Below are 72,089 nucleotides of genomic sequence, written 5' to 3'. Positions count from 1 at the left end.
TCCCACTCTCACTCCAAATCAAGCTGTCTCATTGAGGCTTTGAAAACATATATAGAAACATCCCTTTCAACAGGGTCTCAGATGAATTAGTCTGTCCAACCCCAAGTGACATTTCTGTTCTCATGCCCAAATGAAGCAAACTAAGGGGGGAAACATGGGTCAGATATCTGCTCTTAACCAAATAGCTGTGAAAACAACTACAGGCCAGCCTTACTTCATTCCCAGTGTGGACAGCTTGAGACTAATGAAGCTGTAATGTTCAGTAAAACCACTTCTGGAATGCCCAATGACGCTGTGGCAGTGTATCACCGCTGGGTGAAAGCTCTGTACTTTCAGAGTTTTGGAAAGGTTGTGTAAAAGCCTTTTTACCCCATGAGCAATTGACAGTTTTTAAACAATGTGTAAGCATGGCAACCCTCTGTTCCCCAAATTACAAGGCTTTCACATGACAGCACATGCCAACATGTCAGGTTCCACAGTCTACTTCTTCACACCAAAGCTTGTCTCCATGACAACATTATCAAACGTACCATGGCAACCATCTCAAGTAGCTACACTCGCCAAATGAGCATTCAGTGTTGACTGGAGAGGGATGTGAAGTCTGGCCCTTAAGGCTCTCTGCTTGATACTGCACAATGACAGAGATGCTGCCACTGTCATGAAATGTGCAACTCTACAACTGGAAATGACACTGATAAAGCACAGTCTTTACCTTCAATACTTACATACCTTGGCGCAAATTATATTCTGAGTAAGCAGTACAGTACAGTAATTGCTGTAACATTTTTAGCAGAATATGCAACATATAGTACGAGCTCGTAGAGAACATGCAGTGACAACACACAGCGTTGAGCTTTGGTTGTGCTCTGCTTGGACTTGATGTGTGCATGTAGTTTTGCTGAGGGGAGGCTGCTCATTTGATGTCCTTGTACCAGTCACAATCAGTCAGTCACAAAGTAGAGCTCTGAACAGATGTCAAATAGTGATTTGACCCAGATTCTGCTCCTTCTAATTGCAACGTACCCTTCACACAAAAACAGCACATTTCACCTGCGCCATTCTGCTTTGTATATTTTGCATTATGCTGATAATTGAAGCTCTGGTAAATTGCCTGTGAATTAATGCTATGTCAAGGAAGCACTACTTATTGACATATACTTTGCAGTTTTTGTTATGTTAGAGCCTTTGTTACACAAAGTTATTATCATGCAGCGTAAAGAATTACACAATACAGCTAGTGAGCTACTGCCAAGAACTTCAAGAGCCATACCTGTGATTTTTAATATCTGGTCCAGTGATGGGGCTTTCCAGTGACTGTTGGCTGTTCAGCACCTCCATGTGAACTGCAACCACTGCAACCAACATGGACGCCCACAAGAGGGAGAAACATAGAGAACACATAGAGAAACAAACATAACGGGAGTCAATGGCCATAGCCGACACTGGCTACTAAAGTTAGCTAGCCTAGCTACAGCTGGTCATCCTAACTGCTAGAGCTAGATCCATTCATCAGCTGAGAAGAATACACAGCTATGAATCTGGAGCATCATAAATTAAAGACTACCAAAAAGGCTACGTTGAAGCTGAACATGTTTTCAAATGAAAATCCAAAATTTAATCCAAAATTACCGTTGACAGTGATTCCAACTTGGAATTCCGACTTAACTGGTGTTCTTCTGCACTTCTCCATGTAGGAAGTTTATCCCAGTTTGAAGTTCAGTGGAAAGCTCCAGAAGGTCCAGCTCTACTGTCTAGCAGGATTTTTTTTTTTTTTTTTAACCATTTCCTCCCTTTCAGCTGCTCTAACCTCCCTTTACTGTGACTGCTAATTTCAGGCACAAACACACAGCCTGATCGTGTAGAATATATCCTATTTATTTACTTATGTATCCATTTATTTATTTATTTATTTATTTGTGTCAATATCAAAGTTGCATATTGCAACTTTAACCAAAACAAAAATTGATTGTGCTTGTAAAGTTTGCTAACTGCGAGTCTTTTGATTATTTTGTACAGTCGGTCCGTTATGTAATGTCACTTTTTTGTCACTATTTAAAGCGCATGATCCCACATGAGACTGGTGTTTTAATAGAACATGAATACATGATAATTGTTCTGTGTAACAAAGGCCTAGTGGTGATTTTTCCATCATTGTCAAAGATAAGCCAACACCTCTATCTATGATGTTATTTGGATTTTTTTTTTCTGTATCCATGGACCTTTACAGTCAAGTGTCTTCATTGCAGTTTTAAAAATTGGTATGGTATTGGTTATGAACTGCAAAGAACTGTTTATTTTGAGAATGAATGTGGAATTTTATTCTGTAGCATAATGTTCATTTGGGGTTTTGGGGGTTTTAGAGTTTGTCACATATTTTACAGGTTAGAGTGAGTTTGTGCATGGGTTGGATGATGTTGCTGTCGCCTTGTTCTGCTGTATTTGATATCCACTTTTGAAATCTTTCATTTGGCTAGATGAAATTTAAACACCCCGACACCAGGCAGGCAAAGTCCTTACCTGTCAGTGGCAGTTTCACTACATCATGTATGACTGTCAAGGCAATTAGTAAAATTGAAAAACAAATTACCCTAAAATTATCTGAAAATTAGCAACTAAACATATCACAAGAGATCTATATTTATAATGATTAAAATCAAATATTGTAAATCAAAACTACAATACTGATTATTAAAAAAGACTCAATTTTTGAGACTTTTTTGAGACAGATTACAGTGTCACTACAATGATTTCAGATTCCAGATAGTTAAAACAGCAGCTGGTTTCTGAATGGTGGATTTAAAGGAAGGATTTGGCCTTCCCTGAGCATCCATGTATGTTGAATATACTCAGACATTTGGATGAATGTTTTTAGGAATATGTGAAGACTTACTGAAGCTTACTTCTGAGGAAAGAAGGAGAAAGGCATTGTCTTAAATATGTGTCAACCCTTCCTGCTGAGTTTAACAGAATTTAATCTTTCACGTGTTGCCATTTGGGTTCCTGGTTTAGCATGCAGATATTGGCTGGTTTCATGAGTTTCAGTTTTCGTTTGGATGAAACATTAAACTCTATATTGTATAGAGACTGTATTCAGTCACAGTAGTTATGAATGAACTGTTGACAGTTTGAAATGGAGTTTAAGGAAAATGCCCATGTGTGAGATTTTTTGTTATTATTTCTGTCATTTGTCCTCAGCCACAAGGTTTGTTCAGAACTTGCAGCATAGCATCCCGTGTGCTGTTTACAGGGTCCTGCTGACGCTTCATCAAAAGCCACACACACACCGTCTTCTATCATTCTATCATCAGGACATAGGGAGATAGCTTCTTTTTTTCTTCTTAGCATGAGCGTTGGAATCTGTATGTTTAGCAAAAAAAGAAAAAAAAAAAAAGACTTACAAGCTGTAAAGTGTTTATCATAAATGCAGTTTATATCAAAGGCACTGAGGTGGTTTTCATGTGTCAAAAACCCTGGAAATTGAAGGACAAGTTTTCAACTTATGGAAAAAAAAATGAAATCTGACAAAAATGTCTTGGAAATAGTCATGGTGGAGGGTGGAGGGGGAAGGGGGGCGGGGGGGTGATATTACATTTTTCAAAACAGGTGAACTATCCCTTCTAGATAAGGAGGAACTACTCATCTATTTTCTTAAGGCTGGAATGGGCCAACAAGTGAGACATAGAACCCTTTTTTTTTTCTTTGGGCTAATACTGGAAGTCAGGCCAGCTGGGAGCTGAGAGACAGGTGTGGTCCGCAGGCTGGCAGGCAGGCAGACCTGGGCTGCACCACTCACTGCACTCCTTCAATCGGCTCACATTGTTAGAGTGGAGGACGGGTGGGGTTGTTCATGTATCAATATGATTTGAAGTCATATTTATATGGGTCAATCAAGAAGAAATTTTTGTTTCGCGACAAGCCAGTTTCTGTCAAAGAATCCAGTTTGTGTTCAGAGAGCTTGAAGCCTAACTAAATGATTTATGCAAAATAACAACCTTGTAACCAAATCACCAAAGGTGATTATCCATTATCTCAGTATTATTTTAAAATTAGATTTGAGCAATTCTTTCTGAGCATATGTTCACCGGTCATAGTCATGACAGAAAATTTTCATCAGCAGATGAAACAAAGATGTTAGTACACACAGAAAAAAATAATGGTTCTTGAAAAGACTGTGTTTCCATGGAGAACAGTCAGCTACTGAAGAATCACTATATTTAGTGGATACTTCTTCATTTGAGAAAAATAATCTAGAAAAGAACCAGCTGAACTACTGACCCATTTGGCTCTATTTTAAATTTTCATTTTTCTTTGGAGAATTTTTTTTTTTAGTTCCAATCCTTTAGTTCCTCTACTTTAAGAAATGACAACTGATATGGTTCTTTATAGAGCCATGTTCTGAAAGGGGTTTTTTGTTGTTGTTGTTTTGTTTTGTTTTTGCAGAACCAGAAAAGGTTCCATTATGGCTCTAAAGATGCACTTTTGGTTCCAGTTTGCACCTTTATTTTTCTCTGTGTACTGGACCTAAAAGTCCCATATTCCTCCACTACAACTTGCAATGGAGCAGAGGACAGACGTGGTGCCCAGGTCTGATCTTAGAAAGGAAACGCTGAGATGTTTTGAAAGAAAGAGATCAAAATAACAGAATGTAATGAGAGAAGAGGACGATGAACAGAAGGATGAGGGGAGAGGCATGGGGATACTCTTTCTATACAAGTACTGACATGTTGAGGTGATATGAGAGGAACTGTGGGGAAAGGTTTTAAGGTTCTTGCCTGGTTTTGCAGGCTGAGAGATGATCAGCAGAAATGGGCAAACCACAAAATTTGAATGGAGTAGAATACACATTGTAGTGTTTGCTGTGGTCATACAAATGGCTGCCACTCGGTCTCCATTTTGATGAAGTGGCCATGAAATCTGAAATACAGATAATGTGTTGTGGGCACAAAGACTGTGGGGCACAAATTGGACGCGCTGTGTGAGCTAAGGGGTTAGGGAAGGAAACAGCTTTGCTTAACTTAACAGCCTTACTTTTTCTGTGCTGTTTCAATATCAAACTCCATGTTTCTGGTCATGCTTCCTGCAAGTCATCTTTTCATCATTGGGGAAACATATTTCTCTTGCTGTTTTTATGCAGAGATGCCGTGGCTGCCTCAGCGTAGGACCAGGTTCAAGTTGTGAGACAAGTGTTGGCTTCTCTTGTTACTGCAAATCAAAGTGGAGGCCTTAATCTAAGCCCAAGCAACCTGCTCCCATTTTTGATTATTCTTGTGAAAACTGTATTTGTACAGCTATGAGGCTATTTTCTACTGTTGATACTTAATATGCCATGTTTTTGCCCCCGGAATGACAAGGTGTTGTGACTGATGCTGAGAAAACACTGACAATCGTTTTTGCTCTCTGTGTAGGATTTCTATGTCATTGCACATTGTGTACACTTTTTAAGGCCTTTTCACAGAGCAAGTCTTTGAATAGCCTATTTTTCTAAACATGTTCACCAAACTGTATTTTGGAAAGTTGGCTTGTTTGCTAAATGTAACTTTACCTTTTTTTGGAGCAGTTGTTTCCATGGAGATCAATAAAAAAAAAGTGGGTTTACATTTTATTCATCTATATTTGTGTGTCTTCTGTCATGTGCCTAAGGAGTTTCTCAGTGCTTTGTATTTTGAAGACGCTCACTTCACTGCATCAACAAAAAGCACTGGTTAAATTCTGTTGCCAAGCTAAAATGTTCTTTTCAACTCAAAACATGGAATCATTTGCGATGGAAACCACTTTAGATTATAGTCTTACAGCTGCAGTTGAGTGTGTTGTTCCGTGAACCAATGGCAGAGAGAAAAAGAGGGGAATTCCCTGTTGCTTAAGTTGATCTGCCCCACAGCAGCAGGCATACGATTCCATTAGAGATGCTCTAAGTCTGAAGTGTGAAAGTTGGCTCTGGCCTCCGGGATAGCTGTGGTTATCCTTTGACCAAAATAGTACCAATGGCCGACAGCTGCAGGCCTGCCTGGAGACTGCAGCGCAGCACTGACGTTTGGGCGAGGGCTTCAGCACAGAGAGATCACCCAAAATGATTCTGATGAAGGAGCTTCATTGTTTGAAGGAGGCCAGGCCGATGTTTTCTTACTCCCCTGCCCTGTTTTAAAGCACTGTACTGACTTTGACCATACTCAACATGTGAGCAGAGGACAGAGCGTTTTCACAGCAGCCATTTTGACATGAAAAAGCAGGGGAAACACAGGTGTTACTAAAGACACTAGTGAAGGCCCCGGTCCATTTGGGTTTCACTGAGCCAGGGTCCTGGCATTGTGCTTTCTGGTTCATTGGAAAGCCTCTTCTTCACTTAAATTGAATGGAACCGCAATGTCATCTAACTGTAAATGGAGAAATCTCTGTCTGTATGTGTGTTTGTGGTTCAATTTCTGGAGCCATACATCCAATCGACTTCAAACTTGCCAGGACCAGCATCAAATATTATGTTCAGCAGTTGCAAAAATGTGTTTTATAAAGCTGTTCTGAATGTGATATTGACGGACCACGACAGTCTACAGCACGCACACACTGCAGTTGCTATTTGAGCAGAGAAGCAAACTCCGGCACATGTCGAGTGTGGATGCTGGACCTGGACTGGCTTCAGACAGAAATGTAGACGTTATGTTTGGGTTTGGGTCGGGTTCAGTCATGTTGGTGTTATTTTAATGAAAAATGATGGGCCTTCCGCCTGTTGTGGGCAACCTCCTGTTACAGTGCTGGAGTTTACATGACGACGCTGAAGGCAACATGCGGGCTATTTCAGGCAGTACATGTAACCTTGCGATGGAGGACGAGCAAAATCTGGCTCAGCTCGGGTTTGGACACAAAAAAGAATGCCTGGCGGATTCGGGTCGGGGTCGGTTACTATGCTTCCGTCTCGGGTCGGGTTCGGACAAAAATATGCAGCTTGTTCTTCACTCCAGTATGCTATATGTTTATGAGTGGTGCTGCTATGATAAGGAGGTGGTGGTGATTTCCTGTTGTTATATTGTTGCAGAAGACAGACACACATACAGATAGAGATTTCTGGGCACTCTGGGCTAAAGCCCTTGAAAGTCCCCAGCGCACAGCTACATCCAGGGGCCACATGCATTAAACTCTGTGTACAACGACTAAAACTTTGTACACACAAAGCCAAAAGTATGCATGTGTGTGCAGGTGTTATGTTAGAGGCATGGTTCAGAACAGACTTGATAGGTAAGCAGAGTGTGTGCTGTAATCTAGTTTTAGGATTTGTGTGAGAATTTGATCATGTTTAAGGTCATATTTATGCAGAAACAAACAATTCTAAAGGGCTAGCAAACAGTCAGCCTCCGGCTTTTGTTTTCAATGTCCTGTACACACTTTGTAACGCACCGGGTGGGGGTGGGGGGGTTATATTTGATTTAAAGGGCTATTTGGTAATCAACAAAGAAACATAAAGTAGTTGACACATAAACTTTGATAACAATTTTAGTTTAAACTGCAGGGGTCAAATTGACCTCAAACATAAAAGATGTTCAAGAACGTGAACATAACAGGAGGGTTAAGTGAAAGTCTGTGAGAGTGAAAGTGAAGGTGATTGGCTTTCCCGACTATTTTATTTAATTTTCCCAAAATATGTTGTGGCTCTTGTGCCAAACGACATGTTTGTCCCAGCATGAAGATGCTTTGAACCCCTGCTGCAGCCTAAGGCTGATGTTATGCTATTTTTTTTTTTTTTTTTGCCATAAATTCATATGGACTTCAGATGGATTCAGTCAGATGGACTCACACTGCTAATGTTTTATTTGTTATATATATATATATATATATATATTTTTTTTTTTTTTAATGCTTTTCTCAAAATATGTTTGATTCTTAACTGGTGCTCATTGCAATATTATGCCATATGATAATGACTAACTTCAGGGCACACACACACACACACACACGCACACACACACACACACACACACACACAGTGCATTCAGAAAGTTTTCAGACCCCCTTCACTTTCTTCACTTTTGTTATATTGCAGCCTGATGCTACAATCTTTTAAATTCATGTTTACTCTCATAAATCTACACTGAGTACCCCATAATGACAAAGTGAAAACAGAATTTTAGAAATTTCTGTAAATTTCTTAAAAAGAAAAAAATGAAAAATCAAATTAACGTAAGTATTCAGACCCTTTACTCAGTGCTTAGTTGAAGCCCCTTTGGCAGCAATTACAGCCTCAAGTCTTTTTGGGTATGACACAACAAGCTGTTAACACCTGGACTGGGGGATTTTCTTCCATTCTTCTTTGCACATCCTCTGGAGCTCGGTCAGGTTGGATGGGGACCGTCGTTGGACAGCCATTTTCATATTGTATGTATATACATATTGCTATATACCTGATTTCTAACAAGAAAAAATCATCTTCATTGGCCAAAGTAGTGGTGATTTTTGAATATCTTTTAAGAAATAAAGGGATTTGATTGAGCTTCCAGAGGGTTATAGGTCAACTCCATGAAGCTGCCATTAGCTGACATTTTGTGTTAGTATTCAATACCTCAAATACCTCAACAGACTTCAAAATCCTTGGTGGACCATTGGTTCTGGTGCTGCTTTAATGTGAGATAATGCCCATAAAAAATCAGCTTTGTGCCCCAAACAGAGGATGTGTGCAGAGGCTCTACTGCCTCCTGAAAACTGCTTTGCCAGGTCACTTCACTTCCCTTTGCATCGCTTCCTCTGCTGACCAGTTAGTGTCCCCTGGCAGGACTGGACAACTTGCAACTTTGCTTAGTGAAAAGCAAATCAAATGTAAACGTGTGTGGTATCCCACGTCAGAGAAGTGATGACCTGTGAAATAGGAGAGTGTGTGTGCATCGGGAGATGTTTGAGGTTTGACACTGTCTCTCGTTCGCATGCCGATGGTAGCCTGAAACCGAGGCCGTTTGACCTTGGCGATTCTCACACTGAAATACCTCCCAAACTGTATAGCATGGACTAAGTTTACCCTAATCCTCCCCTGACGTGACAGACTGACCGGCAGAGTGAAGCTTATGGGAGAGGAGGCTGGAGGCTGGAGACGTCCTATCTCCGATGTCAGTGTCTGACATGTCTCCCAAACAATGTTAGGGGTAACATGTTATACATCACACTGTAATGCATTACTTTTAGCAGTAATTAAGTTACATGAAAAATTACCAACATCATTTTGATAAAATTTTAATAATATAATTTTAATAATATTATCAGAGGTACTAAAACACCGAGATGGCCTCCTTCACCTGCACAGACACCTCTTTGGATCGCATGTTGAGGTTCTGATAAACAGCTACCAAATGCAAATGCAAACCCTTGGACTGAACTCCAGCACTTTTACTTTCTTCATTTGTCATGGAATAACGAGGGAAAAGGCCACACCTGGCCATGAAACTGCTTTTCAGGCAAGTGTCCAATGACTTCTGAGCCTCTGAAAATGGGGTGACCATGTATAAAAGTGGCTATAATTCCTACACAGTTAATGCCATATTTTTGCTCATGCCCTTAACCCTTGAATGACCCTTCAAAAACGTTACATCCATGACCCTTCAAGTGGACAAAAAATGTCCATTTCTAGAAAGTGACCACCAAAAGGTCACAGGGGGTGATTTTTGGCAAGAGGGGGTAATTTTGGGTTAAATTTGAAAATCCCAACTTTCAGCATGAAAATCCATTATTTGACCCTGTAATGCATTTTTATCACATCCATGACCCTTCGTGGACAAAAATGTCCACCTGTCATTTATCCAATTTTTATTGTTGCTATTTGTACTTATTATCCTCAAAATCTTTGAGGTGACTCATATGGAGTTACACTAAGTCACTTTTGACATGGATTTCAAGATTTTAACCCCTTCCAGGCCATTTTGAACACCTGAAAGAGGTGTACCATAGAAATAAAATCAAAATGAGAGTTCAACATGAGAAAAATATTATATTTGATTTACAACAATAAACACAGTAAATCTTGAACAATAACAGTACAGTACATAGTACAATTTATTTCTAAGGTACACCTCTTTCACCCCTTTTAGTGTTTTTGCCCTCTATAGAAACAGCACCCAGAGGTGTTCAAAATGGCCTGGAAAGGGTTAAAATCTTGAAATCTTTGTCCACGAAGGGTCATGGATAGGTTAAAAATGTATTACAGGGTCAAAAAATGGATTTTTGTGCTGAAAGTTGAGATTTTGAAATTTCACCCAGAATGACACCCCCTCACCAAAAATCAACTCTGGTGAGGATGGTGATTGTCTGTGAGGGATTTTTGAATTTTGAAAATGGACAAAAATGTCCAGGGGTCATACGAGGGTTAAATGAAAGCTGAAAGTCTGCACTTCAGTCACGTCTTGATTACTCCGTTTCAAATCCACTGTGGTGGTGTGCAAGGGCAAAATTATGAATATTGTATCACTTTCCAAATACTTATGAACCTGACTGTACGGCCTACAGGAGCGTCTCTAATTTGATCCCAGGGATCTCTTCCTGAGTAAGCTAGCAAGTGAGCTAGCCTGCTGGCCACTGAAAACGTTGCGTCCCAAACCCGACAGCAAAGCACAATATAAAAGACAACCGCGTGACAGTTGCTCTTATTCCTTTGGTCTGTTGCTGTTTTCATTCAGAGTTGTCACGGTTTGGTTTGTCACTGGATCTGCTTCTGGATGTTTTGTTTGGGTTGGGGTCGTGTCGGCACCGAGGTGAACCCTTTCTGTAATTTCACAACGTCAAGAACTGTTTGAGGAAGCACACAGCTTTAGCTTTCACTGGACACCGACGCTAGAGACATTATAGACTGACCAGACGTTCGAGCCAGCCAAAGGGTAAGCTAAGTTACCATATAAATTCCGCAGACAGTAAATTTGCAAAGTCGCCCCCCTCTGGAATAATTAGGAGCTGCAATAATTTCATCAGCTACTATCAGAGGGCCCCAAGACTTCTGTGCTTCTGTTAGTGAAAGTAACACAAAGGTAGTGCAACTGTGCGTTCAGACTACAGTGCACATTTGGCCACATACAGTACAGGCCAAAAGTTTGGACACACCTTCTCATTCAATGTGTTTTCTTTATTTTCATGACTATTTACATTGTAGATTCTCACTGAAGGAATCAAAACTATGAATGAACACATGTGGAGTTATGTACTTAACAAAAAAAGGTGAAATAACTGAAAACATGTTTTATATTCTAGTTTCTTCAAAATAGCCACCCTTTGCTCTGATTACTGCTTTGCACACTCTTGGCATTCTCTCCATGAGCTTCAAGAGGTAGTCACCTGAAATGGTTTTCACTTCACAGGTGTGCCTTATCAGGGTTAATTAGTGGAATTTCTTGCTTTATCAATGGGGTTGGGACCATCAGTTGTGTTGTGCAGAAGTCAGGTTACTACACAGCCGACAGCCCTATTGGACAACTGTTAAAATTCATATTATGGCAAGAACCAATCAGCTGACTAAAGAAAAACGAGTGGCCATCATTACTTTAAGAAATGAAGGTCAGTCAGTCCGGAAAATTGCAAAAACTTTAAATGTGTCCCCAAGTGGAGTCACAAAAACCATCAAGCGCTACAACGAAGTATATATTTGTCCGACTCCAACCCGTCCGACCTGTATACCACCTGGAATACATGTTGCCTTCAGTGTCGTCATGTAAACTCCAGCACTGTACAGGAAGGTCCCCAGACTAGACAGTAGGTTCATCATTTTTATTTTTTCTACACTAGAGTGTGACAGAAATAATGCCAATGTGACCGAATCCAAACATAATTTCTAATTTTTAGTCCAAACCTGGCCCAACCTGTTGGATCCCAACAGGTCCCAACAGGCTCAGGCTCACCTACCCACATGCTGGTTCGGCAAGGTGTTGTGTTGTGAACTTGTGTGAGTACGGCTGAGAATTTTGCTCGAGTTGAATAAATTTCAACTCGTGTGAATACAGGAATGACACAAATTTCAGGTCATTTGCAACACATAAATTGCAGTGCCCGGTGATTTTGCACCAGGCACTGCAAACACCGTCAATTCACGTCTTTGCATTGACTTTGTATGTAATTGTGCCACTGGAAAAACTGGAAACACAGTAATAAGAAGCACGTTTCTTCAAACAAAAAGTGATATTGTAAAGTAACTTATCACTTTTGAATGTCAGTAATAAGTCATATGTAATCTATTAGGTTTTGAAAATAACTTGGCCAACAGTGCTCCCAAGCTGCAGCAGTGACTGGCTGACGGCAGAGGTCAACACCTTGGTCCTGCTGAAGCAGCGCCGAAAAAGCACCAGTGCATTCAGGCTGCCTGCCCTGAATGAATGAAGAGGACATTCTGGTAATTGTGGTTATTTATTCAATTCACTTTACAATGATGCAGTTAGAAAGGAAGTCTTTTATGGGTTAGCGCTTGCTATACTTTTAACCCTTTGAAATCCGAGCAAATTCACTTGATTTCTTTCAATGTCAAGAAAAGTGACTGGCAAATTCACATAACGTTACTGGAGTATTAGTTAAAGATTCCCAAAAAAGCAAGAAAATGAGCAAAAGGTGCCTGAAACCACAAATAGAAACAACTAGAACAAATAAAATCAAAGTGACAACATTAGATGTACAAAGTCGACGAGCAGTGATTTCTGAATCCAGGTCAGATTTATGGTCTTAATGTGAAAGGTGTCTGAACACACAACTTGAGCCAGAAAAAATACTACATGCCCTCACTGACTTCTGTAAGAAATGACTAGAAAATTTGCAAAAGAAAAAAAAAAAAGCAAATATTTCACAAAAAATATATTTGTAATTATAATTATGTATATATACAGTGTCCATAAAGTCTCTTTACAATTTCACAAATTTATTACAAAAGCAAATGAATAGACAAATTTGTGAAAATTATTACAAAATGAGGAGTAGATATTGACGTTTTTTCTGCCTCATTTAATACACCTCTATATGGGCACCATTAGTTGCACGAAGCACATCAAGATGGTACTCGATTTCTTGCCATGTTCGCTGTAGCAGAGCCTCATCAATGGTGGTAATGGCATCAGTGATCTTTTGCTGAAATACACAAATGCAATGTGATTAAAAACTTTGATAACCACTGAGTACATAGAACAAATCTGATTAACATATCTCATCAACTGCTTTTGTAATAGATTTTTTAAATTGGAAAGAGACTTTGTGGGCACCCTGTATAAAAAGAAAGTCAATTTCATTCAGAGGGTGAAATACAATATAAAAGCTTGCCCACATACATGTGCGCACACACACATACACACACGCACGCAAAACACCCGACACACACACTCCTGCCATTATATCTAGATGGATAGTTCCTCTGTGTCAGGCCTCTGAGGTCAGTGCAACCCAAAGCACCTGCTACCCTGCGTCACCAACAGCAACACACATACACACACACACACACACACACAAAGCTGACCAAAAAATATAAACAAAATGTAGAATTTAAGTCAGATTGGTATGAAACTGATTGGTTGCAGCAGCATATAATAATAGATAGATAGATAGATAGATACTTTATTCATCCCGAAGGAAATTCACATTCATTAATAGGATACAACAAGTCGTATCTCAGTTTTATGTGTGTGTGTGTGTGTGTGTGTGTGTGTGTGTGTGTGTGTGTGTAAGGAGGGGTGGGTTAAAAATAAAACTTACAACTTTAGAAGTTACTGTCTAGAAATATTACACAAAAAATATGAAACTATGAATTACAGCATTATGTGTGCATGCAAAGTAACAGCAGCTGAACACACTATTTAATTACCTGCAGTAATTAAATAGAAATATCTTTTAAAACAGAGGCTCTGAAAAACAGAACGTGGAACCAAACGTATCCAAGAAAAACACATAGGTAAGTTGTAAACATGTATGACCTTCCACTGAAAACACACACACACACACACACACACACACACACACACACACACACATACACACACACACCTCGTCTTGCTCAGTCTGAGAAGGTGAGTAATCAGATCTAGAGCTCAAAGGGTCCTTAATGAGTGACAGCACTGAGCAGCTGATCATGCACCTCCGCTCTCCATAATAACTTTATTTATATAGCACTTTTCAAACTGACAACACAAAGTGCTTTACGAAAATAGACCATTTATTCATCTGTGTATTCATCCAGCCATCCATCATCCATCTATCCTTTCATCGATCCATCAGTCCACCCACTGCCACAAGGCTGGCACCCAAAACAAATGGAAAGCCCATGGCAGGGTGTGTGTGTGTGTGTGTGTGTGTGTGTGTGTTTGAAGATTAAGCCATGTGTCGCTGCCAACTCTAAGCATACTGTATAGAAGCATAGACTCAGTTGCACTGTTGTTTTAATTGATTGTAGCCAAATTATTATGGGACTCTCCTCCAGCTGTCATGTAGGACAGTAGCGGTGCTGTCCTCCTCTCATCGTTACAGACTCATCACTTTCCCAAACTAAAATGAGCATAAAGCTACTGAATGCACACGACATCAGTTTCCCTCAACTTAATGTTTAAAACTGATTTTTTCCTTTTATCACCCTCCAGAGAGATCCGGTAACTTCCTGTCTCACTCCAGGCTTATTTAGGGGAGGTTTTGTAACTTAACCAGTATCTTTCTCTAACCTTAACCAGCACTTTTTCCTTACCTTAACTATTACCCTTCTCTAACCTAAACCTTTAACCTTTTTCTTACCTTAATCGTTACCCTCTCCTAACCCTAAGCAGGGGCACCGTGTATGGGAGAAAAGTTAGGACAATTCCAAGGGCCCTTGCCTGACAGGGGCCCCAAACAATAGATAAAAACTAATATAAAATTATTAAACCATCATCAAGTATATATATATATATATATATATATATATATATATATTTTTTTTTTTTTTTTTTTTTTTTTTTCCCTCTCATGGGGCCCAAACATCCTGGCGGCGCCCCTGACCCTAAGCATTACAGTTTCCTTACCTTGACCAAGTAGTTTTGTTGGTTAAGCTCCCAGAATTTAAAAATAAAGGAAAAATCATTTTCACGGAAACGTACACAAAAAGAAAAAAAATGTTAAATTACACATGGACACAAATTTATTAATTAATTTGTGTCCATGAAAAAAGGACAATTTGTGTCCATGGACATGAATCTGTAGATTAATTTTGGGACTATTGCGTGAACTGCAGTGAGACAGAGTTGGTCCACCTCAGTGGCAGGAGGCTAACACTTAGCATTTGGAGCATCCAGCCACTATCCAGCACTTTCAAGCTTTTCCAGCACCTTACAGCTATTTATGGCTACTCAAAATTATCACCACATTAAATCAGATGTTTTGCTAAAAACAACCAAAAAGTGAGAGCCTTCTAAAGGAGGAGCCAAATTAAAAGGAAAGCACATGTAACATGAGGCGGTTAGGATGAGCCAAACACAGGAGCTGAGCCAGCTTTCACTGAAGAATGCAAACTATTTAATAACTGAAATTAGAAAATAAGTAGCACGAGGAATTCAAGGAACTCAAGAGGCCTTTCTCATTTCTCAGTGGTGCATCATCGATTCCTCTGCTCGCACCTTCGCCCCGCCCGCGGGGGATGTGAGCTCAGGAGGCGAGGAGCAAATTGAGAGGAGAGAGGAGGCGATGCAACAGGCATTTACCCACACGGGACGTCCTCGCTCACACCAGCCTCATTTTAATGTGCCGTCAATCACTTATGATGAATTTGACATCTGTAAGTCATTACTTCTACCAAATCATGCTGTCATCAAATCTGAAGTGCTCTTAAAGAAATACAATAAATCATCCAACATCCCAGCTGCAACTTCTTTTATTACCATTCCTCTTTGTTGTGAAGCTCAGCAGGCTTTTCTAAGGTGCTGCGCAAATAAACCTAAAGATGGTGATGTAGATCTGTCCTAAAGCCTTCAGAGCCCTGACCTGATGCATTGGATTTAAGAAGTAGTCTACAGTGGGTCAATACCTTTACATTATGCAAATGTGGCGCCAGTTTGAGACAAATAATCTGATGAGTAAAAATTAATTGCGTGAACCAGGGACATCAGGCTCCGATTCCCTCCATTTCATTTTTTCCACTTTGTGCTCAATACAAATACACAAAAGTTGAAACTCATTCAAAGTGGTTGTGTGGGATGTAAACGTCTGAGCAAAAACTAAAAAAACTAACCCCAGAGGCTGTTGAAACAAGCATCAAGCAGACAGCTGCTTCATACTCGCAGGTCAGTCTGCATCTGGCCCATCAGCTGACAGGTCAGTTGTGCCTCGCAGAATCAGCAGGATGAATATTTTTTGAAAACTGACAGGTTGGGTTGGTGTCGGGATTAAAATACAGGGTTCCAGCTGGATCAGTACTGGTTCTGGTCAGGTATGGCTTCAGAAAAAAAAAAATCTATGAAATAACACCTTGGTCTTTGAAAAACAAAAAAGTCAGCCCTAGAATGATCTAAAGAAACAAAGGGAACTTTTGTCAGGAGAAAGTTGAATGAATGACAGCACTCCATTTATTAAATGATCCTGTTATAATTCCAAATGCCAGGTGAAGTGGGTGGAGAATTTAAATTGAATTTGAATTTTTTCCCCAATTCATTCATGAAAAAAACTAGAAAGACTTCAGCAAAGAATACACCTGTGTCTCCTCACTCACAGCTCCAGCAGCCAGCCTTGTTGCTCCCCCGGACGCATTTAAGGACTTGATATCTTTAAAGATGGCACACTGAGATCGATTTCCAGGTCAAGGCAGCAGCACAGAGGAGAGAGGAGACACAAAATGGAGAAGTGATAAAAGCCCAAGAAACACTGGGAGCCCTGTGGGCAGGCATGGCAGTACAACACATGGCAGCAAAGATGATGACCGGACAAGGAACAGACCTGAACCAGGGCCGTACCGCTACGTAACGTCAAGCCAACAGAAATGATAAAGCTCTGAACAACCTGTTGCATTATGCAAGTGTTGCAAGTATGGAAGCCCAGAGGGCCATTCTCCTGTAGCCGAAGAACTGTCTGAGCAGGACGTTACTTTCAGTGGATCAGTAATAATAGGGGTACTGCAAAAAAAAAAAAAAAAAAAAAAAAAAAAAAAAACCTTAGTTGTGCAGCAGGAGCAACAAAGTGAGGAGGCCTCATGTCGAGGCCAAGGCCTGTGGCCTGCTGGGAAGTAACTGTTAACCAAGTGAGACAAGACAAACTTTTAGCAATGACTTGTTTAAATAAAGTTATTCAAGAACATCAATACATTCAATGTCCACTATGAAAAAACAGTTATTGTTATTGTTTCAGAGTGTGTCACCGAGCCAGCCGTACTGCAATTACAATTTCAAGCAGTTTCAAGCACTTTATTCAAATTCCAAGTGCTTTCCAAACCTTGAAAATAATGCATTGAAATTCAAGTGTTTTCAAGAATTCCAAGCGCCTGAACAAAGCTTGGCTCTTCAGGTGGAGTTTTCAAAATAGCCATCAAGTGAATATCACCAGAATGTGACATTTATGTGTTACAAAATTCTAAAATCTACTGATTAGTACCTAAGCAAAATTCTTAAATCTACCAATTACCTGTCATATTTACCAGCAGAGAGAAATCCTGGAAAATCCTTAGACTTTAATGATTAATTATCAGGTTTGGGTCAGCATTTTTAGAAAAATATTGCTTCCTAAATGCTTGTTCAAAATGCTCTCTGGCTCCACACAGAACCATCAGCAGCTGAAGAACCTCTTAATTAAGTGGATGGTTCCTCAAACACTTTATGTGGTTCTTTAAAGTTCTAAAGGTTCTTCATTTTTACTGGTGTTATTTGGTGGTGGTGGAATGAAATTAGGACTACAGCTAACAATTCTTGTCATTATAGATGAATGTGCGATTATTTCCTCAGTGAATGGATTAATGTCTTGGTCAATAAACTATCAGAAAACAGTGAAAAATGCCACAGGGTCACAGCTGACATTTTTAAACAACAAACATCTGGAACTGAATGAAGGAACAAGGAACGTGGAGAACCGGCCAGCAACATGTTCATGTTGTTTTCAGCCTGTACACAATCATTTGATTTCAAACACTTAAAGAGCCTTTTATTCAGAAAATTACTAAAGGACCATTTAAAACAAGGTTCTAGTACTAGTTTTAGTCGCACTTTTTTTTTTTTATGTGTATTTGTAAAGGTTCCCTGTTTCTTTATAAATGAAGCCTTAACTTAAACCTGTTTCCTGCTTCATTTTTTCCCCAGATGATTCACTGGAGACTTGCGTCCAATAAATCAGACCAAGTCCAGGTTACAGCCACCTCTGTAAAACTGACAAGTGAGTTTAGTTGGGCTGAGAGTGCCCTCTAGTGGCAAAGAGCTTTCCAGACAACCAGCAATTGGGGGGGTTGCCTCTGTGATCACATCCTGCACTGGCAGCCTTTTCCAGGGGAGCTGAGCACCTTGTCCAGGCCCGGTGGAGCAGCAGTGTGCAGCCATGGATGCGATCACATATCAGTCAAGAATATCAAGGAGTGCTCCCATCTTAGCTGACTCAAGTGAATCCAAATTCAACCTCATAGTGTTGATATGCCCTCGAAACCTGAGCAAATGAACCTGCGTTCCTTCTAAAATATATATTTACAATTAAATTACAAGAAAAAGACCATGGAATTGCTACAAAATTGCCCAAAACAAACACACATACATACAAAAAAATTACAAGAATAAAAAATGATTAATATTAATAAAATTACCCCGAACTATATTTATAAGTAATATAATTCTATTTAAATATACATTCCACCCCCCCCCCCCCCCAAAAAAAAATGTTAAAAATACCACAAAAAAATGTGAAATGAAAAGAAATAGTGAATTTTGTTCATAGGGTGAAATTTAAAAAAAAAAAAAAAAAAAAAAAAAAGTGTCCAAGATCACTTTAATTTCCTATCTTACTACAGCTGTGATGTTGAGCTGAAAACTGTCCTTGTTGATGCTGTCCAGATTGATCACTTCAATGAAGATGTCATAAATTCCCTAAAATTAAATCAGCAAATCATTATTAAGAGCCAATAAAACATGGGGTAAAAAGGAAACATAAAAATGGATTAAACATCACAGTATATCCAACTGCTCAGCCACAAGTGAACCAAATATGACATTTATGAAGTGAAAACCTTGACTGCAGTTATGGTGTGTCAGGATGTAATTGAGCTTGGCGCTGCACTCACTTTAGGAATGAAGGGGAGGCGCAGCTCGCATGAGACGCTGTCATGGAGGCTTTCTGAAAGCAAACACAAAGGAGAGCTCGTCTGCCTGCACGTGAACTGAAGCCACACTTCCTCATCTGTTTAACAGTTAGAGAAACTTTAAAGTCATAGTTTACCCATTTAAAAATATATATATTATGTCACTTGTAGGACAGTAGTGGTGCCATCTATCTAGCCTCCTGCCATTCAAGTGGACTTCCCCCCAGCTAACATTCGGAAAAATAACTGCCCTTAAATAACTGCCTCAAGTCTAAGATTATTAAGTCACACAATTATGAGGGAAAAAAACTAAGAAAAAATAATTTTTCTTCTACTTTTAGGTGATGGCTCTACACGTGCTGCCTCTGCTGCAGCTTGCTGTGTCTCAGGCCTGCAGCTGATGACCTCATCAGACTCTACTTTGACATGGGATTTAGGAACAAGGAGATCCTGCTGATTTTAGCCCAGAATCACAATATTGTTTTCTTCTGAATTGGCCCAAGTCACACCAATGTCTCTTCAGAGTCCAGATGCTGAGGAGAAGATTGTGATTCTGGGCTCAAAGCACCAGGATTTCTTCTCACTAAATCACATTAGAGAAGAAAAACATGTTCTCTGATTTTTTTATCTCATAAATCTGACTTTATAATCTCAGAATTTTAATGGTTTTTTTTCTCTTAAATATTTGAGTTTTTTTCTTGCAAATTTACCACTTTAATCTCAGAGAATATTCTACCCCACCCAACCCTTCCCGCGGCACCATATTTATTTATTTATGTATTTATTTATTTATTTAGTCCCTACAATGGCCCTGATACTCCCTCATATTAATGGCATCATCAATGACACAAACCTCCTTTGAGGACGTTACACAGCTTGACATCATGGCAGTAGTAGTCATCCATGTTCTTCTCCAACCACCTCTTCTTGTTGTGCCAGAGGGAAGCGTGGAGAGCAATGTGTCTGAACTGGAACACTGTCCCACAACGTGGCAGAGACAACAACAGGGCAGGGGAGAGGGACAACAAACAACAAAGACTGTATAGGAAAATGACAAAATACAGAGGCAGTTTCACACATATTCATCTGTGTGCATTCAGTGACAAGGTTCACAAAACAGTTTGAGCTGGTTTAGCTGGTCAATCAGTAACATTAGCAAATATTTTCGCAGCAAAATAGGCACAACGTCAAACCACTTTGACACTGTAACTCATGGAGTGTCAATAGTTTACCAAGAAACTACACAGTGGGTCAGATGCAGCAACCTTCTCGTACATTGCTTTGACATTTTATCTCTTTTTCTGTTGAAAGAAAAAAATAAGAGAGGTCAACTCCAGATTCACCAAATGTTCTGAACCATCCAAATCCGCTCTTACACAGGTGAGCTGAATGATGAATCCCACTTGTTCATAAACCCAAGGTGTGTGTGTGTCTGAGTGTTTGTTACTGGTGTCAGGTGAAAAAGAAAAAGAAAGAAAGAAAGAAAGAAAGATTTTTCAGAGGCAGTACTGGTGTTGTTACAGGAAAGTTAAAAAAAAAAAAAAAAAAAAAGGCATACAACTCTTTTAATACCTGTCCAAGTTCAGATGTTCTTATCTAACCCTAGTAATTACTTTAAAACATAAAATAACCTATCTGTGATTATGCACTGGTATTCATTTGATGCATTTTTTATGTTCTTTGATTTGAAAGATTTGATTCGTGCTGGATACAGGCTGGATGCTCCACATGCTAACTGTTAGCCTCCTGCCATTCAGGTGGACTTCCCCACAGCTAACATGAGTCAATGTAACACAATGGGTGAACTATTCCTTTAATGGCCTTTTAGATGAACAAAATCAAGGCTGGATCTTTTTTAGACCAAGGTCATGGTTTCACTTTTATAATAATCAAATAAAACAAAACATCATTTCAAAGATCTCAACTGGTCTTTGGAATCCTGTGTACTGATGAATGGTGTTCAACAAAACTGTAGAGTTTTTGATGATAACTCTTACATGGAATCACCGTGTAGCTTACGACAATGTTCCTCATCCCAATGAAACAGGGGGTAACAGAAGCAGAAAAGTAATACATTCCTCCTGTAACAAAAAAGAAAAAAAAAAACTTCAGCTGAGTGACTGGCCTCACAGGGAACTGGTGAACCTGATGCCAAATACATGGAATGATCACATTTAAACGTTAAACAATTGAACAACTTCCAGAAGCCACTAAAGAACAGGACCTGTGACCCAGAGACTTAGAGATCTTTTAGGTCATGGTCTGCTGCTTATACTTGTAGACCAGAGTGACTAGAAAATATCTCACTGATTCTTGGGAATTTGGATAAAACAGGTTTTAATTTTGAAAAAAAAAAGTGCATTAAATTACAAAGTCTGAAGGTATATCATTATAGGCCAAGGTCTTGGCTGTTCAGCAATGTACTGGTGCAACCTCCACATTTTGCATTTTTTTCATAAAATAGGTTTTTCCAGTTATTAGGCTACTTGGTTTTTGTCAACACCGTCACCGTAATGTTTTTTTTTTTATTTGAAAAACATATTTTTGTATTAAAGAGACTATTACTTTAATAACTCAACAGCACCAAAGAAACATATTGTAAGAATATTCATTTAAAACCAATATAACTGCCTCTGACGGTGGTGACACTAATCTGACGGTGGTGACAGTGGCCTCATTAAAACATACATTTCCAAAATTTATACCACTCAAGTCAATGGCTTCTTGCTTAACAACTTTATTTAACTATTTGGTACAAAAAATAAGAATCCTGAGCTCTGTTATAAGCATTTTTCAGACTTCAGTCATCACCGTCACACAGAAAACCTGACGGTGGTGACGTCTGACGGTGGTGACAAAAACCTGCTCTTTCACATGATAGTAAATATTGTTCAAAACCCATCGTTTGTAGTTTTTAATACATATTATGATGTACTCTTTCATGTGGTAAAGATATTATTCAATGAAATTATTACTTTTTGTTGTTTTAATCAAGTTGAAATGATTATCTCCTATCCAAGGACAACTGGTTTTGTAGGCCATGGGCCAACATATAGACATTAAGTTAATAAAAATTAAAAATAAACCTATAAAAGAACCTTACAAATGTGCAAAGGACCCCCTGATTATGCCCTTGATTCTTTTTATTCATTAAAATGTTGTAAATTTCCAACAGAAATAGCATTTTTCTTAGCGGGACATGATTTATCCAAATTCCCAAGAATCAGTGATCTGGCAACATTTACAAAATATTTTCATGGTCTTTATGAGATTTTATTAGTTTTGACAGCTGAACCATGATAAACCCTCCTTCCTCTGCTATACTCACCTCTGTAGCTGTACCGTATGTCCATACTATCTGAGGCACAAACAAACCTCTCCTGTTCAAAAGCAGGCACTGACTTCAGAAGTATACTGGCAGACAGCAGCATCCTTTGTAGAAACATCCTGGGTGGTAGTGCAGTGTACAGAGCTGAAACTGGACTGTCTTTGGACACAAACTGCACTGTGGCAGCACACTTCTTCTACATTACCAATATAGTTAGACCACTTGCTGGTGCAACAACAGCATTCATACAACAGGAAGCACACCTTTTAGAACAACACTTCCTCCAAACTCTCATTACTTCTCATTTTGGTCCAGAGACATTTTTACAGAGAGCCATTGTATGTCAGAATAATAGATGGGAAGTCACTCATCACAACTTCAACAGACTTGAACATTAAAAGTGAGTTGTGATTTGTTTGTTTTTTTACAAATATATACATATACATTCACTATATGGACAAAAGTATTGGGCCACCTACACATTACAGCTACAGGAGCCTTTCTGACCTCCCATTCTGAATCCATAGACATTAATATGGAGTTTGTCCCTTTGCAGCAGAACAGCTTCCACTCTTCTGGGAGGCTTTCTATGAGATGTTGGAGTGTGTCTGTGGGAATTTTTGCCCATTCATCCAGAAGAGCGTTAGTGAGCTCAGACACTGATGTTGGACCAGAGGGCCCGGCTCACAATCTCTGTTCTAGTTGATCCCAAAGGTGTTTTGGATGGGGTTGAGGTCAGAGCTCTGTGCAGGCCAGTCCAGTTCTTCCACACCAAACTCAGCCAGCCATGCCTTTATGGAGCTGCTTTGTGCACTGGGGCTCAGTCATGCTGGGACAGAAAAGGGCCTTCCTTCCCCAAACTGGTCCCACAAAGCTGGAGGCAGAGAATTGTCCAAAATGTCTTGGTGAGCTGAAGCGTTCAGATTTCCCTTCAGTGGAGCTGAGGGGCCGAGGCCGAGCCCAGAAACACCAGCCCATAGTGTTATCCCTCCTCCAGCAAACTGCACAGTCAGCACAATGCAGTCAGGCAGGGAACGTTCTCCTGGTTTCACCAAACCCAGACTCGTCCATCAGACCGCCACATAGAGAAGTATGATTGGTCACTCCACAGAACACGTTTCCACCGCTCCAGAGTCCAGGGGCAGCGTGCTTTACACCGCTCCATCTGACACTTGCCGTTCTGCTCGGTGATATAAGGCTTGCATGCGGCCGCTCAGCCATGAAGCTCCTGGCACTCAGTTTCTGTGCTGATGTTGATGCCAGAGGAGGTTTGGAGCTCTGCAGTTACTGACTCAGCAGAGCGCTGGCCACTTTTACGCACTATTAGCGCTTTTCCACTAGCACCTATTCGGCTCGACTCTACTTGGTTTGTAAGGTTTTCCATTACGCGGTAGTACCTGGAAGCAGGTACTATTTTAGGACCTACTCGGCCAGGGTTCCAAGCGAACTGAGTCGAGCCGAAATGTGACGTAAACACCGTGCAGGCCACTGATTGGACAGGGAGTAACGACATATGAGAGCGACTCCTGCACGACAACCAAACCCGGCATTTTAAAAAAAAATAAATAAATAAAAAAAACCCAGCAACAGCGACTGTGCACATTGATCACCGCTGAAGTTGTCAAAGTCGGAAAATGGCAAGCAAACCGGTACCGTGGTCAAATGAAGAGGTGGAGACTTTTCTGTGCTTGGTGGCGGCCCAAAGAATCCAGAGGGAGCTGGACAGTGCGCCGCCTTGCTATGACGACTCCACCCACAGCGAGGTGCCACTCAATTGTAATGGAAAACCACCCAAACCGTGTCGAGGCAGGTAGAGTCGAGCCGAGTAGGTACTAGTGGAAAAGCACCATATGTGCCTCTGCAGGATACCTATAGACTTCATATTTCACCTCCAGGTTAGCTGGCGTCACAGTCTTCCATGGTAATGGTGAAACTGCCATGGGAGCAAACTAGTGACAAGATTGAAGTTTTTGGATGTGTATGCTTTGTGTTTACTTACACAGATAAAAATATTAACACAAAAAGTGACCAAAAATTGTTTTACCATTGATACTTATAGGCTTCAGTATAAGGTCTCTGGTGAGGAATTCAAATTTATGAAACCTACAGTTTTGTGCCTTGTGAACCCGGATGGTGATGGGAAAGTTGGAAAAAATATGAAATGTTTCCTTGCAAATGCACAAATCTATGAATCTATAGCTCATTATAGTGAAGAAATTATCCAAACACTAGTCGACTGGTTGCAAACGGCTGTTTTATGGGAAAGCTTGTTTGACATTTTCTCTTACAGACATGGCAGTTTATTTGCTGTGGTATTGCCAAATAAATACTGATAATATTGACGGACTCATAAACCTTAAGCGACAGAGATACAAAACACACAGAGAACCACATACGTTCATATTTTACAGCTACAAAGACATTTATTTTCAGTCCGGCCACTTTTTCAACTTTTATCCGGCCTCTCTAAATCGTCCGTATCAAATGTGAAAGGCTGATCGTAGCCCATGAGGTGGTTGTAGTCGTGGGCTAGAGGGAACAGGTCGGGGTTGACCAGCAGTCCCGTCTTGTCGGCGTAAAAGGTTGTGAACATCTTGCTGACCTCTGGGATCCTCACCTGCCTCTGCTGGAACACAGTCCTTTTCTCCATCAGGAGGAAGTTGTAGGTGACGGCGGTGTAGGTGTCGCTGTCGGCCTTGTGGTAGAGCCGCACCACGTAGCCCTTGGTGACGAGATGGAGAAGGACGGGGGTGAGGAAGGTGAAGAAGCCGATGATACCGCAGAAGGCAGCCTGCACGGGTAAGCTCTGCAGGGCCAGGCCGCTGTTTAACATGACGTGGGGCATCAGGCACAAGCTGGCGCCACTGCTGGTGTAGGAAAACATCTTCACCCCTGAGAAAACAAACGCAACATGAAGAGAGATGAACAGAGACACTGGGGTTAAAGAAATAGTTCACCCATTTTGAAAAATGTGATATTCTTTCCCTTCCTCCCAGCTGCTCTGTAGGACAGTAGTGGTGCTGTCTCTGGATGCTCCAAATGCTAACTGTTAGCCCTCTGCCATTGAGCTGGACTTCCCCCCAGCTAACATTCTGAAAAATAACTGCTTTAATCCACTTGAAGAGGACAGGGAGAAGACAGATGGAAAGAAAAACAGAGGGCTTTGGGTGTGAGTGACGCACCACGGACAGCTGTGCCGAGGCTGCCGGTGTAAATGAGGTTCCCCTCCTCACTGCTGCTTGATGTGGAGAGACACCGGGACTCCACCTGATATGAGAAATGACACAAAATCCAAATCACATGGAGTGCAGTGCAGGCATCTGAACCCACTCGGTGTGCAGGTCCAACATGTCTATACACATATCAACATTTCAAAACACCTGTTTTACACTACAAAAAAACATAAGAGGGAAAAAAATGGGGAAAATTAAATAATTAGATTGATAATACAATTTTTTTAAATTAAATATTCTGTACTAAAAAATACATCTAAAATACTTTTAAAATACAAAATATTTTAAAAATTAAAAAGTAGTTTTGCCTATGAAACTGGTGATGAAGTTAATTTATGCAGTGTTTGATGAAGTCTTTTAGACTTTAACAAAACAAAGTGCATCTTCACTGGACAAAGCAGTGGTTTTTAAACATTTATGACAGAAATAAAAGGGAATTTCATGCAGGTTTCAGAGTAATACGATTTCAGTTTCCACTGTATTACAGTGAAACACTGGGGATTACTGCAATTTGCATTTGGCAAAATTAAACTGAATGGCTCTTAATTTCACTGTGTGGACTGGGACTGAATGACTAAGACTGAACGTGGACCCTGAGAAAAACTGGGAGGACTTGACTGTTTTAAGTTGATGTAAATTGAAAGAGCCAACTTTATTGATCCTATGTCTGCTGTTTTGAAGACAGCGGCAGGCCATATGAGTATGTCTTTTTTGCTGTTGTTCACAGAGAGTGTAAAAACATTTCAATTGGACTATGGGTAAGCATGTCTTAAGTATGTGTTTTCTTTGTTCTATATACCCTGGAATGAGCTAAATACATGAGAATGAATAAATGAATGAAAGAAACAGAAAAGGAGCAACTTAACCTTGGTAACAGCCTTCATTATAGTGTCACATGTTGCAGTGGATGATGTATTTAAATACAAAATAGGGAGTCATGGGCAGAAAATCACCATATCATCTTTTCCCTAACATTTCGGCAAAGTAAAGGAGGTGTGCTGAGCAGTCAGTGTTAAATGGAACTATTTAATGTCCGCTTTGCACTCTACCTGCCTCTCATACGAATGGCTTTTCAAATGACACAGCACATACACTACTCACAAAAAGTTAGGGATATTAGGATTTCGGGTGAAATTTCAGGATGAACCTAAAATGCATTATAATCTTTCCAGGTGAACTTAATGTGACCTTCTGTAAACTTTTGAATGCACATGTCCAACTGTTCAGTGTTTCAGTACTTTTTGCACAAGTTGCTGTTCTCTAACAAGGAGTTTAACGGCAAAATTCACATCAGGTGTTTGATGCTCCAGCTCATCGAGGTTGTATCATTAGGGAACGGCTTCTGGAGACTGGGGTACCTCAAATGGAGTGGCCTGCACTTTCTCAGACCTGAATCCCATAGAAAACCTATGGGATCAGCTGAGTCGCCGTGTAGAGGCTCGGAGCTCTGTACCCCAGAACCTCAATGTCCTGAGGGCCGCCCTTCAAGAAGAGTGGGATGCCATGCCTCAGCAGACAATAAGTCGACTTGTGAACAGCATGAGACGTCGCTGTCAAGCTGTAATTGATGCTCAAGGGCACATGACAAGTTATTGACACTGACATTTTTTGTTGTGGTATATCCACCACTGTTGTTGGCTTTTGTTTCAAGAAATTGTTTGAGATGAGGAAATCACCAGTGCATGCTTCTACTTAAATGCCCTACTTTCATGATATAATATCACTGTAGTGTGAACTTTTTATATTTTCCATAAATTTCACCCAAAAGCCAAATATCCCTAACTTTTTGTGAGTAGTGTATTACCAAACCAAGCAAGAAGAGCAGTACAGCTCATGTTGTATGTACACAATGACAATGAAGGCTTCTGTCTGTCTGTCCATCTCTCTGCAGAACAGAGCTACAGCTAGCTAAGCCCAGCTGGTTAGGACGGCATGTTTACAGCCATTTCAACGGTCAACTAACTGGACACTGACGCCCAACTTCTCACACAACATACTGCGAAGGTCACATCCAACATCCTGTCGTCTGAGGAGCTCAAATGTGAGCTGAATACCTTGGTGGAGAGCTGGAGAAACGACCTTGTGCCAGCACGGAGCGCCTGCAGCGGCACCGGCACGGCTCTGACAGCAGCCGCGGAGAAGCGCCTGCCATGTGGCGGGGCTGCGGGGTGGACGCCGCTCAACACCTGCGAAACTATGCAAGGACGAAACCTGCGGCTGATGTTCAGAGGAAACATGACGACCCGAGGAGGGAGCGCCCTTTGCTAACTCATGAAAGTTTCGCACAAGCTGACAAGAGACTCACAAGAGGACACGGAAACCACAACAACACGGAAAAGTAACACTTCCGCTTCGTCTTCTTCCCTGTTTTACCGACGGACTGCAAACAAGGTTTGAGGTGCGTACTGCCACCTACCGTATCGGGATGTAACATCACAACGTCTGACATCAACTCAAATTTTGTTCTTTCATCCTTTCAAACCTGGATCGATGTCACATTTGTTGTTGTGTTTAAAAAGCAATAGTGAAACAATATATTGACATTAACAGCAAACGCTGCTCTTTTAACAAAAAAAGCACTTTTTCATCATTGTAGTAAAAATACAGCCGGGAAAATATGTCTCATGTCAGGGGGGCACAGAGGTCGGCACACTCTTTCAATTGTCGAAAAACAATTCTATAATTGTGCAGTTCTAGTATAAGGTAAAAACTCACATATTGGTTGTAAACTAGGCTGAAAGTAGGATGCATTTCTTTTTCCACTGCAAGAAAATACAGTTGGCACAGCTCCAGCCTAGAGACCGGTTTTCTCTCTATTTTCTTTTCTTTCTTTTTTTTTTTTTTTCCTTTTTGGTACGTGTTTGTGTGTGGCTATTAAGCTGTATGGTGTCCCCCAACCCCCCTCACCTCTCTCTCTCCAGCTGGTTCTCAAAACCTAGGCTGTAGCTGTGGTAGACAGCATTTCTCAGCTGCTAGATGGAAAGCCATTCCAACTGGAAGGATCCTTCGAATACAGTTGAGAAATTGAGAAATGTAGCCTTCATCCAGTGGATTTTGAAGGACGGGTAAGGTGTATCCTTTCCAATCTGTAGGTATCCCACAGACCTGTGTGTACACAGAAGTGGGTGTCCATAAAAAGAAAAAAAATTAAAAAGCAAGAAAATGATGCATGATACCAGAGACATATACACAAGGCTGGATCCTTCCTTGGCCTTCCTGCTTTGAGAAGAGGCCATTCTATCTCGTAACTGCAGGAGGGAGCCAGGGTGCACATGGAGCATCACCTCATTATCAAAAAAAAATGAGTGGCAGCTTTACCGTTTAGCTTCAGTACAAAAAAACATCTAAAAAAGGAAAGATGTGTTGTGCAACGTATTGTACAAATAGATACAACAACAACAAAAAAAGGAGCTATCTTTTTATAGAATGCCAATATCTCAAGAAAAAAAAGAAGCAAATGGATCACAGCAATTCCATTGCATTGAAACCAGGTACCTGTAAACAGTAGGAACACAATTCCATAGACCACTGAGGCATTAATAAGTTGTAGGGATCACTGTTGTTTCAGAATCAGAATCAGAAATACTTTATTGACCCCCAAGGGCAAATTGGTTTTCCAACTGCCTTTTAATTTAAGGAGATAAGTGTTTGTTATACTATTGTTTTTCCTTTCTAAAGCAGCCGGGGCTTAGTTCACTAACTAGCAGTCTACTGCCTAGTCTCTGCTCACCATCCCCAGTTTGTTGGTCCAGTCTCCAGTCTGTCCTGCTACTCCACCAACAAACTCTTTTTACCTGCAAAAACAGTATACAGCAAATGGGCCAGCAGGGGGTGCTGCACCATTTGTAAACTCTGCAGTCTGCATTTGGGCTCACTTGATTTGTGTGACACAAATATATTAGTGTGAACCACAGTCTACATCCCCTGGAGTTGCAAAGAAGGCCATCCATGGGATTAATGAATCTTTTCACTGCTGGAACCGGGGTGTTGCTTCAGCAAAAGCTAATGTATGGCATGAGTGGCATAAGTGGCATGACACCACAGCAATACTCAGTGATGATGGGATTTGAAAAATATGAACTTCACTTAAACTTAACTTAAAACTTCATCTACAAGTGCCAGTTAAATGCCAAGTCCCTTTTACTGGCCAGGTATATCTACATGTTTTGAGGGAAAAAATGTAAGCCTTTGAGCAGCCAGAACAGAAGGAGCTACTATTTTATTGAAAACTGTTTTAACAGACATATAGCTCTCTCTTTTGCATGTAATGTCTGACTGAAGAGAGCAGTGAAAATGGCTGTCATCATATCTATTTTGGTGTATATTTCAGTGACATGGATGGAGCAGAGCTCTAATGCACTGGATTAAATGCTAATTTCTAGTAGATAACCAAGTAGTGTTCAAAACACAGCAAAACAAAATGCTAAACTTGGCACAAAATAAGCTAATTTATTGTAGTTTCAAAGCACTACGGCCCAACCACACAGACTGATTTCAGTCTCCACTAACATGTTGGAATTCATTTGTAACCAGGAAAAAAAACTAAAATCACAGACATCACATGTACAGGCTGGTGGGCACTTATCTAAAGCAGCTGGGATTCTTCCAAATTCTTCCATAATACGCTGCTGAAAATCATGGAGGAACAAACATGTTCAGTCATTGACAATCAGAGGTCTAGTTCTTCTCACTGATGAATATGCACTTTTGCATTGGAAATGGTTTTATATGAAAACTGTACGTTTCCACAGTGTAAACATGATTTTTTACATTGGTGCCACCACAGAGCTTGAAGGTGGTAAAGTGTATCATAATGTGAGAACAGAAGATATGTTGTACTGTTGCTGTCATTAATAAACATTTCTAGTTACCCTCAACTGGAATACACTAATGAGCCCGGAGAAACAGCCACAACTCTTTGTAATGATGCACATAAAAATGGCCTCCAGTCTGACCATCCTGCTATGTTGATTTGGATAAGAAAATACATTCTAGTCCAGTTCAAGTTCTGTAGATGCAATACAACTAGAGAAAAAAAGATATAAATTATATTGTTCATCATATTGATCAAGTGAAAATAAAAACACAAGTAAGCCAAAGCCTTTTCAATATTTTATTTTATACAAGAGGTTTCTGTTCAAGCAGTCAACCAGCTGCCTCACTTTATCTGTATTATTCCACTACAACAGCTGTCAAACTAGCAGCTGATTGTCTGTCACCTACAGATGAACCTGCCTCTGTTAAGCTAGCTAACAACTGAATCAACACTCTGGATATGTTTCTATATGTTCCCAAATCTAACTTTTGGTTTGGAGCATGAGTCTGAAGAAGCAAATCTTCATCAGATTACTGATTAAACTCCTGCTCATGTGGCATTACTAACGATGAGTTGAATGAACTGGAGAAGAAACGAGGAGCTACAAGACAGACAATGTGGACCCTCTACAGATGTAAAGTTGAATGTCGTCTGCAAACAGGCGACACCTCAGATTGCTTTATGTTGCTAAACAAGTTTTAGTTTGGGGAACTACACCTTTTAGCGGAGAATTAAAAATCACAGTCAGAGACAATGGAGAGGCAAGACACCCCCACCTTCAAGATTTCTCCTGTATTTGTGTCATGTGGCACAGTGCAAATAATAATAATAATAATAATAATAATAATAATAATAATGTTGTTGTTGCTGCTGATGTTTTTATTTTTGATTATTCATTTTTTATCATTTTTAATTTATATACATTTTTTAAAATTATTGTTATTTTGATAAGTTTCTAACTGCCTTTTTTCCCTTGCATGTTTTTGAGAGAAATCAAGTGAATTTGCTCAGATTTCAAAGGGTTAACCCTATAAAGCCTGAACTATGAAAGAATTGGCAGAAAATTCATATATATATATATATATATATATATATATATATATATATATAAATTTCAATTCAAAAAATATGTTATTACATGACCTTTCTGGTGTATGATATATGATATGTACTTGAAGTGCCAATGGTATGGTCCAGGGTGAACAGGGGAAGTGTTCAAAGGTATACAACAGTATTTTGGTCAAGTATTGATTAAACTGAAAATGAAAAACGGAATTGAAAATGTGTATCATATATGATACAAATGGCTTTATTTCACTAGACATCATTATGACTCAAAGGTTTTAATATTTAATTTTAATTTTACCAGACCGAATTCATTTAACAAGTAATACACTTAGACCATGGTGGCAGAGCAGTTCCTCTTCTGTCTGTATATGTCAAGTGTCTGCCTGTATCACCAGTCACTGGGAACGAGGCAAAACAGGCAAAAACAGGGTCACAGTTTGTATTTAACCACCAGGAACTACTATGAACTACATTAGGGTACCATCATATTTTTTTAGAGGCTTCATTAGTTCATCTGGCTATGTCTCAACATCAAAATGTTTGCACTCGCACACTGTTTAAAGAACGGCCTGTGATAACAGCAGCAATAATGTCTGTCATACACTCCGACACACTCATGCACACGGTGACAGGAGGCAAAGGTTATATTAAACGTGTCCACCTGGTGATAAGAGGGTGCTCCATTAACTATTATTTCAGCAAGTCCCACCAAGACCTTGACCATGGTGACACCTGCATTTTAAGTGTTGTCTTCACTTCGGCTTACATTCAGCAAGCAATAGATTCTCCAGTAAGTTGCTCTCTTTACGTCTGTTGGCATTGCAGATGTATTACTAATGAATAATGAAGTCTACTGGCAGTGGAGCCAAATATGTAAATGAATATGTAAATCAATATCTATCTGTTAATTAATGAATGAACAGGTAGACATTTTTGATATTGTCCTACCTATTTATGTTTGTTTCCTTGCTCACTTGTTTTATCTCTTTTAAATATATGTATTTATGTATTCCTTTGCTTATCTGTCAGTTTAGTAGGGGGCCAAGGGCTCTTTCAGGGTTCACTTCCCATGTGCAGCGTTTCTTTGACACATTGCAGGCTGATGCTGGCCTCTTCCAAACACACACATGGCTGTTTTTATGTCCCCAGAGCCACCATCTGATAACCACTACTGATCCAGGAAGTGCAGAAGATCTGAGCAAAAGTGTCATCTATGTACACTCATATATCATATGGACATTTTAGTTTGGAAAGTGACACATGAAGACAGTTATTTTTTAAAAATGTTAGCCAGAGGGAAGTTCACTTGAATGACAAGCGGCTAATAGTTAGCAGCTGGAGCATCCAGCCAGCATCCAGCACTCAGTAACAGTAGCTGTGCTGACATGGGGCCTAATGTTCCAATTATATACAGTTTCAAAGCCCAAACAGAATTAAAAAATCCACCTGTAATCATTACAATCAGATAAACGGTGTGGCTCAGGAGGTAGAGCGATCTGTCTGGTAATTGAAGGGTTCCTGGTTTGATCTCCAGCTGTGTTGAAGTGTTCTTGAGCAAGACACTGAACCACTAACCACTCTTGATGGACAGCTTGGCACCTTGCATGGCAGCCTCTGCCATCAGTGTGTGTGATTGTGTGTGTGAAACGGTGAATGTGAGGCAAACACTGAAAAGCTCTTTAAGGGGTCAGTAGACTAGAAAAGCGCTATAGAAATGCAGTCCAGTTACCATAAACAGGCTCAAACCAATTGAAATTTCAGTTGGTTTGGGCCTGTTTATGCATCTTTTAGGAGAGTGGTGTGAACCTTTTCATAAACCAATCAAATGGAAAAACTCTGTATGCCCTGCATCTTGACATAAATGTGTGAAGACGTAGGTTCTTACACTTCTACAAAAAAGCTTCCAAGCTTCCAAGTTGAAGCTGACCTCTGCAGAGATTTTTTCAACACAAACACTAAAAGAATTAAGCACTATTTATCACCTAGATGGCGTTAAAATGAGACATAATTACTTGTTTTAAAAAGTCTATGAAAATGAGTCATAATGTCATATTGTCTGCTAGAGAGCAGACTGTATTACAGATGAGCCAGCCAGAATAAAAAAAAAAAAAATTAAAAAAAAGTGTGCATTTAACCGATAGCATCACTGCTGTCCTGCAGAACAGTTCAGGGGGGAAAGTAAAATAATATCACATTTTTCTAAAGGGGGAATTCTCCTTTGAAAATATGATAAGAGCTTTTATTACTGTGGAGGCTGTTGGTGCGGATGCATGCTGTCTTCAACCGTCAGTAACCTCTGACTGCAGAGGTTAACTCAGGTCAGGGCTCGCATGTTATCAGTCTTAATTCCTGTCAGCCACAAAGCCACTGCAGTCTGTTGGCCATACACACAGGAAAAGGTCAGCTAGCCCAACACATTCCTGGTCAGAGTTAATGCTCCCTCTGGGAAAATGAGCAAAAACGATAGTTTAACCATTATATAATTAACAATAACCATAATGATTCACATTTTCTAAACAGTTTTAAAGTATTATTTTTCATAAAACACAACGGTCAAAATTATTGGCATTGCTAAAGAGTATTCAAAATAAATCTAAGAAAGCAGTTTCAGTGATTAAATTACATTTTCTTTTTTTTATTTCATCAATCATGAATTTGATAACTTGTGGTCTGAACTGAAAAGCACAAACCTAAAAATGTATAGGATCTTGAGGATGCTGAAAAAGGATGTTGACGGATGTTTGGCTAACTGTGTTAGAGCGATACCAGAGCCCGTCTACGACGAGCCTTGCCACTCTCCATTAACCCCCATTGTATCAAACTTGGTTGCAGTTCCACCGTAATTCCACTGGGGGTGATCGCGGGCGAGTGCAGAATGAATGGGGCTCTATGGAGCTAAATGGCTAAATTTGTCTCTTACTCCTGTTTATGGTTGAAAAATCGCAAATACTGTTGTAGTTTCTGAAAGTCCAGTATGGATTATAGGTTAAAAGTGAAATTAGTGAGAACTTATATCCTTTCAGTTTCCTACAGTTTGGGCTGTTGTTGGCCATAACACGCTAGCATTTGCTAATGAATGCTGATTGGTCAGTGACGGACTTGCGGCTGTTTACGAGGGATCCCACTTGATGGCACCCGAAGACCAAGAGAAACGGGAAACCCCACTCTTAAGGAGCACTTTTCCATCAAAATTGATATTTATACAGAGAATGTTTAATATAGCACAGACGGGCTCTCTCGAGTGTCTCCGTCTGCTCTCCGGAGACGGGCTCTGGAAATCGCCGTAAAGCAGCACCTCTCAATGTGTGACGTCATCACACTTTTTGAACGGCTTTTTAGAACAGATAGGTGAAGTTAAAAAATCCAATATTCAGCTGAGTGTATTTTTTTAGCCCCAACTTTTGAAAACAGTATTCAAATTACTGGACAAAAAATTATTTCCAGAGAAAAGTGGATTTTTAGGGGTGTATCCCCATAGACTCCCATTCATTCTGCACTCGCCCGCGAGCGCCCTCACATGGACAGAGGCGTGTTTCCGAGACCCGGAAGTTAGACGAGAGTGGCACTTCTCCCCATATTAGAGATTCTCTGGCGATACTATGTAACATGTTTGCCTTAAAATAACAGGCTCAGCATCATATTAATGCTACACTGTCATGTGATGAGTAGCATGGTGTCTCTGTCATGGCCGCTCTGCATCCTGAAAGTCTGTTCCTGCTCTGTGGAAGTTTGGTGGAGCGGCTTGCCGACAGACAAAACGCTTTATGGCACCACATCACCAACTGTGTCCGGCTAGTCTGCCAGCTGTTCTCAGTACAGAAATTATGTCAGAGCCCAAGAAACCTGAGGAAAACGTTGACGGAGGAAACCAGGAAGATAAAAAGAGAGAGTGACAGAGCAAGAGACAAGACTGGAGTAATTGTTGGACTTACTCTCATACCTCTTTTCCACCAAAGCGGTTCCAGGGCTGGCTCGGAGCCAGTGCCTGACTTAGCACTGGTTCTTTGTTATTCCACCGCCCAAGCACCGGCCAAACCGGTTCCAAACTGGTTCCAGGTAAGCACCAACTTGGAGCAGGGGCTAAACAGGGGCCAGAGAAAGAACCGATGACGCAACCCACCGCGTCATTGGTGGGTGGGGTTATAGACCCAAACAGGAACAGTGAACGCTATGAACCACCATTTTTGAAACAAAATCAGCTGGTCGCATGCTTAGCAATGGTTGGCCAGCAGTAATTGCGTTTTCGCCTCTGGATCACAATGTAGGCTAGTAAAGTAACGAGCAGCACTTGCATTGCTACAATGGGTCGTCCATTTGTCGTCCATGTTTGTTATTGTGATCCCGAGCGAGCGTCTCGCACACCCACGTGATCACGTTTCCCGCTGACATAATGACGTGGGTCTGACTTGGCTCCGCTTGGCTCTTGGCCGATGGAAAAGCAAACCGTTCTTTGTTGGAACCAGTTAAGCACTGGCTCTAGCACCAGCACCGAACTAGCACCAGGTTCTTTTTGGTGGAAAAGGGGCATTAGTGGCTGGCCAGAGCTTTGTGAAGGCTGTAAGACAGACACTGAGCTGCAGCCCTGCTGTTCGACTGGTAGCTGATATTAGCTGGCTTACTGGCTCTTGTTGCAGTAGTTTGAGCCTCATGTTGCTGTTGTACACTAAATGTCATGCGTTGTCAGGGACGCAGGAAGTAGGGGTGCTGAGGGGGCTGCAGCACTGCCTTGCTGTAACAGCAAGGCAAGCAGTTTACTAAACAAATCAATGAAAAAAAAGTTATTTTTATTTTAACATATCTTAAAATAGTCTATAAAACATGCATGTTCATTAACTTGATGAAATCCACCCATTGTTATTTTTTTATGATATCTGATTTCATTCAAGAACCTATCAGGTGTCTTCCATGTAGCCTATCTGATGCACAGTCGACTCCCTGCCTGCACAGCCCTGTCACTCCAGCAGTCATGAGGAGGAGAGATCGGTTAAACAGCAGCTAACTAACACCAGTGCAGCTAACGTCAGTGTTACTCCCACTCTGTGACAGCTAACTACTCTGTTAGGGAAGCGCCTTTCCAGCCGAAGGGGTTTACATTCCCTGCCAAGCACTCTGGAAACGAAAACTTCACCCGATTCATCAAGTCAGGTTGGTTTTCGTGGTGGGCATGGCTTCACTATATTAAAGAAAATGATAAAGCTGTGTGCTTCGTGTGCATTTCTGCTACACAGAGGAACCTTGTCAGTAGCTATGTTTACATGCGCAAAATTTCTCCAATCCGATCTAAACCTTGGTTGATCGGAAATTCCAAATCCACTGTTTACATGTACACTAAATAAAATGACCCGATCATGACGTGCGTATACATGCACCAAGCGTTTGATCACAATAAATCATTTGGGCATGCGCGGAGTCGTCTAATTTTCTGGAAATAGTAGTAGAAGAAGAAGCTGTACTTCCGCCTGTGTTGTAAACAAACGGCGCGTTGTCTGCACGTCCTCAGCTCGTTCACTCTTTGTGCCTCTCACATTTTATTTTCCTCCCCTCTGGCACAGTGTCTGTTTATGTAGTTTTTTTTTTTTTTTTAATATGGACCTTTTGGACCGTTTGCTGCTTGTCGAAAAACGACCGGCTGCCGCAAAGGTGGAAACGCATCACGCTGACGTAACACACATGCGCTGTGGAGATAATTTTACCCCAACCGGGAAGACAGGATCCGAATGGATGTGTACATGGACGCCGTTCGGAATAATGATCGGCATAAACCACCTCTCTCTTTCGGAATGAAATTTCCTTCCGAATGGACCGTATCGGATCACAATCTTCCGATTGACGTGTTTACATGAAGCATTTTTAACCTGATTTGGCCTTTATTCCGATTATTTGTGTCCATGTAAACATAGCTAGTGTGGACAGGATGAGGGAAGGGAACTTTGTGAAAAGAGGATTCAGTGATTGGAGAAAAGCTGGAGAAAAGTTTTGGGAGCATGAGAAATCCGATTTTCACATAGTAGGTGTCAACAAACTGGCAGCATTAAAGAGAACACCGATTAACGCGATGTTCTCACATGCAATTTCAAAAGAGCAAATGACTGCAGACGCGGACTTGGCAACCCTGAAGAGGCAAGAGACACCGTTAGGAATGCATGAATGATACTTTGTGACTGAGCAAACTAATGCAGGGTTGCAAACTGTCTCCCAGCAGAGTCCACATCTCTGCCCATGTTATTTATCAAAGATTGCGACATACGCTGTTACCTTATTGATGTCAACTTTCTCACAGAGTTTTTTTTTTTTTTTTTTTGGATTCCAAGTCATCTAACCTCACTTCCATCTCAAGCTAGCAGGAAAATAGATACATTCATCTCATGGCAAAAACGTTTTGTCAGTCTTTGCCAATTAATCTCATGCCAAATAATAATAATTCTATCACATTTTTCAAAATTCGCAAGCTTTTGACAAGCACAATTCCATACCTGATGAGAAGCAGTTTTTTCTTAAAGAGTTCTTAGAAGGTAAAATTACCGCCTATAGCCTGGAAAGCTGTAAAGGAGTGAATCCAGTGATACATGCATCCATGTTTTATGCCCAAGTAAAGTTCAAAAGGGCATTGCTCTACTCTGAAGCTGAATCAGTGTCTAGACATGGGCTTCCGAGGACCAGGATTGCACTTGATAGCATCTGTGATGGCCTGATTATACTGTGAGAATGAAACTGCTGTTTCATTGGGTAATTACAGGTGCCTTACTCAGCATTTATAATCAGCTTCGCTGTGAGTCCATAGTACATGTGCAGACCACGAATTTGAATGTGCTAACATAAGTACATTGGCTGGCTACCTAAGTAACATTTGCAAATGCCTAAAATCATTGTAATTTTTTACGAAAAAATAACATGTGAAATTACATGTGATATAAACCACATTTGGATTGGAACCCATGTGATCTATAACCAGATGTGATTTAATTTTTTCATGTGATTTTCATGTTGGTTTTTCCACATGGTCTGAAATCATATGTGATTTCATGTTGTTGTGGAAATTCTAGTTCAGAAGCCAATCACATGTAAAAAGGCTAATTCCACATGACTTTGTGTGACCAATTTTCTTTTCACACATGGAAAATTTCAGTCATGTGAAAATAGCAAATCACATGTGGCATCATTTTCTTTTCACATGTGAAAATGTTTGTTCAGTCAGTTACATGTCAAAATGGCAAATGACGTGAAATTTAAATTTTCACATGTGAAAAGACGTATTTCACATGTGACATTTTTTAAGGGTTAGCCTCCTCTAAATCAAAAACACTTTCAATTTCAAAATTGGACCAGTGTCTGATTCACCGATCAGCAGGGGTGGGTAGTAACATAAATGAGTCAATAAGTACAATTTTTGAGGAATATTGAGGTTTTTCTTCATGTTATTTTGTGTGGGCTGTACTTACCTCTTACTCAAGTATTTTTTTTAAAACTGCAATCTGCTCTTTGCCTTGATACATTTGACCAAAGAGGGTGTGTTACAGTTGTTTCTCTGTTGGTGATGGCTTAAGAGAAATCCGATGCTTTTCATACAGTGAGCTGACAGGCACATGTTGCTCTGCAGCTGCACAGCAGCACAACAGAGCATGTGACTGAAGACGCCGCGCTGCAGTCAGCAGTGCGGGGGAGCACTGACACTATTGCTTTAGCAACAAGGACCATTTTCTCGCTGCATATGTGAGATTGAGATAACCTCTTTGTGGCTGCCGTGTTTATTGCAGTGAACAAACACACTGTTACACTTCTTGCTGTTATCCATTAACCGCTCTGCTTTTACGCCTCTCACTTTGCAGCTGACACACCTCATCTGCACCAGGACCTGCACTATTACAGATTACACGCCTAGTGTAGCTAGCTTTCTCCAAGGGGTCGCTTGATTTTAGCTTAAATCAACAGTAGCTTGTAAAGTAGCTTCCCTAACGCTGGCAGTCAGTGACCTGCGTTCTTATGATATTAATTTGAATTTATTAGTGATTGTATTTTGAGAACGATATTGATGTCATTTGTTGTACTTGCATAACTTCCAAACAGATGCATGCATTTCCACAACTTTGGTGGGAAGCAGGGCTGGACTGAGACCAAAAAATGGCCCTGGCATTTTTGGCCATGGCGGCCCACCATGATTATTCATGTGCTGTTTCAAAAATTAAAATAAAGCTCAGTAGCCAACATGGAAGAGAGTAACCATGCTAAAAAATCAATACGCTCTTTCACTACTCACAGAGAGACTTTCCACAGGGTACACAATGCCCATCCTATATTGACAGGCCTAGATCTTGGCCAATGTCTAGCTTAAAAGTTGGCTAATAATTTTAATCGTTTTATTTATTATAATGAACGCTTTTAGTCTGACTGACTGAATGAAATTTTGAGTCCTTTAATAATTTCCTATATTGAGCATTTTGCACGCTTTAACAATTCCCCCTAGTACTATCTGGTTAAGGTACACACATATCCCAAAACATTTTTCTTTTTAATTCCACTGGATTCCACAGGACTCTTTCATCATTTCTGTGTCATTTCCAGTCTGAAATAACATTCCAGGCTATTTGTTTTCTTTCTGACTGCGTGGCCCTGTGTGTGTGTGTGTGTGTGTGTGTGTGTGTGTGTGTGTGTGCACCTGTCTGTGCAAAGAAATCAGATAGGTTTGCCTGTTGTCCTGCGTCAGTTTGATTGACAACAATTTCGACCCCTCATGACTGACTTCAGTTCTCATTGGATGAAAGTTGAGGGCGTTATGAAGCCGACCACTCGTTGATTTGTTGTGGATAGTTACTTTGTGTTTTCTCGTCTCAGCAACTATTGTGCAATATAAAAGCAGGGTATTACTTTGCTACTGAGGATGCGGGGTTGCGGACAAACACTCAAATGCATGTACCAATCGAAAGTGGAGCAGGTGGTCACCCTAACCTCCCTCCCTACATGAAAGTCCCTCTTCATTCTGCTGACATTAGTCCTTCCGGGCTGCAGCAGCTACTCTGACCTCCTCCTCAATCTGTCCCTGGGTCACGCCTCTCTGTACCTCCTCCTCCTCTGAATCCACCTGAATAGCTACCACTTCTCCTTCCTCTGAGCTACACTGTTGTTGCACATTTATGTTGGCTGTGAGTCCGACAGCGACTGCCTCTGCACTCGATATCGATGCTGTGACGGCCCAGCACCTGCTGCAGTCCATCTTGTAGCAAACATATCAGATATTTTTGCACATTTTGCTGCATCCACCTGCAGATTTTTGAGCCTTTTCTCCAGTAGTTTTTCGGCACCCCCCTTGCGCTTTAGTGGTTTATCCATTTTGATGGCCAGGAAGTGGCTCTAGCCAGCCTAGTCAACGTTGTGAACACTCCACACTCTAATTCCAGTCAAACTCAAGGAGTGAGTGGCGGTCGCGGCCAAGGGGAGAGGGGCGGGCCGTTAGGGAGGGCTGAGAGATTTCATTGGTCTAGCCCCTATGTCCTAGAAAAGGGACCAATGGGCCACTTTTTATGTTTTCAGTACCGGCATGGTCAATAAAAATGATTTATAATATAATGTTGTTGTTGTTGTTGTTGTTTTAAATTACAATCGCCATGGCCAAAAATGTGTGTCGGCCCACCGGGATTGCCCGGTACGCCAGATGGCCAGTCTAGGCCTGGTGGGAAGGCTGGTCGTGGGTCAAGTGGCTACCTTTTTACACCACTTGGTTAAAAGGGGGCATGGCAGTGGGCATGCTGGGCAAGCTAGTCAGCTAGCAAGCAGCAATGGAATGCATGACCAAATCAGAGGCAGTGGAGTGCAACCACTTAGATCTGACAGTTAGCAGTCAGTGAATAGTCTGTACACTAAATAACAAGGCTGTTAATTTGCCACTTAGAGTAAACGAGCAGGCTGTAAATAAATAGCAGGCTTGGTGATGGTCATCATGTAGGCAGGCCTCTGTGGCTTCGCCTCAGTTGTTCATGACCCATGACCAGTTCTGTTAAACCAACATCTGACTTTGTTTTTAAAGAAATGTCCATCAAAAGGCATGTTGAGCTGGCCCTACGCTGTCCTCACTTAAGTGTCAAATAGGAAACCAGCTAAACTCTTAACATAAGACACGGATCAGCATGTAGTGTTTTAGCTCCTTATTTTAATGCAGACTCTGTGCTTGCAGTTGTGTTTCAGGAGTGAAACTAGAAAAAAAAAATAGAAGACAATTAGAACAATGTCCTCGGCACAAAGATCATGTTTACCAGTCAGGAACATCACTGTACATATACAGTACAGGCCAAAAGTTTGGACACACCTTCTCATCCCTTACCAAAAAGAAGTAAACTTCTAGTTTACCTTTCCAAGTATACTTAAGTGGAGTTTGAGTATACTTTATCAAGTATACTTTCCTTACCAAGTATACTTGTATTTATGTACTAGTAGTGTACTTACATATGTACTAGTTAGTATACTTACAAAGTATACTTATACTAAAAGTACCCTGATTTGGCCCATTTTTGAGTATACTCGAGTAAACTTCAAGGTTACTTTACTTATATATAAGTATACTTAAATTATACTATTTCCTGTACTTGAGTTGTACTATTCTTTAGTCAAAGTAAACCATTGGTATACTCATTAGTGTACTTCAAGTACACTATTGCTTTACTTACTTTGCACTTTTATAAACTTAAAAGTGCACTACTCTTTTACCTTCAATGCACATGAAATAGACTTTAGTTATACTTGATGCATACTACAACCATACTTGAATTTGTTGACCCGGCCAGAGATTGAACCCCCAACCTCCCAGTCTCAGGGCGGATGTTCTACCACTAGGCCACTGAGTTGGCACAGTCTGCTTTGAATCAAATAGCTGAGTGGAGAGGTATCTCATGTGAATAAACACCTCTTGGAAAAAAATGCACTTTAATGAACGAAGAACTTAAAAATGCGAGGTACTGAATGAAAGTGTTACAGGGTTTGGGCGCCAACCCTGTGAGAGCAAATGGGACAAATAGGCATGGCATTCAAAACTTGTGTCAATCTTTGGGTAACCGCTTTACTGTTGGTGACTGCTTTTGGTCATATCGATGTTTTTTGATTGATGGAGATCTAACAATGCAGCACGCTTGAATGATGGCACATTTTTCCTGCTTGGCGACCTTGTGGTTTTTAAAAGCAGCTGTGAACATCAAAGCCCTGCAACTTGTGAGTGTGAGAAAAATTGTTGTATTTTAGTTGAGATGCTGAAAACAAACAGAAGGCCAGTGTGTAAAGACCCGCAAGTTGGGGTAGAGAGTAATTTCATTAATGTTGTTAAGAAGACTGGTAATGTTTGTGCAATCTGGCCAAATATGGTCCCGAAAGATGTCCCTTACCAAAAAGTAGTATACTCAAGTATACTTATAAGCAGTGCCGGCTTTACCTGTGTTGGCGCTCTAGACAAAATTACGCCCTTGCGCCCTTCCATGCCCCACCCCCCACCCCCCACCCCAGACGCCGGCAAAATACCCCGACGGTGTCGCACCGGTCAACAATCCCTCTGCTGGCGCCCCTCTGGCCGCTAGCGGCGCCCCTCCAGCAGATGGCGCCCTAGGCAATTGCCTATATCGCCTATGCCAAAAGCCGGCCCTGCTTATAAGTATACTTTTTATGAACTAAGTATACTTTCTGTGAACTAACTTAGGTAAGTATACTTTTCAGATTACTTTGAATGTACTATCAGGAATATACTTAACAAAAGTATACTTAGTTTATACTGACAAGTACACAGACAAAGTTTAAGTATAATCCAAGTATAACATACTTGATATACTTTAAGTATATTATCCAATAGTAGTTAATACTTAGTACAAGTATATAAAAATGTTGTACCTGCTTGCAACAACAGCTTGTATTAGCTGGCTTGTTGTATAGCTATTTTACACATTGGCTGCTTTGCCATAACACATACACTGTGAGTGAACCTGAAGTGTACTGCTTATACTTGACTACATTTACACTTAAATACTACTATATTTATCTATATACTGTTTATAGGTTCAAGGTTGCCAGTTGCCACACACAAGGTTTGGAAGGGATCAACGTCATCAAAACACTTGATGACGTTGATCATTTGTATGTTGCCGAATGTATATGAACGTGACTACAATATGATGATTCATGTGCAGTGTGTAATTTCTTTTCTTTCTTTTTTTTTTTTTAAATTATAAAGCACTTTGGCACAGTGTTGTTGTTTTTAAATGTGTTTTATAAAGAAAGATGGATGGTACTTTAAGTATGAGTTAAATTCTGATTTGAGCATTGTGTACTTGTGTGTGGCAACTGGCAACCTTGAACCTATAAACAGTAGGGGAGAGTGGGGTAAATAGTGCCAATTTTTACTTAAAGTGCCTTTAAAGCAAGGGGATTACAGTAATGCCTCCAACTAAAATATGCACATATAGTTTAGGATGTTGTGCATCCCTGGGAACAATCACTTTGGATCTTATATAAACTGTTTGAGAAATATAGCTTTAAAAAAAAAAGTGGTTTTGTGGCACAACTTGCCCCCGGTGCGGGGTAAATTGTGCCATTAGAGAGAATACACTGGGGTAAATTGTGCCATTGATAATTGAAGTAAAACAGATCATTTTAATCTCACAAATGATAATGCTATATAAAAGCAAAACAAATTCAATACAAAATTATTTATTTAACATTTATTTATTATTTTAACAAGATCACAGGCCACTTTTCTATAACGAGGCCTAGCGCCACATGAACACATACCCAGAACAAAATAAAAATTCCAAAATGAGCACCTGCAAATCATTTTCATGTGAATCTGAATAGTTTTAGTGATCAAAGGTAAGAAGACAATGTACAATAACAATAAAATACAATAAAGTAATATATAGTATATAATCACAAGTTGTGCCACTGGCACAACTTACCCCAGGCCCTTTGGCCCAAATTACCCCAAGCCCACCATTTTGAAAAAAAATGCATCCCCCAGTTGTTTTGACCTAACATCATGCTAACTGTATAGACTCATGGTGTAGCTTACTAAAGTACTAAAACCTGTGTGAACTGTTTTCAAAGTTTTCTATAATTGTTCAAACACAGCAGTCAAAAAACCTTGATCATAGAAATTTTACTTTGGAGGGCAAAAAAATGTTTTTTGAACTGAAATGTGCTTTCCTCTCAAGCCATGTGTCTCCCGTCTTTGCAGGATGAGTGAAATGGATGCCTCTTCAAAAATATGTGGTCACATGACCAACTTCTTCAATGTTTTCTAGATAACAGGGGTGGCACTACTTGCCCCTTGGCACAAATTACCCCACTCTCCCCTATATACGTAAATATAGTAGTATTTAAGTGTAAATGTAGTCAAGTATAAGCAGTACACTACAGGTTCACTCACAGTGTATGTGTTATGGCAACTACCTCAAAGCAGCCAATGTGTAAAATAGCTATACAACAAGCCAGCTAATACAGTAAAATAACACTCCATGTTGCAAGCAGGTACAACATTTTTATATACTTGTACTAAGTTTTAACTACTATTGGATAATATACTTAAACTTAAAGTATATCAAGTATGTTATACTTGGAGTATACTTAAACTTTGTCTGTGTACTTGTCAGTATAAACTAAGTATACTTTTGTTAAGTATATTCCTGATAGTACATTCAAAGTAATCTGAAAAGTATACTTACCAAAGTATTAGTTCACAGAAAGTACACTTAGTTCATAAAAAGTATACTTATAAGTATACTTGAGTATACTCCTTTTTGGTAAGGGTATTCAATGCGTTTTCTTTATTTTCATGACTGTTTACATTGTAGATTCTAACTGAAGGAATCAAAACTATGAATGAACACATGTGGAGTTATGTACTTAACAAAAAAAGGTGAAATAACTGAAAACATGTTTTATATTCTAGTTTCTTCAAAATAGCCACCCTTTGCTCTGATTACTGCTTTGCACACTCTTGGCATTCTCTCCATGAGCTTCAAGAGGTAGTCACCTGAAATGGTTTTCCAACAGTCTTGAAGGAGTTCCCAGAGGTGTTTAGCACTTGTTGGCCCCTTTGCCTTCACTCTGTGGTCCAGCTCACCCCAAACCATCTGGATTGGGTTCAGGTCCGGTGACTGTGGAGGCCAGGTCATCTGCCGCAGCACTCCATCACTCTCCTTCTTGGTCAAATAGCCCTTACACAGCCTGGAGGTGTGTTTGGGGTCATTGTCTTGTTGAAAAACAAATGATGGTCCAACTAAACGCAAACCGGATGGGATGGCATGTCGCTGCAGGATGCTGTGGTAGCCATGCTGGTTCAGTGTGCCTTCAATTTTGAATAAATCCCCAACAGTGTCACCAGCAAAACACCCCCACACCATCACACCTCCTCCTCCATGCTTCACAGTGGAACCAGGCATGTGGAATCCATCCGTTCACCTTTTCTGCGTCTCACAAAGACACGGCGGTTGGAACCAAAGATCTCAAATTTGGACTCATCAGACCAAAGCACGGATTTCCACTGGTCTAATGTCCATTCCTTGTGTTTCTTGGCCCAAACAAATCTCTTCTGCTTGTTGCCTCTCCTTAGCAGTGGTTTCCTAGCAGCTATTTGACCATGAAGGCCTGATTCGTGCAGTCTCTTCTTAACAGTTGTTCTAGAGATGGGTCTGCTGCTAGAACTCTGTGTGGCATTTATCTGGTCTCTGATCTGAGCTGCTGTTAACTTGCCATTTCTGAGGCTGGTGACTCGGATGAACTTGTCCTCAGAAGCAGAGGTGACTCTTGGTCTTCCTTTCCTGGGTCGGTCCTCATGTGTGCCAGTTTCGTTGTAGCGCTTGATGGTTTTTGTGACTCCACTTGGGGACACATTTAAAGTTTTTGCAATTTTCCGGACTGACTGACCTTCATTTCTTAAAGTAATGATGGCCACTCGTTTTTCTTTAGTTAGCTGATTGGTTCTTGCCATAATATGAATTTTAACAGTTGTCCAATAGGGCTGTCGGCTGTGTAGTAACCTGACTTCTGCACAACACAACTGATGGTCCCAACCCCATTGATAAAGAAATTCCACTAATTAACCCTGATAAGGCACACCTGTGAAGTGAAAACCATTTCAGGTGACTACCTCTTGAAGCTCATGGAGAGAATGCCAAGAGTGTGCAAAGCAGTAATCAGAGCAAAGGGTGGCTATTTTGAAGAAACTAGAATATAAAACATGTTTTCAGTTATTTCACCTTTTTTTTGTTAAGTACATAACTCCACATGTGTTCATTCATAGTTCTGATTCCTTCAGTGAGAATCTACAATGTAAATAGTCATGAAAATAAAGAAAATGCATTGAATGAGAAGGTGTGTCCAAACTTTTGGCCTGTACTGTATATGTGTTGTCACACATACAATACTGATAGTAACATGCCAATAATGCTAGCATAAACTTGCATGTTTTCTGCTGCTGTCACAAAAGTAAGTCTTCTTAAATTAAATTGACTGCTGGGGAAACAATAAACCCGACTTACAAGCAATGCCTCCATAAGTGAAGCAACTGAAGGCTTTTATTATTTTATTATTTATACTTGAGCATCCAACATGAGGGAGCTAAGGCTGCAACTACATACAGTAAAAATGGAGGAAAATTAAGAGTTGTAAAATATTAAAGATATGAAAAGAAATGTTTTGAAAAATATAAAACATAGAAATTGCTTAATGGGTAGAATAGGCCCACTTTCCTGTCTGACACCCTAACCAGAAGTCTAAACTGTAATGTGTCCTGAGGGGTGACACAGGACAATAAAGGCCCCAGTATATTTCATAAGCAGTAGAATTTTTCGAGCAAAAGTGCACGGCCCAATGATTCAGGTTCTTTCAGTGCTCTTTTCGCAAGCAGCCACAGTGGCTTGCAGGGGCTGCCAGATAGCAGAGTTCAACCTCGGTTTTGCCTCATTCACTACCTCTGGCACGACTGGCAGCAACTCAGCCTGTTCAGCCATTGTAAATAGCCTGTCTATAATGCAAATAAAGGGCTGCCTATGAGAGTAGGCTACTAGATACAGAGACCTATACCCAAACGTCTGTAAATATAGAGCGTGCTCACTTTATCAGTGGCCATAACAAACATAAGATAATGTGCTTTCCTCTTGGTTAAAATATCAGAGTGCAGCTACCACTGTTCCTCGATATAACTGAATTCATCTATTAACCTAAAAAGATGTCACATTACTAAAATACAAATGAAGCTCTTATAATTAAAAACATAGAAACATACAAAAAATTGCCTTTGTAACACAGGTAATAAATTAGAACTAAAAACTCAACAAACAAATCAAAAACACCAAAAGAATATATAAGGACAAGGTGGAGACACTCTTTCAGGAGGGCAGTGCCAGAGAGGCATGGAAGGGTGTTAAAACATTAATTGGCCTCCCCACTAAAAATAATATGATGGCAAAGGCAAAAAAGCTTTCTCTCCTTGAACGTGATCGGATTGTTGAGCTGCATAAGGAAGGCCTCTCGCAGCGTGCCATTGCTGCTGAGGTTGGACGCAGTAAGCTTCTTAAAAGATCCTGAAGGTTATGGAACAAAAAAGTCAAGTGATAGACCCAAAAAAATTTCACCGGCCCTGAGTCGGAGGATCCAATTGGCTGTCCGTCAAGACACGGGACGATCGTCGGTCCAAATTAAGCTTGTCACTGGTGCCAACTGCAGTCCCATAACCATCAGACGGCATCTGCGAGAGAAAAACGTCTTCAAAAGCCTCGTCTCCTTCAGCGGCACAAAATTGCCCATTTGGAGTTTGCATGAGAGCACCAAACAGAGAAACATGAGAAAAAAATGTAACCCTGACAGTCCTGATGGCTTCCAATGTTACTGGCATGACAAGGAGATCCCACCTGAGATGTTTTCTACACGGCACAGTGGACGGGGCACCATCATGGTCTGGGGGGCTTTTTCCTTCAATGGAACAATGGAGCTTCAGGTTGTGCAGAGGCGTCAAACGGCAGCTGGCTATGTGGAGATGTTGCAGGGGGCATCCCTCATGACTGAAGGCCATCGTCTGTGTGGTCATGACTGGGTTTTTCAACAGGACAACGCTGCAGTTCACAATGCCCGCCTGACAAAGGACTTCTTCCAGAGAAAGAACATCACTCTTTTGAACCATCCTGCGTGTTCCCCTGATCTAAATCCAATTGAGAACATTTGGGGTTGGATGGCAAGGGAAGTTTACAGAAATGGACACCAGTTCCAGACAGTGGATGCCCTCCGTGAAGCCATCTTCACCACTTGGAGCAACATTCCCACTAGCCTCTTGGAAACACTAGCATTAAGCATGCCGAAACGAATTTTTGAGGTGATTACCAAGAAAGCTTTTTTGCCTTTGCCATCAGGAGGTCATGACAGTGTGGATACCTGACAGAAAATGACACTGAATCCACATTTTTGCCAAGATTTGGGCTTTTAAAGGCAGTGGTCTTGAACTTTTGTCTCACTCCCATTTCTTCTTTTTGCATTTTGAAGCTCTACTTAGAACCTTCTTAAGATCCAACAGTGCAAAATGTAAATTCTTGCAATTTCTCAACTGGTCTTAAAATTTTGATCAGGAGTGTACAAAAGTCCGAGCTCAGTGTTTGTGACACACATGGGTTACCTTGTGTCAGTGTCCCTACCACACACACACACACACACACACACACACACACACATTGGGGCAGACAGCTGAGTTGGCCTTGACAGCTAGTGGACTGTGTACTAGTTACATTGTTACCTATCATTTTCACAAGCAGTCAATGAATGTCCACACATACACACACACACAGAAACATACACATCCACGGGCAGATGAGCCACGTGCAACACCAGTTTCAAAATACGTGCACCAAAGTGACATTTAGTTCTTGATTGATATATATATATATATATATATATATGTGTGTGTGTGTGTGTGTGTGTATACATATACATATATGAATATGTATGTGTGTGTGTGTGTGTGTGTGTGTGTGTGTGTATACAGCACAGGCCAAAAGTTTGGACACACCTTCTCATTCAATGCGTTTTCTTTATTTTCATGACTATTTACACTGTAGATTCTAACTGAAGGAATCGAAACTATGAATGAACACATGTGGAGTTATGTACTTAACAAAAAAAGGTGAAATAACTGAAAACGTTTTATATTCTAGTTTCTTCAAAATAGCCACCCTTTGCTCTGATTACTGCTTTGCACACTCTTGGCATTCTCTCCATGAGCTTCAAGAGGTAGTCACCTGAAATGGTTTTCACTTCACAGGTGTGCCTTATCAGGGTTAATTAGTGGAATTTCTTGCTTTATCAATGGGGTTGGGACAATCAGTTGTGTTGTGCAGAAGTCAGGTTACTACACAGCCGACAGCCCTATTGGACAACTGTTAAAATTCATATTATGGCAAAAACCAATCAGCTAACTAAAGAAAAACGAGTGGCCATCATTACTTTAAGAAATGAAGGTCAGTCAGTCCGGAAAATTGCAAAAACTTTAAATGTGTCCCCAAGTGGAGTCGCAAAAACCATCAAGCGCTACAATGAAACTGGCACACATGAGGACCGACCCAGGAAAGAAAGACCAAGAGTCACCTCTGCTTCTGAGGACAAGTTCATCCGAGTCACCAGCCTCAGAAATGGCAAGTTAACAGCAGCTCAGATCAGAGACCAGATAAATGCCACACAGAGTTCTAGCAGCAGACCCATCTCTAGAACAACTGTTAAGAGGAGACTGCGCCAATCAGGCCTTCATGGTCAAATAGCTGCTAGGAAACCACTGCTAAGGAGAGGCAACAAGCAGAAGAGATTTGTTTGGGCCAAGAAACACAAGGAATGGACATTAGACCAGTGGAAATCTGTGCTTTGGTCTGATGAGTCCAAATTTGAGATCTTTGGCTCCAACCGCCGTGTCTTTGTGCGACGCAGAAAAGGTGAACGGATGGATTCCACATGCCTGGTTCCCACTGTGAAGCATGGAGGAGGAGGTGTGATGGTGTGGGGGTGTTTTGCTGGTGACACTGTTGGGGATTTATTCAAAATTGAAGGCACACTGAACCAGCATGGCTACCACAGCATCCTGCAGCAACATGCCATCCCATCCGGTTTGCGTTTAGTTGGACCATCATTTATTTTTCAACAGGACAATGAGCCCAAACACACCTCCAGGCTGTGTAAGGGCTATTTGACCAAGAAGGAGAGTGATGGAGTGCTGCGGCAGATGACCTGGCCTCCACAGTCACCGGACCTGAACCCAATCCAGATGGTTTGGGGTGAGCTGGACCGCAGAGTGAAGGCAAAGGGGCCAACAAGTGCTAAACACCTCTGGGGACTCCTTCAAGACTGTTGGAAAACCATTTCAGGTGACTACCTCTTGAAGCTCATGGAGAGAATGCCAAGAGTGTGCAAAGCAGTAATCAGAGCAAAGGGTGGCTTTTTGAAGAAACTAGAATATAAAACATGTTTTCAGTTATTTCACCTTTTTTTGTTAAGTACATAACTCCACATGTGTTCATTCATAGTTTTGATTCCTTCAGTTAGAATCTACAATGTAAATAGTAATGAAAATAAAGAAAACGCATTGAATGAGAAGGTGTGTCCAAACTTTTGGCCTGTACTGTATATATGTATACACACACATATATATATATTTGTATATGTATATTTCTTTTTTTACATTTTTTTATTTTAGTTGGTTATTTTTAACACTGCTCATATATGAAGTTATGTGAAAATGTGACAAAAACAAACTGCACAAAAACTGCTTTTTTGTGCAAGTATGTTTTTCACTGCCTCACAATAGCAGCATGCACTGCAGCATTTTTTTGTTATTGTTGTTTTTTTGCCTAACTTGTGCCAGTGATGCATTGTAATAGCAATATTTTTAAATCACTGTCCACATGGCTTAATATTTTTAAGATAAACTGAACATACATAGTATTTTACAATGACGCATTTTTGTGTAAACGTGCTTGTATGCCGCAGGGAACTACTTTGTGTGGAATGCATTGAGTTTAATGGATAAGGGTCATTTCATGTCATTTCACCAAATGGCCCACGCACTTAGGTCTCAAAAAATTCTGAAAAATTCACCAGTTGGTCCTTATTTATCCAATAGGCACACTGTAAAATTTTAGTTTGCTCGTATGGATACTTTTTGATATGGCCAATTTAGTGAGGGGAGTATGTGTCGATTTTGGTGCGATTTTCGCACGTCCTTATTTTCTGAGCATGCTCTTGGTGACAGTGGCAAGGTAAAACTCCCCTTTAACAGGAAGAACCCCCAGGTAAAACCAAGACTCAGGGCGGGCGGTCATCTACCTCTACTGGCTGGGTGGAGAGGGGAGAGAGAAACAAAGAGACAGAGACAGGGAGATAAGGACAAACTGGGACAGATGACAACAACAGAACTCCAGAGCATCCTGGGGCTTTACTGCACTTTACTGTGCAGTAAAGTGCCCATTCTGTGCCCATTCTTTATTTTGCAAACTTTACAAATTGAGACCATTTTGGTGTGATTATCTTCAAAATTGAAAAAATGAAGAATGGCCACAGAATGGGCACTTTACTGCCCATTACTGTGTGACATTTTACAATTTTTCAATTTTGAAGATAATCACACCAAAATGGTTTCAATTTGTAAAGTAGTCAATTTTATGCATATTTTATGTATGGTGAAATTCAGAGTGGGTACTTTACTGTGGAAATTTGGAAGCAAAAACCCAAACTGTGTGAATGTGCAGCTTAAGAGATTTGGTAAAAAGTTCATGAGAATGTTGATGTTTTGACAAATAAATGCATTTCTGGTACAATGGTCATTGTATTTTAGGTTAATAATGACCAAATAACAAACACTAAATGAATATAAGACACAAACGCAAGCTACAATGGTTTAATATTGAGGAATTTCTATATTCGCAAGTGGTGAAATAGCCCCATGTTTGGGATAACAAAAAAAAAAAAAAAATGAAGAACTTGCATAAAGAAAACATGTTTTATATCCCAAGAAAGAGCCAGCTTTGAACTTTAAATTAAAACAGAGATCAGATTTTTTAAGACATTCCCACATGCAGTTATGGGCCAATGAAAATCTAACATGAGAACTTTTTTTTGGATTTGGAGAAGCTGCCATCCAGAAAGCGATGCATATATCTGACTAAGCATTAATGCTTTGAACAGTCCATGTATGTATCTCAAAGCTCTGAAAAAATCAAGAAGCTGGGGCAAATACAAAGTTGTTTTCTGAAGGCCCAAACATGGTCGACCACAAAACCCGCGTAATTTTTTTTCCATTTTTGAGGGGCTGGCATGCCTACCAGTTATGATGTATGACAGATGTTTTTGTATATTCTGAGAGAGTAGGTAGAGGTGTATTATCGTACCAAATTTCAGTTTCCTATGTGGTGTAGTTCCTGAGATACTGACACCTGAAAATGGAGGAAAAATAAGGCCAAATCGCACCAAAATCGACACATACTCCCCTCACTAAATTGGCCATATTTCAAAAACTATCCATCTGAGCAAACTAAAATTTTACAGTGTGCCTATTGGATAAATAAGGACCAACTGGTGAATTTTTCATAATTTTTTGAGACCCAAGTGCGTGGGATGTTCTGAAAATTTGGTGAAATGACATGGAATGACCCATAAGAGACATCAGATCACACAGACAAGTACAAATGAACTGATTTATTAGCTGTTTGCACAGCATGTTCATGTCAACACATTAAATAACACGCATAGCATGATTCCTTCATTTACCAAGTAAGGGGAGAAAAAAAATCATGTAAAAGAAAAAAAAATCATCTGTATGTTCAATTAATTATCAAGAAATAAATGTCACTTTGGTGCACGTATTTTGAAACTGGTGTTCTGGTTATGGTAATGAAACATGCTCTGTGCAAAAGGGAAGCTACGAAAAAAGGGGAAGAAAAGAGGAAAGCATGGAATTGAAGTTTGGTTTGCATGTGACAGCAGCAAAGTCAACATCCCTCTCCAGTTTCAGTGAACTGTGGCTGCAGCTGACAGCATTTCCAGCTTTTGGTGATGTTTTTTTTTTTTTTTCTTTTTAGCCTCACGTTTGCCACTGCTCCATAACTCCTGTTAAAATAAAGATAAGAGTGCTGTTTCAGAGTGCTTCTTTTCCTGAGAAGAGTGGTAGCTGACCACAGTGTTTCAGCTTTTCAATACAAGTTGTTGACAAAGAGGTGCTATGAATTTTTTTTCTAATCCGAAGTTGAAATTTAAGCCAGAAGCTTTTGTGCCAAGCTATCCAACTACAACAAAAATATCACATCACGTTCTCAAAAGGAGCATTGCTTTGGAAAAGAAGTACATACATTTCATTAATATTACACTAAACGTGTATAACTCACTATCTTTTATCCAGCTTTATTTTGCTCCTGTTGCCCAGCAGCAGAAATATGCCAGGGTGCAGTACACAGCTGATCTCACTGTTAAGCAGTTTGTTCAGCAGCAATAATGATAGTGAGGAGAGTGTTACACTGATATTTTTATTTCCCTGGCCAATAATAAGGCACTCAGCTGAAATGTTTGAGGACTTTCACAGTTCAATGAGGACTACCTGTTTCCTAGTTTCAGATACAGGTAGAGCAAAAGACAAGGTCAGTGGAATCCGTAGATTAAGCTACAAGGCCAGAGGGAGCTATAACTTTTACTGCAAGGTGGAGTCTGTAAATGTTACTTTTTGCAGTCTATAAAAACTGATAAAGAGTTTGATGAGGCTGCACAAGAGCTTGCATGTCTCTGCCTCAAAAATAATCAGCTGGATGAAATGATTGCCATATAGAGGAGAATGGTGGACATAATGTGGGTAAAAATAAAACATTTCCGGAAATTTGCAGAATTTTTATGAAGCTGTTAACTTAGCCTGTTACAGATGAGCTCATGGACACCAAACTCAGCCGTGTCCCCAGTAGATTATTGCCTTTGGTCCTCCATACTAACACTTCAGCATTAAAGTGCAGATTGGGACACATATTTTTGTCCAAACCTGACCAAGCATAGTAACTGGGCCCGACCCAAACCCGACAGGCATTCTTTTTTGGTGTCCAAACCTGATGCCCAAGATTTTGCTTGTCCTCCATTACTAGGTTATATTTATCACCTGAAATAGCCGACCCAAACCTGAATGTAATTTCAAAATTTTTGTCCAAACCCGGCTCGTCCCTGTTGGGTTCAGACAGGTTTCGACAGGTTCCAATGGATTCCGACGGGTTCCGATGGCAACAACTTGCAATATTCAGGACTGACATGACATGATGATGATGTAGCTCCTATGATTTGGATATTGCACTTGGCCATATTGCGAATCACACAAAAAAAATACTGTCATCAAGTGGTTTCAAAGGGTTATTCCACCCATAATATAAAGAACACACATTCTCAAATTAAAACATATGCAAGAAAAAATATACAGTTCAGTCTATTTACATGTACAACAAGCCATTGTCATTGGCATTTCCTGTGTTACATTTACACTATGTACATATCAACCAGAATTCAGGGAGCACTGGGATTACAGTAATGACATGGGCTCAGGTCAGGATCCCCTGAAGAGGGATGGTTGAGGTCCCAAAAGCACTGAAAGGCTTCAGTAAAGTACTAAGTAAGGTTCTGTTTTTGAGTTGGCTCACCCAAACAAGATGTGCAGCAGGTTATCTGAAAACAACTTGCCATTTGCTTGAAAGAAATGGAAAAGCTCCAAATCAGCTTCCACTGCTCAGGTTGTCTATTCAAATGTCTAAACTGTGTTCATGATAAAGCCTTTCCCAGTCCAGACGAAGCCAAGCAGACTCCCTCTCCTACTGCCTCGATTGCAGCTTGTACCTGAAATCCACATCATAGCTTGGCTGGAGGATTCCCAGGCCAGCACGGGATTGGTCAAGGGGTGGGACCTTGACGGCAGAGTCCAATAGCTCCATGTCAAAGTAAACAAGCACCAAAGTCAGGAACTGCTTGATCTCGTGGATGGCAAAAAACCTGCCAGGGCATTTTGTGACGCCAGAACCAAAGGGCATGTAGAAGTAGCGGAGCCGACGGCCGCCGCGGAAAAAGGTGGCTTTCTCCTGGCCATTTTCATCCAAGAATCGGTCAAACTTGTACTCCTGTGAGGTGGAACAGAGACAGAGGGGAAAGAATTATGGCATGCATGACTTTTTTGAGTCTCTCCTAAAGTCAGTCATTTCTGTCTTTGTAGTTTAAATGTTGATTTCTGTGACAGCAGTTTGCCCTGAGTTCCTGTTAACTTTACTGCAAATGACTTTTGTGTTCTGAAGGGTTCTTACATAGGGGTCCTCATAGATCTCAGGATCGTAGTGCAGCATGGGTGGATACAGAGCAATGACATCATCCTTCCTTATATGATAAGCTTCCTGGTTGTCAAGGTGAAGCAGGAAGTCCTCTTTGGCAACGCGCACATTCATGGAGGCACTGGAGAGACGCATTGCTTCTTTTATGATGCTATCTGTAATGAGCAGGGAAAGAAAGAAATATAGTCAACTTCTGTATGGCTTTTTGTCAGCCTGTTCATTTGCACATTACACATGTTTGACATTCCATATAAGCTGTAAAGTCACATTGTTTTCTTCACACCTAGAACAGGCATGTTGTCCAGCTGTTCCCTAGTTAGAGTCAGTCTGGGATCACTGGGGTCAGCCGTCTGGCCCGAACTCTCCAGAACTTTCTGCACTTCTGCACGGGCTGCTTTCATAGCATCTGGACTCCTGCAAACAGATATAATGCATTCTTAGCATGGCAGCACAGGATGGCACACAAACACACACATGCATCTGTACCTACAGGCAGACAGGTCTTAACACTGGCCATCACATTAGTAAAGGCTCTTTAGATTTGAAATAACTACATTTTCATATGACTGTTAATTTTGCTGCTCTACATTGTTGACTGATACACTGTAACACAACCCCCAAATCAAATTAGATGCTCAAGTCTTGTTTTTCTCCGATGTCAAAAATGTGGGATGAGATAATCCCACCTGTTTCCAACACTAATCAACATGTCTCTAGAAATTTCATGAATCAGGTGTCATTTTCTTGATACTAAATGGCCAATTTGCCTTATTCTGCCTAGTTTTTACATATTTATTTGTTCCCAGAAAAAAAACTCCTGCATTCAAAACTAATGGGATTATCACCCCTCCAGCAGATTTTTCCACTTGCGTAAAGAAAAACTGAATATGAGACTAATTGACTTGTTAAGAGAGAGTTCTGCACTGTGAAGGCGCCAAAAAAATTGTAGTTATATCACAAATCACAGCTTAAAGTCCCCATGAAATGACTCTCATGACTTCTACTTCCTGTAAAACAAAGCATCTTAAATAGTGACATCATCCTGCACTAGTGGGTGTAAATTAAAATTGCAACCAATAAAACCTTCACAAATATTTAAACATCCTCTCTCATCCACTTATCCCTTCAAGCAAATTGTCTGTCTTTCCCAAACTGACATCCTGTTTGTTGGCACTTCCCTGCACCATGTCCCCCCCAACACATCCTGTTTCACAGGAAATCATCAAATCATCAGTCAATCATTTGATGGGGTCTTTAAGCTGGTGCCATCATGAGATACCTAAGAGATACCTAAAAGACTAATGAAGAAACACAGAAAGCATGGGATATCGGTACTGTTGTCCTGTTTTTCTTGCTAGAGCAATATGTTATGGCCTCAAGAGGCTGTTTCATCCCTTGAAAGCCCACCATGGTCAAGAAAGAGAGAAATAAATCCTTTACCTGATCATGTAAAACAGGCTCCAGAAGGTAGCCGGTAGGGTGTTGGCCTGGGAAGCCCAGAGCAGAGCAACATGGGTCCTGGCCTTGCTCAGGTCATTGAAGGTAGATAAGGAGTCATTCAGCAGCATCCTCATAGCGATCAGGTCAGAGACGTTCTGCCTCCTGGACAGTTTCTCAGCATGCATGGTCTTAGCTAGGTTCTGAAAGACATACAGTATAACACACTGATATACGAGGCTAGACTGTGTCCTAACAGTGGACAAAAACAGAGGCGATTTTTTTTTTTCCTTTAGTCAGAAATGTAAGGTGAATACAATAGAATAGAGTAGAACAGAATGAGATGTCCACTAACCTCTCTGGCACTGTAGGCGCTCTTAAAGACGTGGATGGGCAGGCCAGCCACCAGTGCTGGGAAGATTTTGTCAAACTCCTTGAAGTTCTCCAGAGCGTTGAGTACCAAGGCCTTCTGAGCTGCCTGCCGAGCCTGGGACTTATCTTCTCCAAGCTCCTTACCGAACAGAGTCAGGTAGCCAGACTCAAACATCACCTAGAGGACAGCATAAGAAAAGGGTTGGTGTCTCTCATGGAACAGCAGGGCGTGTGGGCCATCGGTTGCACCCAGGCGACTTGCCAAGGATACACATCCCATGACCACAGGGGGAGGAATCACAGAGGGGAATTAGTTTAAAGGTAGAGCGGTGTTACCAAAAACTACACAACTACACAAACAAGGTGCAAAATGCCCCGACTTGACGGGTCAGATATTCTTCATCTTCACAAGTCTTTTAGTCTCATATTCAGTCTTAAAAATCACGTCATTTTTTTTACTGTTTGAAGAAAAACAAGATTTTAACACTGAATCTGAGACTGAATCACAGGACATATTCAATGAGTTATGTACTCGTGCCTGCACAGTTTCTGGTGGTGCAGACAGAAGGCTCCGTCCATATAAATACTTAACATTGAGTATAAATGAGCCTTTAGAATGACGCAAAATGAACAACAAGCTCAAAATTGCGTGAAATTGACATTAAAGTACATTCCAACACATTGTTTGGGTGTTGTACATGATTATGTGGGAAAAAAAATAGAAGACATTGTGTTGACAATGCCGTGTTGATTAAAGCGTCACTGTCATGTGTTTTGGAACTCTTTGGCTCTCTGTACACATGTGAAGACAGAACGCAAAACACGACAGTACTGGAACGGGGCATTGGCAGCTGAAAATATGCAATGTCAGCTGAGGAAAATATTTGAATATGTAATCCAGACTTTTACTTATATTTCTAGGATATTTTATCAGTTTACAAATTCTCAAGTCTGTACATTTCCAGATTTTCCGGGATGCGTGGGAACCCTGATTGCTGACATGTTGGAGGAACTGAAGAGAGCAGGGGAACTTTTATGCTTGTTATTCCTGCGTTGCATTCATGAACATGGTCTTTGTGGGCTTTGTGGCCTTACCTTGTAGCAGAAGGCGAAGATGCCGTCCACCTCCCAGCGGTCAGTGCTGGGGCTGAGCGTGTCCGACCTCAGCATGACGTCCTGGAGGTGGCCCATCATGGTCTCTATCAGGGAGGGCAGAGCCTCACCCTGCAGCGTCTTCAGAAAGGTCTGGTGGAGGTTCTCCGTGGTGTGGCCGTGGCGAGGATCGAAACTGTCATGGCCGAATGCCTGGTGACAGAAGGAGACAGCTTCAAAACTGCTGCATAGCATTGCCGACGATGGGAAACAGAATCCTATTTGTTCTCCCCATACTATGAGCCAGCACCAGGGATCCCCAAGGGGCCTTGAGGGGTTACCAGGGGGTCCTCAGCTAAATGACAAATGCTTTAAATTAAAACATCTATTCTTATCAGGGTCCTCATGCAAAAATCATTTCAGATGAGTGTCTGTGGTTCAGTGAAAGTCAACTTTGGGGTCCAGAACAGGAAAAAGTTTGAAAATTCCTAGACTTTTTCAAGAGTTTTTCAAAAAACAAAATCACAAACACACACACACGCACACGGACACGGACACGGACACGCACACGCACACACACACAAACAGACAAATACTCACTTTGACAGATGTAGCGAAGTGGAATTTCCTCCAGTCCAGGTGTCTGCCCTGTCGGATGACAGCATGGTAGGAAAAGGGGTCGCACAGGAAGTGGATGTACTTGCCAGCAATTTTGCAGGTGAAGATATGGCCGTACTTTCTCTGGCGGCTGCGGAGGAACTGCAGAGGGTTGGCCCCGAACTGCAGTGCACAGCCAAGGTAGGGGATGAAGCCATTTTCAACTGCAGGCTCACCAGGTTGCCTGTGGGGGAGAGAGGCACATGGGTAAAATATTACGTATAATATCTAAAATTAAGAACCAATGAAAGATCTGACTGTTTTCTACTACATTTCCCCACCATTAATAAACCGTAGAACTGATCATTCCTATTACTTTCACAAAAAACAGCTGCAGTAGTACAAGGCTACTGATTTTAAAGAAAATGTTTGGCCCATTTACTGCAATTTTACATTGCTACAAGGAATTTTGCAAATTATGCAGGGTTACTATCCATCACTTTTTTAAATTTGAATTTTTGGTTGAAACCCACCTTGTCCTGCTTCTGTGGCTGACAAAATCATCATCATTCATAAAACGTGGAACTGGTAATTGGTTGTGTTTTGGCTGTGTTGTGTTTTTTTCTTTTTGATAATAATGGTATACATATAAGGACATTCCTTCTTAAAGAAGAAAACAGAGTGCTGTTGATAACTACAGCCAGTCAGCAGTCACTTCAAAATGTAAATACTCCTTTCAGAACTCGAGTCACCACCACATATTGACAGTGAAACCAAACTCACTCAGGTATTATTATTGTTCTGACATTCTAAAGTTAACATCACCCTCCCAGCAACCACAACATCACCCAAACACAGACCAGGTACCCATGTTGTTCTGGTTCCATAGCAACCACCATATCAAATTAATGTTATTATCATGGTTACATATGAATATTATTGTTGCTAGTGCACATACCTGTAAATAACTAGAAATTATTCAGGATTCAGGATTGTTTTTCAGATTGCATTCATCACTTTTAGTTCAGGCCCATTTGGAGCTAGCCGCCAGCTTTAGCCCTGAGGATGTCAAGCTGTAAACGCAGTCTGACGTGTGGAGGCAGGGCTCTTTGACTGCTGCAGCATCATGGCTCCATGAACTCTGCACCAACCTGCCAAAGGGCCTGCTGGCTCCTTTTAAACACTTTTTTAGACTTGTTCATTCCCTGTTTTTTTTTTCTTGACAGATTTTATTTGAAATGAATATGAAGATATATTTTTTAAAGTTGGAAACTGAATAGGCTTGTAAATAAATTATAATAAATAATAAGTAAATAGTCCTAATCATACTGCCAATTTCCCTAACCAAAAAAATAAATAAATAAATAAAAATACAAAAATACAAAATAAAAAAATCCCTTTTTAACATGACACAAAGACGAAAACCCTCAAAGATAAGTGTGGTTAAATCATCATTATTATTATTTTTAAATTTTATTTATTTGTTTTATATATGTATACTATTATTATTATTATTATTGATTTTATATGTATACTGGTATATAATTAGACAAGAATTGGTGCTGTTCATCAAAAGAATGGCATCTACATTTTTTTTTCCAAAACCAAACCTGCCATGGTTTTCAGAGGATTCATCTGTTGCTGAGGAATATCAGTTTCATGGTCATGTCATGTTTTGTTTTGCAGGCTCTTCCTTACACCCTTTTAATGGATTTTTATCTTGTAAGGTAGTATTTTGAAACTCTCTTAATAAATGCCATCTATAGTTTTTTTTATTATTTTTATTAGTAGTAGTAGCATTATATAACAACAACAACAACAACAAGAATAATAATAATAATTAGTAAATTTGTCTTACCTGCGTCGTATTCCCACAGCGAGCCACAGAAGACAGCAGAATCCCACCACAACTGCCCAGATCAGTGCAACACTCATTATCATGATGATGATGATCAAGAGGATCCAACACAGCAGAAGACTAGTGTACCTGCTCTCACTGCTGCACACAGACCAGCTAGGTAACTGCCTGGTCACTAACTGAACTACAAATATAACACGACTTAGCTAATCAGCAGAATGACTCAACTAGCTTTCCAACACGTCCTGGACACGGTCAGATGTCTATAAAAAGATGCCAGCTCAGATGCTGAGGATGTGTTTCTGTGTGGAGGCCGCCGGAAAAAGCTGTCTGGACTAAAAGCTGCAGTTTTCTAAAGCAGACAATGCCCATTCAAACCAGCAATGAATGAAAGGACACAATTGCTGCAAGTCAAAACGCACAGCTCACCAGCTGATTGTGTAAGCCACACTGTGTGTGAGTAAGTGCATGTTCAAGGTAACGTGTTTCACTCCATGCCCCAGGTTTTTTATACTTTAGTCCCCTGGCTAGGCCATAGGGCGGAGGGCCTGTGGTTGATGATGTCATCTGTGGAGGAGTGATTGATGGCTTAGATGAAAGCCTACCCCTCCTCCCATCCAGCTAAAGCAATACCCGCTGTGTAACTGCTGGGATTCTCTAGGAAAATGGATTCCATGTGTGTGTGTGTGTGTGTGTGTGTGTGTGTGTGATGGCCTTGACTGTAGTCCATGGACAACTGTACCTGAAGGACGAGAGAATGTACCTTGATAGTACTGCTTGGTTGGCAAATAGATTCAAGGTCCCTGATTCGCTCTGTGTGTGCGTGTGTGTGTGTGTGTGTGTGTGAGAGAGAGAGAGAGAGAGAGAGAGAGAGACAGACAGACAGACAGAGTGAGAGAGAGACAGAGAGAGAAAGAGAGAAAGAGGAGGAGACGGGGGTGGATGTTATCTGATGAGATAACAGTTGTTGAGACTTGCCATAATAATGCAGGTGAATGCAGGAGAATGACAATATCATGTAAAAAAAATCACAAAATAGCATTAGAGAGATAGTTCACCGATTTTGAAAAATGTGATATCATTTCACCCAATTATTATTATCATTATTATTATTAGTAGTAGTAGTAGTAGTAGTAGTAGTAGTAGTAGTAGTGGTAGTAGTAGTATATTTTACACTGAGTAGAATTTACTTTATATAAATGAATGTAGGCTAGCATGGAAATGGGGGTAGTATATGTCATTTTAGGGCATATTTTTTAGGATGAGAAGTGGGAACTGCAACACAAATAAATAATTAATAATTTATAATAATTTTATTGAACTACTGGGCAATGATAATAAAGCATATATCTGTCTTAGCATTTGGAGCATCCAGCCAGTACCCAGCACTCAGTAACAATGACAGCAAGATAGCACCACTACTGTCCTACAGAACAGCTGGGGGAAGGGAAATAATATCACATTTCACTAGTGGGTGAACTATCCCTTTAAGGCTATTTTAAGGCTTGGATGTGTGGACAGCAAACCAATCTTTTAAAAAGTGTTTTCTAAGTGCTTCTATACATGTTCTTACATTTTTACAAGCGTCTCCGAAAGCAGCCGTTAGTGGGAACGCTCTTAACACCACCGCTGTGGACTTGAAGGGGTTAATGAATTGACCTTATGATGATAATGAAAGTCTGCAAGCCTTGCAATGTGTTACAAATCCAGAAAATACTGAACAAAAATGAAACAAACAGTACAAACAGTAACACAGATCAAAATGCATGTGCATGTGCAGGGAAATATCCCCAAAAGATAAAAACACCACTGTACAAGTTAGTTCTTTTAAAAGCTTAAGGATTAGCTGGATTAACCTGTGAACCTGTTGCTGTCATTTTACCTGTTGCTGCCTGCAAGAGTGAGCAGGCACATAATGTTTACATCAGCAAATTTAAGAGCTTTCTTGAACTGGCTATAAACTGAATCACTGTTATAAGTGTGTGTGTGTGTGTGTGTGTGTGTGTGTGTGTGTGTGTGTGTGTGTGTGTGTGTGTTACAGGACATTTTAATATTAACATTTAACATTAACATTTTCATAACAACAGCCATCCCAACATGTACCCTTGCTCTGCCAAATGGTGGAAGCTAAGCAGGTGTGGGCTTGGCTAGTACTTGGATGGGAGACATCCTGGGGGAAACTCAAGTTTCTGCTGGAGGCGGTGTTGGCGGGCCAGTAGGGGGCAGTCTTCCCTCTGGTCTTAATGAAATCCAGTGCAGTGATGGGGACCCCGCACTGTAGCAGATGCCATCTTTTGGATGAGATGTTGAACTGTTGGTCATTAAAGATCCCATGCCAGTTATCGCAGAGAGTAGGGGTTCCCTGGTGCCCTGGCTAAATTCCCAACCTGGCTTTCTCCCTCTGGCCACCTGATCATCCTCAAGTGTAACTGACTCAACGATTCCCTCTCTCCATACCTCATGCTGATGTGTGCTGAGCATTCTGGTGCAAAATGGCTGCTGTACATCACCCAGATGGGTGCTACACATTGGTGGTGCTGAGGTGAGTTTCACTATGAAGTGCTTTGGCTGTCTAGATAAAGTGCTTGACAAATGTAATCTATTATTATTATCATTATCATTATTATTGTTCTAATGTGAGTCGCAGATTTTTAGGCTTCTTTTGATTTCCCATTTGGGTTCTTTTAAAAACCACTAGCTGCTCCATGAAGGTACAAACCAACACTCACTGACTCACCAACTCATTCATGCTGAACACCTATAATACACCTGAAATAACTACATTATCAATCTCTGTGGCTGTGCTCTCTGAGACAAAATACATGTCTGTTACATTTACACACAACTATTTTAGATATTGAAAGTGATGGTGCAGATCGTTACCCATACAGTTGTATGTGCTGCTCCATGCGACCACCAAGTCTGGTTCATAAACTCCTTCTCTGTCTGGAGAACAAGAGCTTCACTGGGAGTGCACTCTCTGCACAGCAGCGATCCCATATTCAGCCAATGGGATGATACAGTGGCAGTGCTACTGCTGAAAACAGTTCCATCATTTTGGAAACCAGCTGGCAGAAGTATGACAGAGTATTAGGGCCACTGTAGGGAAAAAATACAGAACCAGGTAACACGGGGTAAGGTCCAAGAATAAAACTCAGAATTAAAGACATAAATTTACAAGAAAAAAACTATATTTTCTGAGATTAAAGTCATAAATTCATGAGGAAAAAAAGTTTATGAGAAAAAACTCAAAAGTTCTGAGATTGTAAAGTCACAAAATTATGAGAAAAACTCTGAAAAATAGTTATTTTACTTTCCGTCAAGAAAACACGTGTTGACTCTGCTGCTGCTCGCCTTGTATCAGGCCTGCAATTGATGACCTCATCAAATTCTGTGCTGTGTATATCCCACTGGACGCTAATGCTAAGCTAGCACTGGCACAGCGGCACGATAGCATAAGCAACAGCCTGGCTGCACACCCGGACAGTGTTTTTTTTGCAGCAGGGGACTTTAATCACGCTGACTTAAAAACTGTTCTCCACCGTAATGTGAGTTGTGCAACGAGAGGAGATAAAACGCAAGATCAGGTGTACACTAATGTGGCAGATGCATACAGGGCCCAGGCTTATCCCCACCTGGGTCTCTCAGACCATCTTGCACTTATGCTACACAGATGTGATACACCTAAAATTAAAACTGCTGGGCCCATGGTTAAGACAGTAAGAACATGGCCAAAGGATGCCATCCCTAAGCTCCAACACTGCTTCCACCACACAAACTGGGATGTATTTGGAGGCCAGGGCATGCAGACATGTGAGTCCCTGGATGAATACACCACAACAGTGCTGGATTATATCAATTTCTGTGTGGACTATGTAACAGTCTGGAAACAGATATGTGTGTTTCCAAATCGGAAGCCTTGGATCACACATGAAGCACTACAACTAATTAAAGCTAGGGATGCGGCGTTTAGGTCTGGGGACACCAATGCCTACAGCACAGCCAGGTCGACTGAAGATGCCATCGCCACTGCGCTCCACACTATTACAACACCTGGAGCACTAAAACACCTATGTAAGACTGCTCTTTGTCGACTTTAGTTCAGCCTTTAATACAATCCTGCCAAATAACCTCTATTCCAAATTACACAACCTTGGACTGAACACCGCATTACGCAACTGGATCCTTGACTTTCTGACAAACCGCTCACAGTGTGTTAGGGCTGGTAGGCACAGCTCGTCCACCCTCCTCATCAACACCGGAGCCCCCCAGGGGTGCATGCTCAGTCCATTGCTCTTAACACTTTTCATGCACGACTGCCTTGCCTCTTTCCCAACCAACCTCACTGTCAAATTTGCTGATGACACCACGCTTCTTGGGCTCATTAACAACAATGAGACAGCCTATAGAAGAGAAGTACAACATCTGGCATCATGGTGTAAAAACCACAACTTGGTCCTTAACACTAAAAAGACCAAGGAGGTGATTGTGGACTTTTGCAAAACAGGACGATCTAACCATACCCCACTTTCAGTCGGGAGCAAGGTGGTGGAGAGAGTCACACACTTCAAGTTTCTGGGTGTAACTGTGTTGGAAGACCTGTCCTGGGACACTAACACAGCCGCGGCTGTAGGAAAGGCCCATCAGCGCCTTTTCTACCTGAGGAAACTGAGGAGCGCCAAAATCCCCCAGCAGCTCATGGTGAACTTTTACCACTGTGCTGCTGGCAGCATAGAGACTTATGGTTTTTTAGTGTGGCTCTCCAGCTGCACTAAGGCCGAGCAGCATGCCCTCCAGAGGGTGGTACGAACAGCAGGGGAAATCATCAGGACCAACCTCCCAGAGATCAGCACCATCTACACCACCCGCTGTCTGCATCGCATGCACAAAACCTTGTGTGATCAACACCACCCCACCCACCACCTGTTTCACCTGCTACCCTCTGGTAGGAGATACAGGTCTATCTCGTTGTTATTATAACTGTGTTATTATGACAATGACAAGTATAAGTATAAGTACAAGTATTGCATTGTATTCTATTTTGCAATGGGATTTAGTAACAAGGAAATCCTGCTGATTTTAGCCCAGAATCACAATATTATCATAAGCAACTGGACTTTGAAGAGATATTGCTGTGATTTGGGCCTATTCAGAAAAAAAAGTGAGTTTTTTTCTCATAAATTTGTGAGTTTTTTCTCTTAAATTGAGGACTTTAATCTCAGAAATTCCAAGTTTTTTTTGTCGGAATATTAACTCCCTAAGCTAAATAAAAAAAAACATCCCCCACAATGGCCCTAATATGCTGTCATACACAAGACATTGAAACACTTTTTCAGTTTTTTTCACTGCTCATTTTTTTCTATATCTACTTCATTCATTTTGGAGCCGCACACTACCAATGAAGCTCCCATTCTTGTGAAGTTTTATCAGTCTTGGTTGCCGAAAATGTCCTTGCATCTTGGCGGGAAAGAAATATGAAACTCTGGAAATTATTTAATAGCAAAATGCATGCAGTCACATTATCTGACACTGACTGTCAAAAGAAGAGGATGTTGGAGTTGAGAAATATTCCCTTCAGGTTGTGTCTTGCCTTTTCAAACAGGTCCTTGTTGCATCTGCTGTGTTGAAATGTTTGAGTGGGTTGATACAGTTAATAATAAAAAAAAAAAAAAAGTTATATGAGAAAAACACTGGGTGATTTCAATGAAGACATATTTTGGTCACTGATGTAAAGGTGAATTTGGTTTGGGTCACTGTGGTTCAAATCCACTGGCCTCAAACTCTTCGTTTTCTGCTGACATCATTATCTTGCAATAGAAGCACACAAAAGCCTCCTGTTAGCTCATTGCCTCGAGGGATGACACTGTCGGTGATGAGTTCAAGTGCTATTCTAGTGTTTTTGTTCACCAGTGGATTTTTCTCTCTGAGCAATGTGGATCTGAGCCAATGAAAGTCTGAGTCAGAGACACGGAACAACAAGAAAAGAAACAACAAGGCAGAGTGGAGAGAAAGGGAGGGGAGGCAGAGAGAGAGAGAGAGAGAGAGAATTTTTTGGTGGTGGTTCTCCAGCAAGGTCATTAGTTCACTGCAGTTTTTACTGTTTCAAACTTTAAGCCATAAATTTTGATGGTATTGGTTAGATTTGTTTTCCAATATTTTGAAGGCTGTTGTGATGTGGCTGTTGGCTGATATTTTGTGCTGAACTTCAATAAGCACGTGCCTCCTGCAGTATCAGACACTATTAACAATCCTGAAACAAATGTGTGCTTCATGGAGATTTTTTAAGATGTAATGATATACAGCAATACCCATTCTCATGGATGAGCTGCATTCACATTTAGTCCTTTTTTTCCTTTGTAAAGCTTGTTGCCACAGTCCGTTCAAGATCAACCTCTTTCTATTCCCTGTCCTAATGCAATCTCCCCATTCCATTGAGAAACTCCACAATGGTGGAACCCATGAAAGGAGAGAGTGCAACAACTATGGCAAGCATTGGCCTTGAGCTGATCAGGCACCATTTGGAGTCAAAAAGAACATGAGAAGAAATGTAACAAAACACGCCACAGTTGGTTTAGTTTAAAAAAGTTTGTCCAAGGCTTCCCTCCATACCGATGTCATATATATTTTTTGGACACATAAAATTGCATAGTCTATGTCTAAATATATTTAAATATGTCCATGTCAAAATGTTTTTCTAGAATTACAAGTGAATTTTGGTCAAATTAGCAGAGTAACCTCTGCAACAGCAAGTGGACCATGGCAATCCCGTCCCTTTAAAATTACACACCCATACAACTAAACTGCATTTGTTAATTACATTTGGGGGGAATCATATTTGGTCACTGCTCAGGTTTGTTTCTGACATATCGCAAATACATTTCTAATCAACATCTTTTATGTCATGTCAGGCAGTATTTTAACCATTTATGTTACTTTAGCTACCAAAGCCACTTGGTTAAGGTTAGGGAAAGGTTATGTTTAGGCATAAAAACAGCTTGGTTAAGGTTAGAGAAAAACTTAAGGTGTTGGTATAAAAACACTTGGTGAAGGTGAGGGAAAGGTTAGTACCCCTGTAAATGTAACATTCATAAAAAACGAACACCAGTATATCGCTTCATGTTGGACTTAAACTCAGGTTGCTTCAGTGAATGTCACTTGGTAACCATTTGGTTAGGGTTAGGGAAAGGTTAGGGTTAACCAGGTAGGTTACAGTAACATTATAATGTCTGAAAAACGTAAATGTAATCAATATGTTTCAGTTTAGTTAATGAGATTGTCATTTTTAGGAGGCAGGGCTCACTATGCAGGCCTCAGAACTGTCCATTGATGTTCCAAAGAGTAATAATGACAGTATCACAAACAATAAAAGCATTAAAAAAATAACAATCATAATTAGACATTATTTCATAATGAAAATATGTAATTAGAATGAGCACAGGTTAAATTTAGTGTAGAATTGATCAATTCAACCAACAGAGATGGATGACACTGACTGAAATGTACCCAGTTTTTATGAAAGAATAATATCAGCCCCATGTTTCCTTAAAAATCAGTTTTGGCATCTAGTAGTCCTAGTGGGTCCCTGCAAAACAAACCAACAAAAACATACTTATGGGGTTTTAAACATATGTATAAGCAAATATCTTATGCATATCTTATGCATATGTACCTCAGTAGGAAGTGGAGGGGGAGTCAGCCAGGTTACTTTGCTTCTCTGTTTCCTCAGTAACACTAACAGTGACAGTAGAAGAGACACCACTGATTTTGGGAGAGCAAAGAATCCAAAACATGATCATAAAGTTGCCTCTCTGGCGAGGCACGTTGTGCCTTGTGTTGTATCAGCCAGGCAGAGACAGGTTTGATCTGGTCTCTACTTGAATTGATCTGACTTGGCTTATGTTGTCCTTTTCACAGAATTTAAAGTGGATAACAGAGAACAGACCTCACAGTTTCCATGATTTACTTTGTGTGTGTGTGTGTGTGTGTGTGTGTGTGTGTGTGTGTGTAACTATAGAATGTGTTCCATTCCTTTTTAAAACAAGTGTACTGTACATGTAGGGGTTCTTTTAGAGGTGCTTATCTCAAATAATGACCAACTGATGTCAGATGACCTTCACTTAAACAACTTAGTGGAAGCGAGGAGGAAGTTTCCCCTTTGTCTGGGATGTGCTATTGGTCCATCACTGAAAACACTGATCCTGTTTAACTTCACCTCTGAATCCAGCTGTGTCCAGACCGCTGTGTCTGAGCACAAAATCAATCCATCACTTTGGAAAAAGATCATTCACTAAACAGAGCACAGCAGCTATTATTACTGTATTGTACTATTCCATTCTGTTAAGACAGCTGAAGAAATGCAGCTTTCTGTTCACAGTCATGTTGCCAAGAGGTGAGGACCTCCAGCCTGGCTGCCAGAGGGTATGTTGCATCACATGAAAGGCCTCTGTGATGACACAGAAAAAAAAAAGAAAAAGAAAAAAAAAATCAAGCCGCTTCTTGGCAGAATCATTACCTTTTCCGTAACTAGTTAACCAAAACACCACCAATGCCATGCAATTTTCAAGATATGCCAGTTCAACATGTGCTGGATTTTCACTAAAAGTTAATGATTTCCTCCAGGCCCCATCTCAAACTTTTTCCACATAAGGGATACACAGATGATCATGACTATGGCTGAAATAGGACATGCCTGACGTACTTTCAATGGAATAAAGCACACATTTTGAAATATTTGATATTATTTCACTTCCCCCCAAGCTATTACGTCCAACAGTAGTGCTGCTCCCCCAGCAAATATTAAACAAAATAACTGTAAATCCACTCAAAAAAAGTTAGACCAACAAGTCCTCCAACCCACACTGACAGTCTGTTCAAATCATCCATTACAACCAACAGGAGCGTTTCCTATAATAGTAGTGCATACGACCCACAGGACAGTCTCTAATATGACCCAAAGGACCACAAGCTAGCTCGCTTGTTAGGGAAACGTTTGTTGTAATGGTTAGGGTTTGGAAAAGGTCAGGGTTAAGGTTACAAAACATTTGCTTATATTCATTACTATTAACTAGTTAATGTTAGCTCCAAAAAAAAAAAAAAAAAAAAAATGAACACTACTCTCTCGCTTAGATTGGAACTTGGGTTGGCGTTGTTGATTCCCAGTTGGTGTTGACTGACCCATCCACCACCCCACCAGCTTCCTTATGAGGACTGTGTCGCTCCCTCAACACTACACTCACAGGACCACTAGAGGGCGCTTAACTTTAAATCGTAAGAATAGATCGTAATAAGCTGCTGTACAAACAATCTATCGGGTCATTTATTGCATTTTTGTTTTAACATCACTTTACTTTAAATGTCATTTTACGAGTCTAAAATGCACATTCGACTACCAGCTACACAAGGACAGTAGTTTGGCTCAAATACTGTTTATAGCTGTATTTTCCTATCAGCATCCAAAAAGATTCTGTACAGAAGAAAGGGATAATGTGCCACAGTGAGAGCGTTCCAAACCCAGACTGATGCCAGACATTGGTGCCACTAGTATTGAAGTTAATGAGCCAGGGATGGAAAATCCCACTATAACCCACTATGTCTCTGCTGCCTGAACTGTGACAGGTCAGAGATTCAACTAAATTTATATAACAAAACACACTTTACATAACACAGCCTGACCTTAATATAGAGTGCATTTTCATCATTTCATTACAAGTAGGTCATTTGCAAAACGTTTTGTAATGCAGTGTCACATTTTGAGTCAGTGTCATAGGATATGATTAAAATCTATGTAGTCACTAAGCTGCTTTCACGTTTACACCACAGTAACCTGGAGCCACCCCCCTCCTCTAAGGTCACTGCTGGCTAAATGACAGTTTAACTGCTGATATCTTTATAGATCACACTCACACAGTGTGTTTGAGTGCAGTTGCATGCAAACAGCTGCACAGTATGAGAATAATAATAATAATAATAATATCCTTTTATACATGACATGTAACTCAAAGTGCTTCACAAAGAATAGGAGAATAACGGGTGCAGGTAAAGCAGTTAAAACATGCCCAATGCAAGAAATAAAAGCAAGGCAAACAATAACACTAATAAAATGCAATAGTTGCAAGAAGATTGCAAGAATAACGTGTTTTTTAAGGTGTGTTTTTTTAAACCTCATCCTAAACACCCCTGCTATTTTTTTTTTTTACCCAGAGCAAGTGATCATATTTTACAGCTCTGATATAACAGTTTTATCCAGCCATTGGTTCCCATTCATTCCACTACAATTTGAAAATGAAAACTTTCTTAACACCAGTATTCCATCACCATAATAAAGTCCACATTAGTTTAGTGAATTTAGTACAGTCTCTCTGCCAGAAAATAGTCCCCAGGGAAACACACAGTGAATCATTAGGTCCATTGTTCATGAATGTGCTGTTAGCTGCAGAGGAAGAACATTATAAGGTGGATATTTCAACCAAAAATTCACATAGAGAAATTTAGCAATTTTGATTATATCCTCTGAACTCTTTAGTATCCCCATATGACTTACAAAATAATTTGTTGTAAAATGTAGTAAATGGGCCAAATATTCAAAATTACTGGTATCATCCTTTAAGAGACAGTGCAAACACAGTACATACATTAACACTGTGCACATATTAACATAATATGAAAAACAGTCTATAAGGTAGGTGGGTGCCAAGCAATGCAGTGCTCTAAAAACCATGAACAGTATTTTAAAATTAATCCTAAAAGACGCAG

The 72,089-nt window shown here is 40.5% G+C and overlaps 3 protein-coding genes across 3 annotated transcripts in view; 1 reads left to right on the top strand and 2 right to left on the bottom strand.

The window, feature by feature from the left end:
* jph1b (junctophilin 1b) overlaps positions 1-5,574 on the top strand; it is a 41,450-nt gene extending 35,876 nt beyond the window's left edge. Inside the window, exon 7 of the mRNA XM_030075054.1 lies at positions 5,135-5,574. The gene's annotated coding sequence lies outside the window, so the exon portion shown is untranslated. The remainder of the gene's footprint in view (positions 1-5,134) is intronic.
* Positions 5,575-24,769: 19,195 nt separating this feature from the next.
* tmem70 (transmembrane protein 70) lies at positions 24,770-28,138 on the bottom strand. The gene is made up of 3 exons (XM_030073566.1): positions 27,823-28,138; positions 25,718-25,802; positions 24,770-25,427 (listed from the first exon to the last, which is right to left on the bottom strand). Exons 1-3 carry the CDS (start codon positions 28,003-28,005, stop codon positions 24,982-24,984), a joined length of 714 nt encoding a protein of 237 aa, XP_029929426.1. The 5' UTR covers positions 28,006-28,138; the 3' UTR covers positions 24,770-24,981.
* Positions 28,139-53,402: 25,264 nt separating this feature from the next.
* On the bottom strand, positions 53,403-61,571 carry cyp7a1 (cytochrome P450, family 7, subfamily A, polypeptide 1). The gene is made up of 8 exons (XM_030074541.1): positions 61,338-61,571; positions 59,483-59,723; positions 58,886-59,095; positions 57,774-57,968; positions 57,422-57,621; positions 56,265-56,395; positions 55,958-56,136; positions 53,403-55,777 (listed from the first exon to the last, which is right to left on the bottom strand). The coding sequence occupies exons 1-8, from the start codon at positions 61,418-61,420 to the stop codon at positions 55,475-55,477; spliced, it is 1,542 nt and encodes a 513-aa protein (XP_029930401.1). The 5' UTR covers positions 61,421-61,571; the 3' UTR covers positions 53,403-55,474.
* Between the last annotated feature and the right edge of the window lie 10,518 nt (positions 61,572-72,089).

This window comes from Myripristis murdjan, chromosome 17, assembly GCF_902150065.1.
Source record: "Myripristis murdjan chromosome 17, fMyrMur1.1, whole genome shotgun sequence".
Lineage (NCBI taxonomy): Eukaryota > Metazoa > Chordata > Actinopteri > Holocentriformes > Holocentridae > Myripristis > Myripristis murdjan.
This window is presented reverse-complemented; position numbering and strand designations above follow the sequence as displayed.

Coding starts and splice junctions, on each gene's coding strand:
- tmem70 (XM_030073566.1), bottom strand. CDS start 28,005: ATGTTTCCTCTGAACATCAGCCGCAGGTTTCGTCCTTGCATAGTTTCG. Junction 25,803..27,822: donor TTCTCCAGCTCTCCACCAAG/GTATTCAGCTCA, acceptor TTCTCATATCAG/GTGGAGTCCCGGTGTCTCTC. Junction 25,428..25,717: donor CCTCGGCACAGCTGTCCGTG/GTGCGTCACTCA, acceptor TTGTTTTCTCAG/GGGTGAAGATGTTTTCCTAC.
- cyp7a1 (XM_030074541.1), bottom strand. CDS start 61,420: ATGATAATGAGTGTTGCACTGATCTGGGCAGTTGTGGTGGGATTCTGC. Junction 59,096..59,482: donor ACTTCGCTACATCTGTCAAA/GTGAGTATTTGT, acceptor TTCTGTCACCAG/GCATTCGGCCATGACAGTTT. Junction 56,396..57,421: donor AGCCTGTTTTACATGATCAG/GTAAAGGATTTA, acceptor ATCTGTTTGCAG/GAGTCCAGATGCTATGAAAG.